The sequence below is a fragment of the Tiliqua scincoides genome, chromosome 2, assembly GCF_035046505.1.
Source record: "Tiliqua scincoides isolate rTilSci1 chromosome 2, rTilSci1.hap2, whole genome shotgun sequence".
Classification (NCBI taxonomy): domain Eukaryota; kingdom Metazoa; phylum Chordata; class Lepidosauria; order Squamata; family Scincidae; genus Tiliqua; species Tiliqua scincoides.
In genome coordinates, this window is record NC_089822.1 from 271,055,638 (window position 1) to 271,126,906 (window position 71,269).

General features: G+C 51.0%; 1 protein-coding gene across 1 annotated transcript; it reads right to left on the reverse strand.

Moving 5' to 3' along the window:
• Positions 1–18,056: 18,056 nt before the first annotated feature.
• On the reverse strand, positions 18,057–30,783 carry LOC136639209 (vomeronasal type-2 receptor 26-like; the record flags this gene model as incomplete). The annotated part of the gene is made up of 7 exons (XM_066613211.1): positions 30,563–30,783; positions 28,677–28,968; positions 28,085–28,420; positions 27,614–27,925; positions 25,250–25,480; positions 19,405–19,531; positions 18,057–18,934 (listed from the first exon to the last, which is right to left on the reverse strand). Coding segments are annotated over exons 1-7 (2,397 nt in total), but the record flags the coding sequence as incomplete, so codon positions are not given.
• Between the last annotated feature and the right edge of the window lie 40,486 nt (positions 30,784–71,269).

Consider the following 71,269-nt stretch of genomic DNA (forward strand, 5'->3'; position numbering starts at 1 on the left):
GCCTGATCCTGTGGGGCTGTTCTTATGTTCTTCTGCATGCCTGGAGAGTTCCCCAGAGAGTGGGAAAATCCTGGCCTTGTGTGGGGGCAGCCTGATCCTCTGTCCTTCTGGTCAACCACACCTCCCGCCAGAAGGAATGATGATGGACACTCCCGTAACCAGACCTGGGACCCATCCAGACCAGGACTGTCCAGCAGTGTGGCTGGAAGATGTGCCACCCCAGGGGACACCTTACAGGGCTGTCCCTCCAAACATGACCAGAGCTGCACTCCAGTAACAACTGGAGGGGTCTTAAGGGCCAGGGAGGCTGCGTGAGGGCCAGGGAGGCTCACAGAATGCCTCCAGGAGATGGAAAATTGTTCCTTCCGGTTTCCAAAGAAAGACTGGAAGTGGTGAGCCTTCCAGAGCCCAGAGGCATGCAGCCTCCTCAGCCCTCAGAACCCCCTCCGTACGTGATCGGAGAAAAGCTCTGGTCACATTTGGAGGGGGAGTGGTTGCAAGTGACGGGGGTGGGACCATGGCAGCTGCAAGAGTGTTGCATTGCCACCCACCCCATGGAGTGCCACCCAGGTCCTGTGACTCCTATGACCCTCCTCAGCTTGCAACTGGGACTGTCCAACTCTACACTTACTGATGGGGACTCCCCAGAACCTCCAGCTGAGAACATTCCCCTCCCTGCTGCCATCACTCTCTCTCTCACACCTTGCCTTTTGTGTGTTGTGAATATGTGTGATTTTGGGTGGCTTCGCGAATCATGAGTTGCCCTTGTGGAAGACGCTGAAAGTGTTATGTCAGGGCCCCCTTGACTTGTCACTCATCCCCATGCCTGCTGACTTGAGTCTGCCTGTGACCAGAGGTGTTACTGTTTTCATGATGTAAAGAACCTCTTGCGGCCTGCATTCCAACAGGGTGAGCAGCAGGAAAGGGTTAATGTGAGCAGGAGGGAGAGACAGGACTGAGCTCTCTTTTCCCCTCTCTGATAGGAAGGAAGAGATTATCAAGGGTCAAAGGGTTGCCGTTCCCATATTTCCATTGGCTGAGGGAGGGCAGGAGGACAAGAGGGGAGGGGAAACTCTCATTAAATGACTGGCTACAGCGGAACTACTTCTGAGTAGGGCTGCCAAGGATCCGGTCATCTTGTAAGCCTTGCAGCTACTGATGTGACCCTTCTCCTTTTCACCCCTTCTGTCCGGGCTCTCACTCAGTCCCTCCTACCAGTGGCATCAATAGGGGGTGCGGGGAGTGTGGGCCACACCAGGTGATGCGCTGGGGGGGTGATGCGCCTACTACCCTGCCCCCAACCCTGCCCTTCCAAAGAAACCCCTGCCTTAAAGTGCTGCCGGAGGCTTCTGAGGCAAGCCTCACACCCGCGTGATGCTGCAGGAGCCTCCAGCCTGAGTCTGGAGGCTTTTGAGGCTCTGTACGCATGTGTGAGCCTCACACGTGCGTCCAGTGCAATGCATGGCAACCTCCAGGTCGATCTCGGAGGGGCTTGCCCCAGCAAAGAAGGGCTAGAGGTTGCTGGGACATCCTGCTCTTGTGCCCTCACCTGAGCAGCCTGGGAGCACCGAAGCCTGCCCTCCTCCCTCTCTGTGCGCAGCTAAGGGGAGTTGCTGCTGCTCCTCTCTCTGCCTGTTTCCCACCTGTCTGGCATTAGCTTTGCAAACAGGCAGCTAGCTGTGCTTGCAACAAGCAGGCTTTGTTTTTAGAGACAGTAGCCCTTCCAGCCCAATCCTCTGCAAGTCTACTCAGAAGTAAATCCCATCACAGTCAATGGGGCTTACTCCCAGGAAAGCATGGATAGGATTGCAGCCTTAGAGCCCAGTCCTCTGCATGTCTGCTCAGGAGTAAGTCACATTAGAGTCAATGGGGCTTACTCCCTGGAAAGCGTGGAAGGGCTGCTGTCCCTTTAAAACCAAAGCCTGGTCCAGTGAGTTGCCTGTTTGGAAGGGAGGGTTCAGTTCTGCCTTTGCCCCCTGTTGGGGGGGGAGGTTGGAACTACCCTTTTTCTGGATGGCTGCGTGCACCCCGACTGCAGGCTGCACTCAGAAGCCCAGAGAGAGGATAAGGAGTCATGATGGGCAGGTGAGGATTTCCTCCCCCTCCCCAATGATCATGGAGAGGGGCTAAAAAGTTTGTTGTCCAAAAAAGGCAGGCACTGGAAATCTGAAATAATGCTCTGCAAAAGTGGAAGGGGAGGTGGAGATCCCAGTCACTCACCAACTGCAGGAAGGTGGGAGCAAAGAGCAAGGTGGTAACCCCAATGCTGTGTCTGGGAGGGGAGACATTTGTGAAACCTGCAGCAAATTTGCCTCCTCCATGAGGTTCTCCCCTTCCCTTCCTCCCCCACTCCCTCAGCCTGTATGTTTTCAGGATTATTGCCTTCGCCAACATTTTCTACATTTTAAAACTTCCTTTCCCTCCCCCCCATTCTTTCCCACCCCAGATAGATAGAACAGAACAAAAAGGGGGGGGATATCAGTAGATAGAGTTGCAAGAGAGTCAGAAGCTGGAGAAGGGGGAAGCCTGGAAATGCTGCCTCTCTGTAGTATTGCATCCCAGCAGGATCAGTGTCAGGGCAGTCCTACAAGGGTTACAGTGCCATTCAATCCATGCTTACTCAGGAGTTAGCCTCCATGCATTCAACTGAACTTCCTCTCAAGTAAGGGTGTGTGGGATTGCAGTCTCCTCCTTTGATTGAAACTGAGCACTGGAAGTTGTTGTGGGGCATGTCACAGAGCAGCATTTGCACAATTGCACAATATTTAGCAGGATTTGCATGCTGTGCTTCAGTTGCAAACTGGGGATTATTCAGGATGTTTTGATTTCTGTTTTGTTGAGGGGAGAGCTGGGGAAGAACAAAGTGATGCTATTCAAGCTAGTACTATTGGCAGGGAAATAATGAGACAAGAACTCAAATCTGCTGGAGCTGAGAACTGCTGTAGTTTTGGAGGCTTTTGAAGAGAGTGACCCAGTGCGTCTTCAAGCAGAGGCTGGGTAGGCTCTATCTGGAATGTTGTAACCAGGGCTTTTTTTGTAATGGAATGCACCAGAACGTAGTTCCGGCATCTTTTTTTCCCCTCCTCCACACCCCCACATTTTTTCCCTCCCTGCACCACCCTGCACTGCTGGCTAGGGAGGGATTCAATCCTCCAACCTTGTGCTCCACAGCCCAGCACTCTCTCCATTGGGCTATAGGAAAGCCTATAGTTAAAGTGTTCAGAACTAATGTATAAGGTCTTGAGCCCAGCTGGTGGCCATCAGCGCCTCAAGTATTAGTTCCAAGCACTTTGAGCCTAAGACTTCCTATGGCTCAATTGCTAAAGTGCTGGTCTGTGGAGCCAGAGGTTGGGGGTTCAAATCCCCATAAGAAATAATTTTTTTTTCTTTTTTTTTTTTTAGGTGGAGAGGTAAATAAATAAATAAAAGATTACACTTGTTAATCTTAAACTTGTTCTTGTAAGTGAGCTCCTGCACCTTTTTTTTTCTTCAAAAAAACCACTGTCCCTGCCTCACCACGCTCACAGCTCTCGCCTGAGCCCAGCCTGCCTTTCCTCTCCCCATGCAGCTTCCAAGCCGGTGGAGGGCGCGGGGACATATGCTGAGGAGGACGATGAAGAGGGACAGCCAGCCAGGGAGACGGGCTGCAGCACCCAGGTACTGGCTTGGAAGACGAGGGGGGGAAGAAAGCTGGCTGGTACAGCCCCTGCACCTGAGCCAGCCTAGGCAGGTCTACTCTGAAATAAGTCTCATTGTGCTCAACGGGGCTTGCTCCTGAGAAAGGGTGCATAGCCTTGCAGCCTGAGAGCCCAAGCCTATGCATGTCTACTCTGAAGTAAGTCTCATTGTGCTCAACGGGGCTTGCTCCTGGGAAAGGGTGCATAAACTTGCAGCCTGAGAGCCCAATCCTATTTATGTCTACTCAGAAGTAAGTTCATTTTTAGGGGGGAAGCACATAAAAAATATTTTATTTCTCCTATAAAAAATGGTTTATAAATAAATAAAAGATTAACAAGTTGTGAGTTCCTGCACCATTTTTATTTTTTTTTACAAAAAAAGCACTGGTTGTAGCTGTGGCCACTCTGCACTGGCAGAGGGTTGGACTTGATGATCTGGAAGGTCCCAACTCTGATTTCCATGATTCTCCATGTGACATCCTGTGATGACTCTTCACATGATGTTGAACATTGCTTCTGGTATGACTTCACACAGAAAGCCTTGAAAACCAGAATATGTTGAACAGGCATGTTCTCTATGGAAGCCAGTAGACTAAACCTGTCGAAGCTGAATCACGTTCAGTTCCAGAAATGGGTACATTTAGGCAGTGTGTACAATGCTGTAATTTAAAGGTGCAATTTTAATGACGTGGGGGGCAGTGATCTGGGGCGGGGCAGTGATACATCACCACACCCACTCCTCAGGATCACTAGTGACGCCACAGCCTCCTACCCCCTCCCGCCCTGTTAAAGATGGACGGGGCAGCAGGGGAGCGAGTAAAGAGAACTCTGACACACGCACACCCCTCAGCAGCAGCCCCATTTTTTCCGCAGCGGGCTTTTTAAAGGGAGCAACTCGCCTTGAGTCCATTAGAGTACTAAAGGGTGACTCGGAGGCTTGGAACGTGCCCCTTTAAGAGACCTTTTCGCAGGGGCAGGGTGGTGACTCGACTTGAGTCAAGCTGCACTGGGTTTTCCTATCCCTGCAGTCCGTACCTTAGAAAATCCATGTGACACAGAAAAGTGTCACTCTGGTGGAAGGGCGGAAAGTAGGCCTCTGCCCGATGCCATCTGGGGCCTGGCGGTGTCCACTTTCTATGCTGTGGGAAAGCAGCTCATTCGCGTGCTGAGAAAAGACTTTGTGATCTGGAGTTGGGAATGGCTGTGCAGTGGCCTCACTGGGGGGTGCAGGCTGAACCGGGTGATGTGCAGGGGGGGTAGCACCACTAGGCACCAAAATTTTTAAAATCTTGATATTTTGGCCTCCCGTACCATGTGATGCAAACCCTCATGGCATCACTGTGGCCGTGCCAACAACCAGCTGGCAAAGAGACTAGGGGTCCAATCCTTTCCAATTTTCCAGTGCTGGTGCTGCTGGGCCAAAGGGGTGTGCACTGCTTCCTGCGTAGGGGGTGCAGTCAGAGGCCTCCTCAAGGTATGGGAACATTTGTTCCCTTACCTGGGGGCTGCATTGCGACTGCATCAGTGCTGGAGAGTTGGATAGGATGGGGCCCTAGTTCTGCACAGTTTAAATTCCCTCAGGGACACCTTGATTGCTGATGGACTCTTCCTGTGCTTTCTATATGGGAGGAGGAGTGAGTTGCCAGCTAGTTGCACAGCCTTCTCCAAGCTTCAGCTGGATTGCAGCTCCTATTTGCTAGCTGGGAGAAAGGTAGAAGAAGAAGAACTTTATTAGGGTCATAAGACCAGCCACATATAAAATATCAGAATATATACATATAAAGAAGTATGCAATATATGATGATTAAGTTTAAAATGATAAAACCGTTTATAATTATGTATGAAACTATTCTGAGGTAACCAACAACAGCTTCCAGCCATCTCCCCTAAAGCAATTCCAATATATCTAGCAGACTATGCTCTAACTACAGAGGTTCATCCATATTTAAGGTCCTTTTCCTAATGCCCATTGCAGCAGTAAACAATTTAGCGACACTATATGTAAACATAGGATTGGAATCAGATAACAGTACATACATACATTGTTGCTCTGTGCAACCGAAAGATCGGCCAATCAAAGGAGAAATAAGTTCTTCACGTATCTTCTTGTAATATATACACCGCAACAGAATGTGTTCAGTTGTTTCTATCTGTTCCATTCCGCATGGGCAAAGGTGCTCTGCCCAGGGGATCTTTTTATACCATCCCTCCTGCACTGCTGAGGGTAGTGCATTAAGCCGGGCCAGAGTAAACGCCCTTCTATGTCTAGGCTGCTCCAGCTGGGCAAAATAAGGTGCTATTGCAACCTTATATAATCTATCCTCGCTAAGAAAGAATTCTGGGGCACTGCTTAAGTCATATTGTCTCTCGTTATCCTCAATACACTGCTTAATGATTTTCTTTGCCTGTTCCATTCCCATGGTTAACAGAGTCAATCTAGAGTGACCCAAGGAGGCAATTTTTTGCTCAATTAACTGGACCCATTTTGACTTAAAAGTGTCTTGCAGGATCAATGGTAGAAGACCAATGGGAAGGCAGAGCATTCTTAGCCAGTACATGAGAGTTGCGATCCATGTCCTGGCCTCGATTTTAATTTGGCCAGTTTCCAGTCTTAGTTTTACGTTGGCGACATCTCTGGGGACTCCTAATATTCACAAATCCAATCACCAATCCAATCACCATGCGTTTTCCTAGAGCCATTAGATTGGAAGACAACCCCTAAATATTTAAGTTGGTGGATCTGATCGATGCTATGCTGGTTCAAAGGCTGACTTGAGATCTATAAAAGCTACATGGAGTGAGGTTGCTTTGTCAGAGGCATATTTTTCAACAAGAAATTGTAATATCAAGCAATGGTCAATGGTAGAACGTCCTTCTCTAAAGCCTGCCTGCTCTTCTGCAAGTATCTCCTCCTCCTCCAGCCAATCTTTAAATTTCTCATACAAATGCCTGGTATATAATTTAGAAATAGTAATAAGTAAACTAATGGGCCGGTAGTTTGCAGGATCATCTCTATTTCCCTTCTTAAATATGGGGACTATGATAGCAAATCCCCAATTTTCTGGAATTCTACCAGTTGTGTCAATATACGTAAATAACGATGCTAAGACCGGAGCCCAAAATTCTCAATTATTTTTAACCGCCTCTGGCGGTATCAAATCTTCTCCAGGGGCTTTTCCCATTTTCATCTGGGTTATTAAATTATGAATTTTGGAAGTTGACACCGGTGACCATAGTGGGACATCTTCAAGTGTGCTATTCCATCTCAGCTGGGCCGCATCTGCGTCTTTATATAAGTCTCGAAAGTGTTCCTCCCATATCCCTGGGTGGATATAGCAATCTGGGAGTGTTGGCCCAGTGGTTGGAGAGATTTTTATCATTCGCCAGAAGAGTGTCAAGTCTTTAGATTTTGCTTCTTGAATCAGTTTTTCCCAATTTTCTTTCTGGGCCTCTTTTTTCTTTTGCAGTAGTAACTTTTTATAGGTTTTTTTCTCTCTCAAAAGGGACTGAGCCACTATCAGATCTGAAGGTAATTTATAGGCTTGGTAGGTGCTCTGTAAGACTTTTTTTGCAAGTACACATTCCTTGTCAAACCATGGTTTTGAATTAGGGTAGTGACATTGGTGGGTCGCTTTTACCTTGCCAGTAACAAACTGTTTCAGCTCACAGATCAGCTCCTCATAGGTTTCCACCGGATTGCTCGAATGCATTATAGATATCCTAATGCTTTGCATGATATCATATGCAAGTAGAGTTTGTAGGTTCAAGTCCATCTTTGGAGTCCACTTGGCCCAGCAGTATGTTTCCCCCTCAGGGAGTATCATATGTGGATATTGATTAACGCTTCTTAAATAAGGAAAAGGGGCTTTCATACTTAGTGATACAGGAAGATTCCAATCGCTTTGGAATTTTGATGCTACTTCCAAGTTCTTCAATAATGGGATTAAATTTGGTGAGATGATTATATAGTCTATTAGGCTCATTCTGGCTCCAGCCAGGTAGGTAAATTCAGCTGGGTAGTCATTCCCATATGCACCATTTAAAATGTGCAGATTAAGCCTGGTAGTCATTTGATGTAACAAGAACCCAGCATAGTTTGCTTTCTTATCTTTAGATTGCCGATTAAATGGGAGTCTATTTGAACCTAATGTGGAAGGGTATGCTTTCTATTGAGAGTATAGGGCTTGATCGTTAGGGCCTATACGAGCATTAAAATCTCCTCCCAAAATCACGTATGTATTGGAATAATTATGAAGTAGCTCTGCTACATAGGCTTCAAATTCTGTCCATATTTTCACAGTCAATGATTTCTTCTTTTGTTGAGGTAAATACACATTTATTATCAGCAAGTCCCAATGATCAAAATGGACAAGAATGGCCATTGCATGTTGTTTAAAAGATGGAAGCATCCTTGTGTTTACACACAAAGATGTGGCAATCAGCATACCTAAGCCTCCCTTACATCTTCCACGAGCTGCCCCAGAAGTTGCACTTATAGAGTATGAATGAAAACCATTAATTACCACCTTTTCCTGAATCCAAGTTTCTTGCATCAGTACAATATCCTTAGAAGAGAGATATTCTCTTGATTCAGGGTCCTGGAAAAGTCCGGTCCGTCCATTTATATTCCATGAAATGAGGGCAATTTTATTTGTGTGCTGGTCAGGTACCCACATTGTGCCTCTGAAATGGCACTTATTATCTCCTGGGCATTCCCTACATTTTCATCCTCCTTCATGGTCAGATCTAAATTCAAGCCATCCTGGGAAGCAGGGGGATCTGCTAGGTATTTAGCGCATCCGCATGCGCTATAGGGACTCTATAGGGGAAGTTTCTCTCATCTCAGTGAGATTATCGGGCTGTTCCAGAGCAGAAAGTAACCTAATTGGAGTTAACGCCTTTAATTCTGCTTGTGGGTTTAAAGTTAATTTCAATTGGAGGCAAGAGTTCGTTTTTGCTATCAGCTTTTCCTTAGGCAGTGAGCAACTCAAAAGGGTTGAGCCTTCTTGGACAGAGAAGTCAAGATCTAAAGCTCTCTTATCTTGGAAGGAAGCCAGGATTTCCTCATGCACTCTTTTCCTTTTCGGCATTAATAGATGGTTCAGTTTATTTCTAAGTTTGGGAAGCTCTGAAAGTTCACCCTGTTTCTCAGGATGAGTTCTATCTAATTTACAGGGGCTGTTCACTCTCCATTTATCCTTATCAGGACCAGTCTCCCCCTGCGGTTAATGTTGGAATGGATGCATAATTAACTCTTTTGGTTCTGGCAAGGACTTTAACTCCATGCTCTTTAAATACTCTTTGTAATATTATACGGTATCTTCTTAGGTGTTGGGATAAATGAAAAAGTTGCAAAGGAATATCTGCTGATTTAAAATCTAAAAGCAATCTTTTATGATAGTTTTGCAAGGGCAGAAAATGAAAATGAATTAACTCTGCTGGAGCAATATCTCTATTCATTAGTTCTATCAGGGAGGAAAGAATTCTTTTCTTGGTTGTCCAGAGCTGGATGTCTTTTTTGGGGAAACAAATTAAAATTTGCTTTGTTGGCAGTACTCTTTGGACTCTTTCATGATTAAAAGCTGGAGGATGTGGGGCAATGGCATCCTCCTTTCCTCTTCGATAAACACGCGTTTGGCTTAAGGCTTCTAACTGCCTTTCCATTTTACTAATTTTCCCCAATAACACTATCAGAGTCTCTGCAGATAAGAAGCACATTTCGCTCAGACATACTATGGAGCAATTTAGATGCGGGGAAGGAGCATTTATTGCCTTTCGGCTATTTGCGTCCCGTCCTGGAGATTTATTCTTTCTGCTTTCAAAATGCTTGCTGATTCATTTAAGTTGGCATTTAGCAGACAAGTCTCAGCTTCTTGACACGCAGAGCTGTTGTTGTTGTTACTCACAGTGTTTGTAGCCCTCTTGGAAGGAAAAAAGCTTTCAATTCTGAGCTGTTTCTTTTTTCTCTCCTTTTCCTCCTTCTCCTCACCGGGACTGATATTGTTTTGTCTTTTCTTCAGGCTCTTCCCCACATTAGTATGTATGGAGTCATTTTTTATCTTGTTTATGGCTTCATTTATCTTAACAGAAGCAGGAGCTAAATCTAGGCACTGTTGCTCCTCCGCCATCTTGCACCTCCCTCCACTTTAGGGAATCAACAGCAGGTTTATGTGTGAGATCTACAGTACACAAAGGAGGAGCAATATTGGTCTATAACAAATATATAGGGTATGTTGGTATTATTATGCCCATTTTGCAGGAAAGTTGTGGATTAGAGAGAGTGGCTTGCCAGTCATGGCTAATTTTGGCAAATTGCCAACTGCCTGGTTATTAAAGGCACAGAAAACGTCACAAGAGATAGTCTGAGAGGCCAGTCTCACAAAATGATACATTTCTGAGCGAGGCAGGCAAAATTGGCAGGCGTACAAGATTCCATGCCAAGTGTGAGAAGACACTAGTTTATTCCTCAAAGTTTCAAAAGAGAAAAAACCAATATAAATATTTAGTCTTTATTCTTTAAAAGGTGTAATCAACATATATAAAGGCATAGTAGCTATTAGAGTAAAATTTAATTACCTGATGTCAATAAAAGGTTGATCAAAGCATAAAATACATAGGAAGGTGAAAAGCCATTCCCGCTCTAATTATGAGTCTGTCTCACAGGGAAATTTTGGAATGTAGCATAAAGTTACTTCTCAAAAGATAATACTCTTGTCTTAGCAGCAGAAAGTGGTACCAAGAGATGTTGCTTTGCAACATTACAAGGACAGAGTTATTTGTTGGCAGGACAAACATGCAAACCTCTGCAGACACCAGTTAGACAACAGATAAGGCAAAATATCCCCCAAAAAAGCCTTTGTCTGGGCTGTAACTGACAGAGGGAGCTGAAATTCAGTTAAAGGTAAATAATAATAATAATAATAATAATAATAATAATACTAATAATAAAAACAGGTATTTATATACCGCCTTTCTTGGTCTTTATTCAAGACTTTATTCAAGGCGGTTTACATAGGCGGGCTATATTAAATCCCCGTAGGGATTTTTACAATTGAAAGAAGGTTCTATCTTTCAAGAACCACAACAGTCCAGGTGTTTCACTCTGATCTGGTTTCACATTCTGGCCTCCATCCTCCCATGCTCAGAGCAGATGGAATCACTCGGCTTCAGCTTGTCAGCTGCTTCAAGGTCGCACGGTGCCGGGGCCTCGAACTGGCGACCTTGTGGATGTTATCTTCAGGCAGACGGAGGCTCTACCCTCTAGACCAGACCTCCTGCCCATAAGAAATAAAAGGATTTCTTATTAGGAGCCCTTTCTACAATAAAAGTATAATTTGTTTTGTATTAAAATACACCACTACACATCCCTCAAAAGAATACATCCCTTAAAGATGTCCAAAGGTGACAGGTCACATATAGAATTAAAACATGGAGAAGAGGCAAGTCCAAAAGGGACTTTGCTTAACAGAAGTTAGCCGAAAGCCCCATAGTGTTTGATGAAACCAAAAGGAAGAGTTTAATAAGCAGGTACAGAGAAGAGAAGCAGTTTAGTGTTACGAAGGGAGAGAAAGTTAGTAGTAGGTTCATGAAAATTAAGAGCAGGACGTTGCCAAGAGAGTACAGAGTACATGGGTTAAGAGTTCTACCAAATTAGGGCCTACACACTCATATATAAGTGTTTGTATGTTCACTTCATAAAGATGGTATAAAAACTTATTTTCTTAAAGAAGTTCGTAATTAGATTAATAAATGTGAGTAAGGGTTAGTTCTAAATAAAGATGGGATGACAGTGAACCTACTGGTTTTAAGAATTGTTGGAAATTGTATAATTTTAGCAAAGTTTTGGAATGAAACCCCACCGGTATGTAAATAAGAGCCAATCAATGGTTTTGCTTACTTGATGCCCACCTATCCTCCATCTTGTATGTAAATGATGTTATCTGTGCCCTATTAAAATTGTGCCCCATTTATGATGTCAAACCTTCAGCGAATGAAAAGTCTGGATGTTCAGACAAAGAAATTGTAAAGTATACTGTAAAGAGTATACTGTAAAGTATACTGTCTTTGTATACTTGCAAAGAGATTGTAAAGTATAAAACACACTGGTCAATAGGGGTCCATGCTTTGCGACCGGAGTCCCATGGACCAACTGTATACAATTCAATAAAGCCTGTGAATCTTTACCCTGTGTACTGAGTTGCTTATTTGAGTGGCCCTTTGGCCTTGCAACAATTTAAAGGTGCAATTTTAAATGAAGTGGGGGCAGTGATGTGGGGCAGATCAATGATACATCACCACACCCACACCTCAGGATCATTGCCCCACCCACTGCATGGGAGGAGGTCCATTATGGGGGGTGACGTGCTGGCCTCCCGCACCGGGGTACGCAAACCCTAGTGACGCCACTGCCTCCTACCCCCTTCCGCCCTGTTACAGATGGACGGGGGCAGCAGGGGAGCGAGTAAAGAGAACTCCAACACACACACCCCTCAGCAGCAGCCCCGTTTTTTCCGCAGCAGGCGTTTTAAAGAGGGCAACTCGACTTGAGTCCATGAGAGTCACTAAAGGGTGACTCGGAGGCTTGGAACGTGCCCCTTTATGAGACTATTTTGCAGGGGTGGGGCAGTGACTCTTTGACTCGACTTGAGTCAAGACGCACTGGGTTTTCCCATCCCTGCAATCCGTACCTTAGAAAATCTGTGTGACACAGAAAAGTGTCACTCTGGTGGAAGGGCGGAAAGTAGGCCTCTGCACGATGCCGTCTGGGGCCTGATGGTGTCTGTTTTCTAAGCTGTGGGAAAGCAGCTCATTTGCGTGCTGAGAAAAGACTTTGTGATCTGGAGTTGGGAATGGCTGTGCAGTGGCCTCACTGGGAGGTGCAGGCTGAAGCGGGTGATGTGCAGGGGGGGTAGCACCACTAGGCACCAAAATCTTTTAAATCTTGGTATTTTCTGATAACGCCATCATTATTAGGATTATTATAGTAATATACGGTAATTACTATTACGGTTAATTATTATACATATTGGTGCACATATTGTATTATTATGGAAAAATACAATAATTGTAAAATCCTGGAAGAAAATCCTGGAAAATCCCCCAAAAAGAGCCATTGTTCATTCTCGACGATTTCAATGCTAGAGTTGGTGCTGATCACAGTTTCTGGCCCACTTGCTTAGGCCAGTTCGGCACTGGGAAGACGAATGAAAAGGGCCAACGCCTGCTGGAATTTTGCTGTCATCAAGGCCTCTGCGTCAGCAACAGCTTCTTCAACACGAAGCCCCAGCATAGAGACTCTTGAAGACACCCAAGATCAAAGCACTGGCACCAGCTCGACCTGATTCTCACCAGACGCTCCAGCCTTCTCAGCGTCAAGATCACACGCAGTTATCAGGGAGCTGCCTGCAACACAGACCACTCCCTGGCATGCAGCAGAGTGAAACTGTATCACACGAAAAAGGAAGGAATACCTCACATTGACACCAGCAAGACCCGGGATCAGAGAAAAGTGGAGGAATTTGCATGAGTGCTTGAGGAATCTCTTCCAGGCCCGGCCGATGCAGATGCATCCAACAGATGGGAACATTTCAAGAATGCCGTTTACAACACCGCCTTGTCCATATTCGGCAAGAAGACCAACAAGATGGCAGACTGGTTTGAAGCCCACTCTGAGGAGTTGACACCAGTCATTGAGGAAAAGAGGAGAGTTCTAGCAGCATACAAGGCCTGACCCAGTGAGCGCAACCTGCAGGTCTTCCAAGCTGCTTGCAGCAAAGTCCAGCAGACTGCCAGGAGGTATGCTAATGACTACTGGCTCCAGCTCTGTTCCCACATGCAGATAGCAGCTGACACGGGCAATGTCAAGGGGATGTATGATGGTATCAAGCAGGCCCTTCATAAATGACCTCTTCATAAATGACCTGGAGACAGGGTTGAGCGGTGAAGTGGCTAAGTTTGCAGACGACACCAAACTTTTCTGAGTGGTGAAGACCAGAAGTGATTGTGAGGAGCTCCAGAAGGATCTCTCCAGACTGGCAGAATGGGCAGCAAAATGGCAGATGCGCTTCAATGTCAGTAAGTATAAAGTCATGCACATTGGGGCAAAAAATCAAAACTTCACATATAGGCTGATGGGTTCTGAGCTGTCTGTGACAGATCAGGAGAGAGATCTTGGGGTGGTGGTGGACAGGTCGATGAAAGTGTCGACCCAATGCGCGGGGGCAGTGAAGAAGGCCAATTCTATGCTTGGGATCATTAGGAAAGATATTGAGAACAAAACAGCTAGTATTATAATGCCGTTGTACAAATCTATGGTAAGGCCACACCTGGAGTATTGTGTCCAGTTCTGGTCGCCGCATCTCAAAAAAGACATAGTGGTAATGGAAAAGGTGCAAAAGAGAGCGACTAAGATGATTACGGGGCTGGGGCACCTTCCTTGTGAGGAAAGCCTACGGCGTTTGGGCCTCTTCAGCCTAGAAAAGAGACGCCTGAGGGGGGACATGATTGAGACATACAAAATTATGCAGGGGATGGACAGAGTGGATAGGGAGATGCTCTTTACACTCTCACATAATACCAGAACCAGGGGACATCCACTAAAGTTGAGTGTTGGGTGGGTTAGGACAGACAAAAGAAAATATTTCTTTACTCAGCGTGTGGTCGGTCTGTGGAACTCCTTGCCACAGGATGTGGTGCTGATGACTAGCCTAGACGCCTTTAAAAGGGGATTGGACAAGTTTCTGGAGGATAAGTGCATTATGGGGTAGAAGCCATGATGTGTATGCGCAACCTCCTGATTTTAGAAATGGGTTATGTCAGAATGCCAGATGTGGGGGAGGGCACCAGGATGAGGTCTCTTGTTATCTGGTGTGCTCCCTGGGCATTTGGTGGGTCGCTGTGAGATACAGGAAGCTGGACTAGATGGGCCTATGGCCTGATCCAGTGGGGCTGTTCTTATGTTCTTATGTTCTTATGCCCTAGGTCCAACAGAGAAGAAAACTGCCCCTCTGAATTCTGCCGCATGCGAGGTCATCCAGGATAGGGCGCAGCAGATGGAACGCTGGGTGCAGCACTACTCTGCGCTATATTCCCGAGAAAATGCAGTGACCGAGGAAGCACTGAACAACATCGAGTGCCTGCCTGTGTTGGAGGAGCTTGACAGTGAACCAACCCTAGCAGAACTTCACATGGCACCTGGAGTCCCTCGCCTCTGGCAAGGCACCTGGGAAAGACAGCATCCCTGCTGAAGTCCTGAAATGCTGCAAAGAGATCATCGCCACTGAGCTGCATGAAATTCTCTGTCTCTGCTGGAGAGAAGGTGGAGTACCTCAGGGCATGAGGGATGCAAACATCATCAGGCTGTACAAGAACAAAGGCAACAGGGGTGACTGCAACAACTACCGCGGCATCTTTCTCCTTAGCGTTGTAGGAAAGCTGTTTGCCTGAGTTGCACTGAAGAGGCTCCAGGTCCTTACAGAGAGCGTTTATCCAGAATCGCAGTGCGGATTCCAAGCCAACAGCTCCACCACCGATATGGTGTTCTCCCTTAGACAGCTGCAGGACAAATGCAAGGAACAATGACAGCCACTCTTTATAGCCTTCATAGATCTCACGAAGGCTTTTAACCTGGTCAAAGGGACGGCCTCTTCGAGATTTACCCCAAGATCGGATGACCACCCAGGCTCCTTGGCATCATCAGGTCTTTCCACAAGGACATGAAGGGCTCTGTAGGCTTTGATGGCTCCACATCAGACCCCTTTGACATCCGAAGCGGAGTGAAGCAGGGTTGTGTTCTCGCGCCAACCCTGTTTGGGATTTTCTTTGCTGTCCTGCTGAAGCAGGCCTTTGGAACTGCAAGAGAAGGCATCTATCTCCAGACCAGATCAGACAGAAAGCTCTTCAACCTCACCAGACTGAGAGCAAAGTTCAGCTGAAATGTCTGCGTGACTTCCGCTTTGCCGACGATGCAGCTTTCACTACCCACTCTGCCAAAGATCTCCAGCAGCTCATGAACTGTTTTAGCAAGGCCTGCCAAGACTTTGGACTGACAATCAGCCTGAAGAAAACATAGGTCATGGTTCAGGATGTGGACTCGCATCCCTGCATTGCAATCTCTGCGCATGAACTGGAGGTTGTCCATGACTTTGTGTACCTTGGCTCAACGATCTCCGACACTCTTTCTCTGGATACTGAGCTAAACAAACACATTGGTAAAGCAGTTACCACATTTTCCAGACTCACAAAGAGAGTCTGGTCCAACAAGAGCTGACAGAACATACCACGATCCAGGTCTACACAGCTTGTGTTTTGCGTACACTTCTATACAGCAGTGAGTCATGGACTCTTCGCTCACAACAGGAGAGGAAACTGAACACTTTCCACATACACTGCCTGCGATGCATTCTCAGCATCACCTGGCAGGACAAAGTTCCAAACAACACAGTCCTGGAACGTGTTGAAATCCCTAGCATGCATGCACTGCTGAAACAGAGACGCCTGCGATGGCTCGGTCATGTTGTGAGAATGGATGATGGCCGGATCCCAAAGGATCGTCCTACAAGTAGACCACAGCTGCGATACAAGGACATCTGCAAGAGGGATCTGAAGGCCTTAGGAGTGGACCTCAACAGGTGGGAAACACTGGCCTCTGAGTGGCCGGCTTGGAGGCAGGCGGTGTAACATGTCCTTTCCCAGTTTGAAGAGACACTTTGCCAGCAGTCCGAGGCAAAGAGGCAAAGAAGGAAGGCCCATAGCCAGGGAGACAGACCAGGGACAGACTGCTCCCAGTGTGGAAGGGATTGTCACTCCCGAATCGGCCTTTTCAGCCACACTAGGTGCTGTTCCAGAACCACCATTCAGAGCTCGATACCAGAGTCTTTCTAGGCTGAAGTTTGCCAACAAACAACATAGAGACTACATGGTATTCTTTACCATTCGATGCACAATTCCATGCAGAATGCAATGAAACCAACTGCATTGAAATGTCTCTATTCTATCAAAAGTTATAGCCAAAAAGCCAGTGGGGGCGGGATGATGGGAGATCACCATGCCCGCTGCCAAGGGTTACAAGTCATAGTAGGTATGTGGAAGCTCTTGGTTTTAGAGGCAGGCTGTCTCCGATTGCCAGATGCAGGGGAGGGCACCAGGACAAAGGTTGTGTCTGTTGTCTTGTGTGCTCCCTGGGGCATTTGGTGGGCCACTGTGAGGTACAGGAAGCTGAACTAGATGGTCCTTTGGCCTGATCCAGCACAGCTCTTATGTTCTTATGTTCTTAGCCACATCACAGGAGCCAGCATTGGGTCCTGAACATCGGGCTGGTCTTTCTGGGCCAGTCTGGTCTTCATCCTTTCTCATGCCATGTTGTTGGCAACCTCCAGTCTTGGAAGACTATGGTATCGTGCTCTGAATGGTGGTGGTGGCACAGTGTCTAGTGTGGCTGAAAAGGCCGATTCGGGAGTGACAATCCCTTCCACACTGGGAGCAAGTGCAGTCTGTCCCTGGTCAGTCTCCCTGGCTATGGGCCTTCCTTCTTTGCCTCTTTGCCTCAGACTGTTGGCCAAGTGTCTCTTCAAACTGGGAAAGGCCAAATAAAGTATGAGACCCACTGCCCATTGAGTATTAGACCACTGACAGTCAGTAGCTGTGTTACAGTAGACCACTGGGAGGTGACTAAGAGACCAAACCTATCCAATATTCTGGTTCTGGTGCAGCCATGCCAATGGGGTGCGCGTTGCATTCTGTGGTGGGGAGGCAGTCACAGAGGCCTCCTCAAGATAAGGGAACGTCTGTTCCCTTCCCTCGGGGCTGCATTGCGACTGCTCCGGTGCTGGAAAGTTGGACAGGATTGGGCCCTCAAATGGGAATAACCACAGCTGGAGGTGGGTAAAAAGGCTTGTATGTTTTCACAGATTTTGGTGTTTTACAAAGGCAGAAGTGCAGAAAGCAGTTACCTGTTTTTATTCCAAACTGTAACTTATAATCACTTTAAAAGCGTAGTAGGTAGCTGATACAGGTAGTATAGTGTCAGCAGATGGAGCCACAGTTATTACCCATCCACCTCCCCCTTAAATAATCAAAACCAAATAAAACTCTTTCTTTGGCAGATTATTTGTGGTTAGCTCAGAAATCTCCACGAAAGGCTGAAGCTAACAGGTGAGCTAAACTGAGGCTACCTGAGGCCGCCATGAGGCCACCTGGACCTCCAAGAGAAGCTGTGGGTCAAGGTGTATCCCCAACCTGCAAACCGATCATGTTGAATTTAACTCTGGTCCATGTAAAACACAGAGTCCAGCTCAACACACACGGCCCCCTCCCTCTGCCTGGCCTGGCGGTTGGCCCAACAGTGAGTCAGACACTATCTTTCCTTTTCATCATTAGCTGTTCCTTTCTATTCAGATCTGGCCTCAGAAAAATAATGTAGCATTTGGGGAAAAAGAGGCAGCCCAGCAGCCCGGCGCTGGAGGCCAGGATGGAGAAGACCTGCACGGCCACTGTGTGCTTCCCCTTCGTGCTCAGGTAGGCGGGCACAAAGGCCACCCAGACGCTGCAGAAGACCAGCATGCTGAAGGTGAGCAGCTTGGCCTCGTTGAAGGCCCCAGGCAGCCGCCTGGCCAGGAAGGCCCCTGTGAAGCAGACGACGGCCAGGAAACCCAGGTAGCCCAAAGCGCCGTAGAACAGGGTGACGGACCCCGCGTTGCACTGCAGGACGATTTGGCCGGGCTGGGAGTGCCTGTCGGAGTCTGGGAAGGGTGGAGAGAATCCCAGCCAGGCGGTGCAGAGGCCGAGCTGGACAGTGGAGCACGAGAGGACGATGGCGTTGGCCAAGCCCTTCCCCAGCCACCTCCGCATCCTGCTTCCTGGTTTGGTGGCCATGAAGGCCACCACCACGGTGACGGTTTTGGCCAAGACAGAGGAGAGGGCCAGGGAGAAGATGATGCTGAAGGCCGTTTGGCGGAGGAGGCAGGTCACCCTCCTTGGCCGGCCGATGAACAGAAAGGAGGACAGAAAGGAGAGCAGGAGGGAGGCGAGGAGGACGTAGGAGAGGTCCTGGTTGTTGGCCTTGACTACTGGAGTCTCACGGTGCTTGATGAAGGCTCCTAACACTAAACCCGTGGTTAGAGAGAAGAGCAGGGCGAAAGACGCCAGAAGGGCCCCCAGATAGTCTTCGTAGGACAGGAAAGTTATGACTTTGGGGACACACTGAGTCTGGGCCTTGTTTGGATGCTGGTCTTCTGGACACTTGTCGCAATGATCTGCATCTGAAATGAAGAAAAACAAACAGTGTCTCCAATATCATTTAATGTGCCTTACATCCCATAATAGTCTGTCAGCCCAATCCACTCCCCCCCCCACCGGTACAGCCATGCCAGAAACACCCACAATGCATCTAGCTTGAGCGGGGGGGGTCTGATAACTCTGCCCTCACTTCGCTCCCCCCTCCGGCCCCCTTCCTCCCTGCCCTTACCCCGCTCCCCCCTCCCACTGGCTGACCTGCTCCAGCAGGTGTCAGAGACACACAGAGGAAGGCTCCAGCCTTCCCACAGGGACACAGTTTACTGTCCAGAGTAATTTCTCGCTACCCATTTTGTGAAATGAATGATGGCTGTTAAAGGAAGACAAAGCATGAAGGGCTCTGACTTAAGGACTGTCTGGACACCTGCACAGAATGGGTCTGAGTCAACCTTTGCCCCACTCCCCACCAACAGCCCATCGCTCTGGAGCCCCCCACCTTCCTGGGAGGAGACGGTCCCTTCTGCGCACCGAGCACACGCGTAGCAGCACAGCGGCCTTCCTTCCTGAATCAGCTTGCTGTATCCCGGGTGGCAGCTGGCGGTGCACCTCGACTGAGGCAGGGTCTACACAGGAAGACAAGGCGCATCAAGGAAAATCTGTGTGGTGGGGGAGCAGTTTGTCTGTAGCAGTGAGTCACACAGTTGGGGGGACCCAACAGGACCTAAAGTCTGAGGTTAGCAGGCACCCCAAGACGGTTCTTGAGGGCAGAGCTTGGGGGCAGAATTGGGAAAAGACCCCTCCCTGGCCTTCATGGTGATGCTGCGCTCTAAAGCCTGGCTCTCCCAGAAGTTCCGCAAAGACATTTGGCAGCATGGGCTCCTGACAAGGTAGGATCATGTGGGACTCAGGAGGTCAAAGGACAGAGCCCCAGTGCTGCCACATGCAGACCACTCTGCAGCAAGTCTGGAACCAGCACCACACACTGCCCCCAACCCCAGAGTGGCCAGGTGGTCCCGAAAAACGTCATAGCTGATGGTGCCAAATTCCACTGCAGAACACACTTGCCCACCCAGATTCTGCTGTGGTTTGTCCTCCAAGGCCACCCAGGCATTTCCACTCACCAACCCAAACTGCAACAGGACTGATATGGGTCTAAGACTTTGTTAAAGACCTTCTGCCCTGTCAACAGAGGAGGCTCTTCCACTTGCTGCAGATCAGCTTCTCCAGCTGCCAGTTTAAGTCACTGACTGCAACCTCAGGACCCCCCTCCATGTTTTGCATTGGGGTTTAGGTGTGGCTGCCCCAGCCATGTTTAGCCCTGTTTGGTGCCACCAGAACCTGCATTTGTTGCCTGCCCATCACACACTGCTCCCGCCTTTGCTCTATTCCTGCTGTCAGGAGTTTTGTCTTTCAAAATTTGTATTGGCAACCTTCAGTCTCGAAAGACTATGGTATCGCGCTCTGAAAGGTGGTTCTGGCACAGCATCTAGTGTGGCTGAAAAGGCCAATCCGGGAGTGACAATCCCTTCCACACCGGGAGCAAGTGCAGTCTGTCCCTGGTCTGTCTCCCTGGCTATGGGCCTTCCTTCTTTGCCTCTTAGCCTCAGACTGTTGGCAAAGTGTCTCTTCAAACTGGGAAAGGCCATGCTGCACAGCCTGCCTCCAAGCGGGCCGCTCAGAGGCCAGGGTTTCCCACTTGTTGAGGTCCATCCCTAAGGCCTTCAGATCCCTCTTGCAGATGTCCTTGTATCGCAGCTGTGGTCTACCTGTAGGGCGCTTTCCTTGCATGAGTTCTCCATAGAGGAGATCCTTTGGGATCCGGCCATCATCCATTCTCACGACATGACCAAGCCAACGCAGGCGTCTCTGTTTCAGCAGTGAATACATGCTAGGGATTCCAGCACGTTCCAGGACTGTGTTGTTTGGAACTTTGTCCTGCCAGGTGATGCCGAGGATGCGTCGGAGGCAGCGCATGTGGAAAGCGCTCAGTTTCCTCTCCTGTTGTGGGCGAAGAGTCCATGACTCGCTGCAGTACAGAAGTGTACTCAGGACGCAAGCTCTGTAGACCTGGATCTTGGTATGTTCCGTCAGCTTCTTGTTGGACCAGACTCTCTTTGTGAGTCTGGAAAACGTGGTAGCTGCTTTACCGATGCGCCTGTTTAGCTCGGCATCGAGAGAATGAGTGTCGGAGATCGTTGAGCCAAGGTACACAAAGTCATGGACAACCTCCAGTTCATGCTCAGAGATTGTAATGCAGGGAGGTGAGTCCACATCCTGAACCATGACCTGTGTTTTCTTCAGGCTGATTGTCAGTCCAAAATCTTGGCAGGCCTTGCTAAAACGATCCATGAGCTGCTGGAGATCTTTGGCAGAGTGGGTAGTGACAGCTGCATCGTCGGCAAAGAGGAAGTCACGCAGACATTTCAGCTGGACTTTGGATTTTGCTCTCAGTCTGGAGAGGTTGAAGAGCTTTCCGTCTGATCTGGTCCGGAGATAGATGCCTTCGGTTGCAGTTCCAAAGGCCTGCTTCAGCAGGACAGCGAAGAAAATCCCAAACAAGGTTGGTGCAAGAACACAGCCCTGCTTCACTCCGCTTCGGATGTCAAAAGGGTCTGATGTGGAGCCATCGAAGACAACAGTGCCCTTCATGTCCTTGTGGAAAGATCTGATGATGCTGAGGAGCCTGGGTGGACATCCAATCTTGGGGAGAATCTTGAAGAGGCCGTCTCTGCTGACCAGGTCGAAAGCCTTTGTGAGATCTATGAAGGCTATAAAGAGTGGCTGTCGTTGTTCCCTGCATTTCTCCTGCAGTTGTCTAAGGGAGAATACCATATCAGTGGTGGACCTGTTGGCTCGGAATCCACACTGCGATTCTGGATAGACGCTCTCTGCAAGTACCTGGAGCCTCTTTAGTACAACTCGGGCAAACAGCTTTCCTACAACGCTAAGGAGAGAGATGCCGCGGTAGTTGTTGCAGTCACCCCTGTCACCTTTGTTCTTGTACAGCGTGATGATGTTTGCATCCCTCATGTCTTGAGGTACTCCACCTTCTCTCCAGCAGAGACAGAGGATTTCATGCAGCTCAGTGACGATGATCTCTTTGCAGCATTTTAGGACTTCAGCAGGGATGCTGTCTTTTCCAGGTGCCTTGCCAAAGGCAAGGGAGTCCAGGGCCACGTGAAGTTCTTCTAGGGTTGGTTCACTGTCAAGCTCTTCCAGCACAGGCAGGCACTCAATGTTGTTCAGTGCTTCTTCGGTGACTACATTTTCTCTGGAATATAGCTCAGAGTAGTGCTGCACCCAGCGTTCCATCTGCTGCGCCCGATCCTGGATGACCTCGCCTGTGGCAGACTTCAGAGGGGCAATTTTCTTCTGTGTTGGACCTAGGGCCTGCTTGATACCATCATACATCCCCTTGATGTTGCCCGTGTCAGCTGCTATCTGTATCTCGGAACAGAGCTGGAGCCAGTAGTCGTTAGCACATCTCCTGGCAGTCTGTTGGACTTTGCTGCGAGCAGTTCGGAGGACCTGCAGGTTGCGCTCACTGGGACAGACCTTGTATGCTGCTTGAGCTCTCCTCTTTTCCTCAATGACTGGTGTCAACTCCTCAGAGTGGGCTTCAAACCAGTCTGCCGCCTTGTTGGTCTTCTTGCCGAATATGGACAAGGCGGTGTTGTAAACGGTATTCTTGAAATGTTCCCATCTGTTGGATGCGTTTGCGTCGGCCGGGCCTGGAAGAGATTCCTCAAGCGCTTGTGCAAATTCCTCCACTTTTCTCTGATCCCGGGTCTTGCTGGTATCAATGCGAGGTCTTCCTTCCTTTTTCGTGTGATACAGTCGCTTTGTTTGCGGTTTCACTCTGCTGCACACCAGGGAGTGGTCAGTGTCGCAGGCAGCACCATGATAACTGCGTGTGATCTTGATGCTGGGAAGGCTGGAGCGTCTGGTGAGGATCAGGTCGAGCTGGTGCCAGTGCTTTGATCTTGGATGTCTCCAAGAGACTCTATGTTGGGGCTTTGTGTTGAAGAACGTGTTGCTGACACAGAGACCGTGATGACAGCAAAACTCTAGCAGGCGTTGGCCATTTTCGTTCATCCTCCCAGTGCCAAACTGACCTAAGCAAGTGGGCCATGAACTGTTATCAGCACCAACTCTAGCATTGAAATCGCCGAGGATGAACAATGGCTCTTTTACAGGGATTTTCTTGACAGTGGTGGCCAGGTCATCATAGAATTTGTCTTTGGCTTCTGCTGGAGACGACAGAGTCGGTGCATAAGCACTGATGAGAGTGATAGGTCCTGCTGATGACTGGAGCTGCAGGGACAAAATTCTTTCACTTCCCACAGTAGGTGGGATGATGGATTTCAGCAGGGTATTTCTGACCGCAAAGCCAACGCCATGTTCCCTGGTTTCGTTTGGTGGTTTTCCCTGCCAGAAAAATGAGAAATTTCTCTCCTTGACAGATCCGGAATCTGGCAGCCTCGTCTCTTGAAGGGCGACGATGTCCATCTGCAGTCTGCTCAGCTCCATGTCGATGACAGCTGTTTTGCGTGCGTCGTCTATTTCTTGCAGGTCATCAGAGAAGCCAGGTGTCATTGTCCTAACGTTCCAGGTGCCCAGCTTTAGGGCAGTAGTTTTCTGTTTTCTGTTGCATGGTGCAGAGTTGTCGATCCGCTTGTCGGTTTTCACCCTAAACCCCACGCACCCCATGAGGTTAACGGACCGTGGCGAGGCAACACCTTACTGGCTGGGGACTGCCCAGCTTAAGGCGGGCGGTAGCTGCCCAATGAGATGCAATGATCTCTCCCACCGTCGGAAGCAGCCCCTGGCGTCATGCTCTACGCCAATCGAGCAAAGACTTATAACCGGTAAACTGCTGCTTCCCGTGTTGTGCCGACGCCGTATTGCGAAGTTGGAGTGTCCTCTCCAGTGCGCGAAGCCTGGGTAAAGAAGGTATGGAGGATAGGCTGTTACCCATGCAGCAAATCCCCCTTCTCCACGTCGCTGGAATGGTCCAATGGAAAGGCAGAAGCCAATACGGTTGGTTCCAGCGGTGTCGCAGGAGTTGCCAGAACGTGACTGTGTTCAGCCATGAACTGCCTAAGGGACTCCGGCTCCTGATTTTGCCTCGAGGTTGACTCCTGAAGCCTTTTCCACAACTGGATGTAGCCACAAGGCAGTGGAGGTTTGAGGTCAGAGTTTCCTTCTCTTAGATGAGCTGCCTTCCTAGGCTGACGAGTCCCATCTACCCGGTGGCTGTTTAGTCGCCTCTTACGACAAGTACAGCAAAACTGAGGGCCTATTCTTAGCCCCAGCCCCCAGGGGAAGCCCCCTATGCCTATACATAGGATTGCAGTAACAGGGTTGGCCTTCCTATGAGGCCAAATGAAATTATTGCTTCAAGGTTGGAGAAGGCAGTGAACTGGCAGGGAGTGCCCTACACCTTGCATCTATACGGCACCTCAACTTGTCTCCGCCCCTGGTTGCTCACCCTCCTTGTTTCCACCAAGTTCGTCTCACTTTCCTTCCTTCCTTCCTTCCTTCCTTCCTGCTTGGATTCACACCAGCTGAACAACTGGTGTAGATCTAAGTAGCCCCATAGGGGTGGCTGGGGCTTGACATGGGGTAAGGGGAAAAATATCCCCTTACTCCGAGGTGACTTTCAGGCTGGACCTAATCTGCACTAAGTACAGTGAAGGCAGTCAGCCTCCCTGTTCCAGCGCAGGTTAGGATTGGGCTGACACTCTCCCAAAAAGAAGAAAAATGTAGGAGAAGAGAGTCATGGCAGTAGCGGGGTTGGAAAAAGAGGTAGGCTACCACCATAATACAGGTTGAGACTAATTATTTGTGTGGGTTCCGTTCCAAGCACTCACTGGATGGCAAAAAACACACTATAGCAAATCCATTTAAAAAACAAAGTTACTTTGCTCCTTTGATTTAAAAATAGCCTTGCTGACCTTTGTGATATAAGAGTCATTAACAAGACAATCCATCAATCAGTCCTCCTCCAAGAGCTTACAAAGAGCTGAGAGCTTACACTCAGCCCCTCCCTTCATCAATGCAAAGGGATCACCTTTCTTTCACGTGCTCAGGGGGAAGGGAGGGGTCGCCTGGAGAGAGAAGGATTGATGGATTGTCAGCCAACTGTCTCTCTCATTAAGGAGGCTATTGTTAAAGGACCGTTCAGTTTTTTAAACTGATTTTAAAGGGGTGCATTTTTCCCCTTCTCCAGGGATCAGCACTTTCAAAATATGTGGGCAGGAAAAGGACTCTCAGCTTTTGAATCTTGAGATGATGCATCTAATATTTTATTAGATTTTAGAAATCATGGATTTCCCCACCTGGTTGAACCATCCAGGCCACACAATGGCACCCTGGTCTATGGAGACGTGGAGGCCTGGTGGGCTGTGTCGTCTTGCCAGGCTCCCAAATGCCACTCTGACAACAGACCTGTTGGGAAAAATGACCCAGTTCACAATGTCAAAGTCGGCTGCCAGATCCCCATCCCCATCCAGATACAGGCCGTCCAGGGAAGTGTTGTAGACCCCAAAGTTTCTCAGGAAAGGATGGTGCTGGCACAAAAGAGAAACATCAGAGGTCAGGGAACCGTGTTGGGTATTTCACAGAGACTGAATCTCCTATGAGTCAGGGACGATGCCAATGAAATCGGCTGATTGCTTGGTTTCTCTAACCCCCGTTTTCTATTCTGCTGCTCAGAGGCAGATCTACCCCACTTGCCCCCTCCAGGTTCACCTCTGCCTTTAATCAGTCCAGGAGAGACACAGGCAACTCGATCACCACAACTCCCCATGTGGTAACAGAGCAGCCCCAACGTGGCATTTGCTGAATCCGTGAGGGGAGGGAGTTTGGGCATGCTGAGGCCTCCTTGGCGGAAGGGAACATTTGGATGTATGGATGAACTCGGACCTGTGTCAGCAATATCACTGGTGCATGACCGCCTTGACAGGTGAAGGGAAATTGGGTCCAGAAAGTGGTTGAGTGGTGCTGCTAGCAAACCTTCCCAGGCCGAATCCGCCCTCCTTCCTGCTCCATTACCTCCCTGTTCTGCCATCTACTTGTTCCACCCTCTTCTCACCTCCCTCCCAACCCCTGTGTGGCCTTACCTGCACCAGCAGGCATCCAGGGTTGAGTGTTGGGAGAGTTAGGACAGACAAAGAAAATATTTCTTTACCCAGCGTGTAATTAGTTTGTGGAACTCTTTGCCATAAGAAGTAGTGATGGCATCTTGTCTGGATGCCTTTAAGAGGGGACTGGACCAATTTCTGGAGGAGAAGCTCATTACGGGTTACAAATCATAGTAGGTCTGTGCAAGCTCTTGGTTTTAGAGGAAAGCTGCCTCTGATTGCCAGATGCAGGGGAGGGCACCAGGATGAGGTCTCTTGTTATCTGGTGTGCTCCCTGGGGCATTTGGTGGGCCGCTGTGAGATCCAGGAAGCTGGACTAGATGGGCCGATGGCCTGATCCAGTGGGGCTGTTCTTATGTTCTTAACTACAATTCCCAGGAAGCCTTGCAGGTCTCTTGTTATCTGGTGTGCTCCTTGGGGCATTTGGGGGGCTGCTGTGAGATACAGGAAGCTGGACTAGGTGGGCCTTTGGCCTGATCCAGAAGGGATCTTCTGATGTTCTTATAAAGAGGAGTTTTTCAAGGTTTTCTCTTTCTGTCTGGCTTTGATCGTGGCGTGGACTCATCCACCAGTTTCCCTAGTAAAAGGAGGGTAGCGGAAAGAGGGGGCAGTGAACTATTAGTTCTCCACAAGGCACAGCTGTGCCCCGGCCAGTGCCCCCCCCATTTTTCCTTCACAGAGGCATGTGAATGTTTTGCTCCAGGTGTGAAATCTGAATGAAGCCATCCTAACCTGTGCTGAATTTGAGCTATGCTAAGCTAGATGTGTAGATCTGCAGCACAGTCTGCCCAGAACAAGGGAAGGAAGGGTTGTGTTGCTATCATTGCAAAGGCATCCTGGAGCAAGTGTGATCTCTAGTCCTCCCCCACACACACACTCCCATGCAGGCACAGGCTTTGACTGAGAGAGAGAGAGAGATGCCAGTGGGGCTGATGGTGGCCAGTGTGGCAGTCCAGGCTGGTGGGGGGGGCAGCAGGAAGGGGCAGGCAGAGCTAGCCAAGTGTCCCCCAATTGAAAGTGGCACCTGGGGGCAGGGCCACTGAGAGGAATCTTCTCAGGGGGTACAAAGATTAGACGTGAAGATCTGCAGCACAGTCTGCCCAGAAGAAGGGAAGGAATGGTTGTGTTGCTATCATTGCAAAGGCATCCTGGAGCAAGTGTGATCTCTAGTCCTCCCCCACAGACACACTCCCATGCAGGCACAGGCTTTGACTGAGAGAGAGAGAGATGCCAGTGGGGCTGATGGTGGCCAGTGTGGCAGTCCGGGCTGGTGGGGGGGGGCAGCCGGAAGGGGCAGGCAGAGCTAGCTGAGTGTCCCCCAAGTGATAGTGGCATCTCGGGGCAGGGCCACTGAGAGGAATCTTCTCAGGGGGTACAAAGATTCTTTTGGGCCCCTTCCTGAGCTCCTCTACACTCCTTCATGATAAGTGGATCCTCTTATCACTACTTATCCTCTTATCACTACTGGATTTCCCTGAAAGATGCATGCCATTTCACTTCCTTCTGACTTGTCCCAAGGCCCATCAGTAGCCCTGACTGTCTGGGTGGGGAGAGGAGTACCTGCCACGCCTGCACCCTCTGAACCTCCAGGCTGCCTCCGGCCTCCACCACCCTCCGCCGGAGTCGAGACGAAGACGCGGCATGTAAGGCTTGCGCCATGGCCTGAACAGCGCTGTGGATGGCATAGCTGTCCTGGGCCAGGGCTTTTTCCATCATGTCCCAAGGCAGGGGCTGCGGTCTTTCTCTGCACCTCGTCCAGCCTTTCACGGACAGAACAGGCTTCGGAAACGCACAGTGAAATCCCCCCTCCACTAACCGCTGCCAGGTGAAGAAAAGGTTTTCAAAATCATTGTAATTTGTCCTTTTTATTGACTGGATGGAGAAGGAAAAAAGACCCTGAATGTGCTGGAAAGATAAACGACTGAACCTCAGGTCCAAGCTGATGTCCCAAAAGGCTGTTGTGATAAAGATTTTCCCCACTATGGGTTTTATTAAGTTTTCAACTACCTGTTGTATAATGCCTATTCCTACTATGAAGGAACCGGTCTCTGCATAGTAAAGGAACACATTGACTTGTCTCTCCTTGAGGAATGATTCATAACGGATCACCACATTATTTGTAGTTATCCCCGAAATGCTCTCGGAGTAAGAGACACAAATGCCGCTCTGAGTTAACTCGGGCGTCAAGGTCCTGATGAACCGCTCTCCATTGTCAGTGTCTGGAGCAACCAGAGCGACCCAGGACCACTGGAAGTGCAGGAGCAGCCCGACCAGCCCCACGTACTGGGGCTCTTTGGGGACCGTCCGATAGAAAAAGGGGGACCGAGTTCTGTCATTGAGACCACGAGCCGTGAAAGCATAACTGACCTGGGAAGGGAAAGGAGAGATGGATGTTTGGATTTATCTTCAGGTCACATATTTGGTGGCCTGAGCTGTTAACAGTGAGCAAAATCCTTTTTCATTTTGATGCAAGGAAGCCCCCACCCACTGCAAGGACACGCCCACGGAACTAGGCAGTGCTTCTCTGTTCAGCCCACTCACACACTGCATGCCCCACCTCATTTTTGGATGGGAGGCAGCCACGTGGGACGAGACGCAGCCTGTGCCCTCCACCCACTCTCACCTGGGGAATTTTGTAGGCAGTCAACATGGCTGAAATATGGCTGGAGAGGTCAGCTTCAGCCCCTTCAAGAACTGCCAGCAGCCGTCTCTGCCTTCCACAGCTGTAGTTTGGGACACGTGTCTCTCCAGTGGAGAGCAGGTCTACAAGGGCATCAAAAGTCACTCGGGCATCATAATAGGTGTTGTAGATGTTGTAGCCCAGAGTGACATTGGGCAAGAGCCTGGGGTCCCGGTTGATCTTCTCAGTGGCAAACAGGAAGGACAGGATGAGCCAGTACCGTGTGCCTGCTTTCCTGAAACAAAAGGACTGTGCCAGGTTGTTGATGCATAGGCTGGGTTTAGGCGTGTCAGGCTGACAGCAACTGTTACCCTGCACATGCCCGAACTTGTCTGATCTTAGAAGCTAAGCAGGGTCAAGCCTGGTTAGTTCTTGGATGGGAGACCGCTTGGGAATACCGGGTGCTGTAGGCTTATACCATAGTCTTTTGAGACTGAAGGTTGCCAACCAGTCAGTCCAGGCTGGACATCCATGCTGTGAGGTGACCAGCGCTTTTCACTCTAAAAGGAAGCCAGGGCAGGGCCCTTCCCCAGCCCCATCCTCTGCACAGGTGAGCATCTAAGGCTGCCTGGACTGAGTCAGTCCCTTGGCCCCTGAACTCAGCATTGCCCGCTGACTGGCAGCAGCTCCTCAGGGTGTCAGGTGGGGATCTTTCAAAGGCTGGACTGCCAGGGATTGAACCTGGCATGCAAAGCAGGTGCTCTCTCTGTTAGGGGCTGGGTGGGGGGAAGATTTCATTGGTTGGGATGGTGGTCAGGGGAGCCCAGCTCAGGAATCACAGTGGCCTTGTGTGCAAAGGACACATTGCCTGGAGATGCAGGTGCTTCTCAGAGCCCAGCACTTCTCCCTCCCAGCAGCAATGGCCAGAGGATTTGCACCCACCCTAGAAGCCCTGCAGGGCTGGCTGATTGCTCAGGGGCTGAATTGGCACCTTGAGGACTGCAGGGGGCTTGCCTCTTTTGCAAGGGAGGGGGAATTAATCAAGTCATCATTGATCATTCTGCCTGGCCAGGCTCATGGCTTGTGAGGTTGGGGGAAGGGGGAGAAATTGGGAGTCAGTTGGTGATGTGGTTTCCCTAAGCAGCCTCTTAGGGGAGGACAGAGGAGGGTTCAGGACTGCAGAGAACTGCGACTGCCTGACTCACTGCTCAGGCTGCAGGTGGTGGGGATGTCGACCTGCTACAAGGAGCCCAGATCTAGGCAGTTTCAAACCACTACCAGTGAGTGGGGGGGATGACTCCCCCCAAGTGTGGGGCTACAGATGTGGAGTGGCAGACTGCAGTCCAAATGGTGCCTTAGTGTATGGATGCATTCCCAGATTTTCCCCCATATGACTTGTGAGGTTGGGAGAAGGGGGGAGAAGGACATACAAGTGTAAGGAAACTGGGAGTCAGTTGGTGATGTGGTTTCCCTAAGCAGCCTCTGAGGGGAGGGCAGAGGGGGGTTGAGGACTGCAGAGAACTGCAACTGCCTGACCCACTGCCCAGGGCTGCAGGGTGTGGGTGGTGGGGATGTGGACCTGCTAAGAGGAGCTGGGATCCACACAGGTTCAAATCACCACCAGTGAGCCGGGGGGGGCACTCTCCCCAAGTGTGGGGGCTGCAACTGACTACAGCTGTTAAGTGGCACTCCAAATGGTGCCTTAGTGTGTGGATGCATTCCCAGATTTTCCCCCATATGCAGAAGGATTGCTGATTTAGCCGAGACAAGGACACAATAGGAAAAGACCCCACCCCCCCACCCCCGCAATTCGGGGTGGCTGGAAGCCATGACATCAGAAGGGGCTGTAGCAGCCACCAAGCCCTCATCACCAGCCCTTCTTGACTTACATGGAAATGCTGGTTGAAGGAGGCTCAGTCAAGGGCCGTGGCTGAAATATGACATTGGTTGTGGAAACGGCCCCACCGAGGAGGTAGTCTCCTGGCCTGTAATAATTGAGCAGCTCCTTCTGCTCCCTGATCACAGACTGGGGGCATTTTGCCTTTAGGCCCCCCCAGGCCACAGGGACCAGGAGCAGCAGCAGCAGTCTGGGCACCCCTGCTGCAGTCATCTCCCAGCATCTGCTCTCCAACACCAGCCGCAGACTGGAAGTCAAGACCGTCTTGCCAGGCAGAGGTTGCAGTCCAGGCAGAGGCTGCAAGTCCTTTCAGTGGCTGCATCTGAAGGGGGTGATATGAAGCTTCACAGCAGAGGCCCTGCCTGGCTGAATTCCCATTCCGAGCTCTCCATGGACCAGAAGCTATTTCTGCAGCTGTTTCTTCAGACACAGTCTCTGTTATTGAATTTAAAGGTGATCTTTCAGAAAAAAGAATTCCTTAGACTTTGGAGAATAGAACACTGTGATTTGGGTAATAACAGTGAGGGCTGTTGTCAGTGCAACACCTGGACTCCCTGTGCGTCTCCATGTGCAGGTGTGAGCTGAAGAAAACATGTTTGCGAGAATGCAGTTCCAGACTCTGCCATGGGTCAGCAGTGGGATCACTTGAGCTTAGCAAAGCTGCCTGAAGAGGCACTGGATCTGTTCAGCGTATTGTTGTGCCATTGGAAGGGGCATCTTCTGGGGCATTTGGTGGGCCGCTGTGAGGTACAGGAAGCTGGACTAGGTGGGCCTAGGGCCTGATCCAGTGGGGCTGTTCTTACGTTCTTATTCGTGCCTGGAGAGTTCCCCAGAGTGGAAAAATCCTGGCCTTGTGTGGGGCAGCCCGATCTTCTGTCCTTCTGGTCAACCACACCTCCCGCCAGAAGGAATGATGATGGACACTCACGTAACCAGACCTGGGACCCATCCAGACCTGGACTGTCCAGCAGTGTAGCTGGAAGATGTGCCACCCCAGGGGACACCTTACAGGGCTGTCCCTCCAAACGGGACCAGAGCTGCACTCCAGGCACAACTGGAGGGGTTTTAAGGGCCGGGGAGGCTGCGTGAGGGCCAGGGAGGCTCACAGAATGCCTCCAGGAGATGGAAAATGGTTCCTTCCAGTTTCCTCCCAAAAACTGCAAGTGATGTCAGCCTTCCAGAGGCCAGAGGTGTGCAGCCTCCTCAGCCCTCAGAACCCCTCCATACGTGATCGGAGAATAGCTCTGGTCCAATTTGGAGGGGGAGCAGTTGCAAGCGACGGGGGCGGGACCATGGTGGCTGCAACAGGATTGCATTGCCACCCCCATGGCATGGAGTGCCACCCAGGTCCTGTGACTCCTATGACTCTCCCCAGCTTGCAACTGGGACTGTCCAACTCTCCCCTTACTGATGGGGACTCCCCAGAACCTCCAGCTGAGACCATTCCCCTCCCTGCTGCCATCCCCCCCTCTCTCTGTCGCCTTTTGTTTCCCAGGTTCACAGCCAAGTACAGTAAACAAAAATTCCAGATATAAACAGTATAAACATATGGATTTATTTTAAAAAACTCATAAGAACAGCCCTGCTGGATCAGGCCAAAGGCCCATCTAGTCCTGATTCCTGCATCTCACAGTGGCCCTTCAAATGCCCAGGGAGTACACAAGACAACAGGCACAACCTGCATCTTGGTGCCCTCCCCTGCATCTGGCAAACAGAGGCAGCCTGCCTCCAAAACCAAGAGCTTGCACATATCGACTATGACTTGTAACCCGTAATGAACTTTTCCACCAGAAATTTGTCCAATCCCCTCTTAAAGGCATCCAGGCAAGATGCCATCACTACTTCCTGTGGCAAGGAGTTCCACAGACTAATTACACGCTGGGTAAAGAAATATTTTCTTCTGTCTGTCCTACCTCTCCCAACACTCATGGATGTCCCCTGGTTCTGGTGTTATGTGAGAGGGAAAAGGGAATGACAACGAAAAGATTGGTCCAACTGGTTTAAAGCCGGCCCTGGTCACAGCCCCTAGTTGTTCTCACACGCAATCCACTTTGACACCCCTTTGCAGCGGCAGTCCCCTGCGGTCAGCCCTTTTCCCTGTGGATTCCCTCAGGGTTGGGAACTTGAGTCAGTGCCTTAGACGTGAGTTGTGAAAATGTGTGATTTCGGGTGGCTCTGCAACTCGTGAGTTGCACTTGTGGAAGACGCTGAAAGTGCCCCCGTGACTTGGCACTCATCCCATGCCTGAGCTCTCTTTTCCCTTCTCTGATAGGAAGGAAGGAAGGAAGGAACCGATTATCATTGGACAAAGGGTGGGCATTCTCATATTTCCATTGGCTGAGGGAGGGCAGGAGGACAAGAGGGGAGGGGCAACCCTCATTGAATGTCTGGCTACAGTGGGACTAATTCTGAGTAGGGCTGCCAAGGATCGGATCATCTGGTAAGCCTTGCAGCTACTGCTTGTGACCCTCCTCCTTTTCAGCACCTCTGTCCCGGCTCTCACTCAGTCCCTCCTACCCCCTCCCGCCCTGTTACAGATGGACGAGGGCAGCAGGGGAGCGAGTAAAGACAACTCCGACAAACACACACGCCACTCAGCCGCAGCTCCATTTTTTCCACAGCGGGCTTTTTAAAGGGGGCAACTCGACTCGTCCATTAGAGTCACTAAAGGGTGACTCACATGCTTGGAACATGCCTCTTTATGAGACTTTTTCGCAGGGGCGGGGCGGTGACTCATTGACTTGACTTTAGTCAAGCCGCACTGGGTTTTCCCATCCCTGCAGTCCGTACCTTAGAAAATTTGTGTGACACAGAAAAGTGTCAATCTGGTGGAAGGGTGGAAAGTAGGCCTCTGCCCGATGCCTCTGGGGCCCGGCAGTGTCCGTTTTCTATGCTGTGGGAAAGCAGCTCATTAGCGTGCTGAGAAAAGACATGTGTTCCCTTACCCTAGGGATGCATTGTAACTGTACTGGAGGATGGGGCCCTAGCTCTGCACAGTTTAAATTCCCTCAGGGACACCTTGATTGCTGATGGACTCTTCCTGTGCTTTCTATATGGGAGGAGGAGTGAGTTGCCAGCTAGTTGCACAACCTTCTCCAAGCTTCAGCTGGATTGCAGCTCCTATTTGCTAGCTGGGAGAAAGGTATAAAACAGTACTCCAAGTGGGAGGGGGGTGACTGCCTCATCGTTCCCATCATGGATGCCAATTGAGCCAGACAGAAGGAAGACTTGTCCAGATTCTGTAAGAGATGCTGTACTGGAATCACAGAAGATCTGGTGAGGAGATAGGATGTGGTGTCTGCAGCGGCCCTCTGCTGTGGTGAATCTGGAGAATACGGGGTTAAGGTCTGGGCTTTCAGCAGAGGGTGTGCTGCACAGCTGCAGCCACTAGAGGCAATGAGGTCTTCAGGGATATAAGCAGCACCTGATGCAGGAAGAGTTTGTGGGTTGTAGTTGGAGACAGAGTGGAGGAGGAGAGGAGACTTGCTGGCTGAATGGACTGGCTTTGTGGCTAAACTGACCTGTTGACTCACAGACTGACTTACGGCTCTACTTATCAGACGGACTCTCTGGCTAACTGACTTTCCGACACACCAACTCACGGACTGGCAAACAAACAACTTCCTGGAACACCTCACGGACTGGCGGACAAACACTGAACTGGCACCCTGACTGATGGACTGGAGGATGGGCCACGAACTGGTATCCTGACTAAGGGACTAATCCAACAGAGACTGCTGAGTGGTGGAGAGCTGAGGCGGTGCTGCTGTACCCGAAAGGGCTGCTGCTTGAAGGAGGGACCCTGCAGACTCACAGGCAAGCCAGCCACCTCCTAGTCTCCTTCTGGCTTGGTGCTGGGGTACAGGGGTAGTTTTTGCAGGCCGCTAGATCTAGCTGTGGCTAAGCTGGGGGAACTAACTAGTTCAAAGCAGGCAGAAGTTCTTTAGGCAAAACTCAGAACAGGAGTTTGGCGAAGCAGATGCTTACCTGGGTGAGTGCTGCTATTTGGTAAGTTTGAGGAAGCTGCTTTTATTGTTTTTAGTCTGTTGTGTTCTGTATTCCTGTCTAAATGCCAGACTTTTATATGCAACCTTTTTTAATACAAGCATTCCCTGCTTTCTGACGGCTTGTTTTTTGAGGATTCGCTCTTTCCGCTCCTTTCAATTCTACCCAGAAGTCATTCAGTCAGTGCCTGCTCTGCTCTTTCAACCTCTCTCTGCTGTTCTAAAGGTTAAAATTGCCTCCTCCATGTTGGTTTGCAGATGACATGGTGACTGAACTGGGCTGTTTGTGTCCAGCTCGAGTTGAGAGCAGATGCAAGGGACGGCTGGGGGTGTGTTGTGACCATCCTCCCTGTGGTGGCTGGTTGGCTTATCTCTCAGGCCCGGACCCCACTGGCTGTTTTCATCCTCCTTTGTGGCCCCATTTTAGGAATAGGGATTTTGCCTAGCACTGGGCGGTGACAGCACTGCCTGACCTTGGGTTGTCCCCTCTCCCAGCTCCATCTGTGCTTCCTCTGCCAGAGACTTGCATGTAGGGAGGTTTCTTAGTGTCAACACCTCAACGTGAAAAGTCCCAACATCAGTCCCAACTGTTCCTCATCAATCCAAGGAAGTTCTTCTCTCCAGCCAAGATCTCTGAGGTCATCCTGCCCCATCCCTCCAAGGACATGCAGCTCCCTGTGCCCGTCCCTGGTTCAGCCTTCTGGAAGCAAGTCCAGCATCAGCAGCTCTCACTCGTTCTGCACATTCGTACCTGCACCCAAAGTATTGCTAATTAAAGCGACAGTATTGCAGAGAGCGTCTATCCAGAATCGCAGTGTGGATTCCGAGCCAACAGGTCCACCACTGATATGGTATTCTCCCTTAGACAACTACAGGAGAAATGCAGGGAACAATGACAGCCACTCTTTATAGCCTTCATAGATCTCACAAAGGCTTTCGACCTGGTCAGCAGAGACGGTCTCTTCAAGATTCTCCCCAAGATTGGATGTCCACCCAGGCTCCTCAGCATCATCAGGTCTTTCCACAAGGACATGAAGGGCACTGTTGTCTTCGATGGCTCCACATCAGACCCTTTTGACATCCGAAGCGGAGTGAAGCAGGGCTGTGTTCTCGCACCAACCTTGTTTGGGATTTTCTTTGCTGTCCTGCTGAAGCAGGCCTTTGGAACTGCAACAGAAGGCATCTATCTCCGGACCAGATCAGACGGAAAGCTCTTCAACCTCTCCAGACTGAGAGCAAAATCCAAAGTCCAGCTGAAATGTCTGCGTGACTTCCTCTTTGCCGACGATGCAGCTGTCACTACCCACTCTGCCAAAGATCTCCAGCAGCTCATGGATCGTTTTAGCAAGGCCTGCCAAGATTTTGGACTGACAATCAGCCTGAAGAAAACACAGGTCATGGTTCAGGATGTGGACTCACCTCCCTGCATTACAATCTCTGAGCATGAACTGGAGGTTGTCCATGACTTTGTGTACCTTGGCTCAACGATCTCCGACACTCATTCTCTCGATACCGAGCTAAACAAGCGCATCGGTAAAGCAGCTACCACGTTTTCCAGACTCACAAAGAGAGTCTGGTCCAACAAGAAGCTGACGGAACAAACCAAGATCCAGGTCTACAGAGCTTGCGTCCTGAGTACACTTCTGTACTGCAGCGAGTCATGGACTCTTCGCTCACAACAGGAGAGGAAACTGAGCGCTTTCCACATGCGCTGCCTCTGACGCATCCTCGGCATCACCTGGCAGGACAAAGTTCCAAACAACACAGTCCTGGAACGTGCTGGATTCCCTAGCATGTATTCACTGCTGAAACAGAGATGCCTGCGTTGGCTTGGTCATGTCGTGAGAATGGATGATGGCCGGATCCCAAAGGATCTCCTCTATGGAGAACTCGTGCAAGGAAAGCGCCCTACAGGTAGACCACAGCTGCGATATAAGGACATCTGCAAGAGGGATCTGAAGGCCTTAGGGATGGACCTCAACAAGTCGGAAACCCTGGCCTCTGAGCGGCCCGCTTGGAGGCAGGCTGTACAGCATGGCCTCTCCCAGTTCGAAGAGACACTTTGCCAACAGTCTGAGGCTAAGAGGCAAAGAAGGAAGGCCCATAGCCAGGGAGACAGACCAGGGACAGACTGCACTTGCTCCCGGTGTGGAAGGAATTGTCACTCCCGGATTGGCCTTTTCAGCCACACTAGACGCTGTGCCAGAACCACCTTTCAGAGCGCGATACCAGAGTCTTTCAAGACTGAAGGTTGCCAATACAAATTGTCCATTGTCAATTGAAATGATAATAGGCAACACAGCAGTTGATTAAAGCAATAATAGGTCATTGTATAAGACATCATGTAGTAATCATGTAGTAATGGATAAAACGGCTCACACCTCAATCAAGGCAACAACAGATAATAATTATATAAGCCAAACCCAACACTGACAGCTTCTTTCTAACTCCCTGTGAAATTCAAGAGACTCAGTCCTTTGGTCTGGGGCAGCTGTTGTAAAGGCATGGGATTGTTCTGGGGGGAGGGGGGAGTGGTTGTCCAGAGGACGAGGGTCACAAGTCAGTGAAGCCCCCGTCTAGGAGGAGAATATTCCTATATCTGGAGCTTCCCATCAGCACAAACATTTCAGGGCACAGTGAAGTATGGAAATAATGTGATGACAACCCACAATCCGTAAGCCTTGAAGCTCATCAGAAAACCGCAGAAGTAGCAGGCGCTCCCAGGTGACAAAATCCAGCATCCCTGGAAATGGCAGATCCCAGCCTGGTTCCTGCAGATGCTGGGAGGGGAAAGAGTCCTTCAGGTGCCCTGGGCCGGTAGGGGCTTCCTAGGCAGGGACCATCACTGTGAATGGTTCCTGAAAGCAGTGAGGAGCAGAACCTTACAACTGGTTCCTGTCACTGACCCAGCAGAGTTCCTGGAACCAGTAGGAATGTGGAGAAGCCTTCAAGGGCTGCCCCATGTATAATGAGCTGCAGTCATCTGGGAAAGAAGTGATCCACTTACTTTTGATAAGTGAACTTTTGGAGACGCAGCATAAATGTCTTAAATACACAAATAATGAATGTGGCCAGACTGTCTCTGTCCAAGAGGGGCCACAGCACGCTTTGAAGGGGCAGTTGGTGCACCATCAGGCATCCAGTCAGTAAATTTTATGGGGCTGAGGGGAGGTTCTGAAGTCCGCTGATTTGACAGTTTGCAACTTCCCACAATACAAGGCTGTGGTTGGAAGAGTTTGTGCTTGGAGGGGCAGTTCAGGATGTGGGGAGCAGGCGGTATGTCTGACCCTCTGAAGACCCCCCTCAAAGGGGTTTAATATTCTTTCTCAATCTAACCCTTTCAGTGACTCCCATCCCACCACCTGCAAGTAAGCGCTCTCCATGTCACCTTTCTTCCCCCTCATGTTTTGTGTTTCTCTTTGTCCTCCTGCCTTTCCAGGAAATCCTTGATAAAACGGAGAGAAGTTCAGAGCAGCCTCACCAAGCTGGCTCTAATGATCTTTAGCTTCTGGTGCTTATTGATTTATCTCAAAGACATGCATTCTGCCTCTCTCTTGAGAAGCTTGAAGTGGCTTCCAGGGAGCAAATAGGTGGAAAACAGCAGCAGCTCAATCAAGAGCAGTGCAGGGAAACCCAGAGCAGGCAAAACTCTCTCTTCCCACCCATCCTCACTGCCCTCCCCCCACTCCCCAGCGGCCAATCATGACTAAATCAGATAGTTCGTAAAACCCTCTTTGCAGGACCAGACCATGACCAGGCCATACAAGGACCTTGGCCTTGGCCAGACTACAGCCTTCACGGGGAGGGGGGAAGGCATCCCCCAAGGTTGGCACCACCACAGAAAAGTCCCTGATTCCAGCAGATGAACCTCACAGGAGAGGACAACCCTATAACTCAACAACAACACACTTTATATGCAGCAATTCCACCCTCTAAGGATGGGGAATTATTATCCCCACATTGTAGAAGGGAGAGAGAGAGCGCGCGCATGTACAGACCAAGGGACCCTTTCCGGGCCTCCTCCTCTTCTCCTGTATTCAGCCTGGTATCTTTCAAAAGACAGCTCCCATTGGCTCTGGACCCCTCACCCAGCAGCCCTTCCCAATCCTCCTCTTACCCCTTATGTGGCTGGGTGGCCTGGAGTTGCTCCCTGTCTTATCACAGTCATTTTCAACCACTGTGCCGTGGCACACTGGTGTGCTGCGAGTGGTCCACAGGTGTGCCACACGAATTTGGGGGAAGGTCATTTATTAATAGGGCCAATGGGAGATGTGAGCACCCACTGGCAGCACGGTGTGGCTTGTCAATTGTCAAAAACCTGGTGGTGGCCTTGACCATTTTAGTGCCTTGTCAGTGTGCCGTGAGATGAAAAAGGTTGAAAATGACTGTCTTGAAAGGTGGATCTGGAGAGCCGCAGGCAGTTCTGCTTCTGGGTGGTCTGTTTCTTCCTTTTAGTGTTCCAATCCCACCCCCCACCCCCCAGCCATGCTCTTTATAAGAACATCAGAAGAGCCCTGCTGGATCAGGCCATAGGCCCATCTATTCCAGCTTCCTGTATCTCACAGTGATCCACCAAATGCTCCAGGGAGCACATGGGACAACAGACACAACCTGCGTCCCGGTGCCCTTCTCTGCATCTGGCAATCAGAGGCAACCTGCCTCTAAAACCAAGAGCTTGCACATATCTAATATGACTTCTAATCTGTAAAGGAATTCTTTCCAGAAATTTGTCCAATCCCCTCTTAAAGGCATCCAGACAAGATGCCATCACTATTTCTTGTGGCAAAGAGTTCCACAAACTAATTACACGCTGGGTAAAGAAATATTTTCTTCTCTCTGTCCTAACCCTCCCAACACTCAGCTTTTGTGAAACTTTAGTGGATGTGATACCAATATTCCCAGCTCACAATATGGAAATATCCCAAGATGCCCAGTTCACCCATAAGGCTCTTCTCTGACCAAAAGCCAGCATCTAAAATCCCTCTTAGAGAACAGGCTAACTGTGGTACGTTCACAAGGGTAAACAGAAAGTCATAAATAAGAGCCATAAACAAATAAAAGGGGTGCATAGAGGACCAGATCCTTTGTAATGGATATCTCTGTAAACAAATTGCCGATTCGTATCAAATTGCCCTCCTGAACATCCTGAGGATCAAGATGTTGATCTGATAACCAAGCCAAATGTTTGTGGGACTGTTTGTCTGTTATTTTTCCCATGCTTGCCATGGATGTGTTTTGCTCTCTTTGTGTGCTCTTTTGTACCCCCTCCCCTACCTAGACCATCCTATAAAACCAGCATCATTGTAATTGTTCACGGTCTCTCCATGTGTGTATGTTTGTGGAAGGCCCCGTTTGCAAACGAGTAAAACGTTAGAAGTCCTTTGAATTCTCCTGTCGCCTGTTTGTTTGCCTCTCCAAAAATCCAAAGAACCGGGTGTGTGTTCATTCAGGAACAGATGTCCCCTGGTTCTGGTGTTATGTGAGAGGGAAAAGAGCGTCTCTCTATCCACTCTGTCCATCCCCTGCATGGTTTTGTATTTCTCAATCATGTCCCCCCTCAGGCGCCTCTTTTCTAGGCTGAAGAGGTCCAAATGCTGTAGCCTTTCCTCATAAGGAAGGTGCACCAGCCCAGTAATCATCTAGTCGCTCGCTTTTGCACCTTTCCATCTCCACTGTTCTCGAACAGGCGCAGTATACGTTGGATAGCGGAGAGGCAAACAAACAGAACAGGATAATTCAAAGGGCTTCGAAAAAGCTTTTACTACGTTTGCAAACGGAACTTGCATCCTGAGTACACTTCTGTACTGCAGCGAGTCATGGACTCTTCGCTCACAACAGGAGAGGAAACTGAACACTTTCCACATGCGCTGCCTCTGACGCATCCTCGGCATCACCTGGCAGGACAAAGTTCCAAACAACACAGTCCTGGAACGTGCTGGAATCCCTAGCGTGTATTCACTGCTGAAACAGAGACGCCTGCGTTGGCTCGGTCATGTCGTGAGAATGGATGATGGCCGGATCCCAAAGGATCTCCTCTATGGAGAACTCGTGCAAGGAAAGCGCCCTACAGGTAGACCACAGCTGCGATACAAGGACATCTGCAAGAGGGATCTGAAGGCTTAGGGATGGACCTCAACAGGTGGGAAACCCTGGCCTCTGAGCGGCCCGCTTGGAGGCAGGCTGTGTAGCATGGCCTTTCCCAGTTTGAAGAGACACTTTGCCAGGAGTCTGAGGCAAAGAGGCAAAGAAGGAAGGCCCATAGCCAGGGAGACAGACCAGGGACAGACTGCACTTGCTCCCGGTGTGGAAGGGATTGTCACTCCTGAATCGGCCTTTTCAGCCACACTAGATGCTGTTCCAGAACCACCATTCAGAGCGCGATACCAGAGTCTTTCGAGACTGAAGGTTGCCAACACACACGTTTGCAAACGGGGCCACCACAAAGGGAGTGATGGACAAAGAATGGGTTACAATGAAACGGTTTTTATAGAGCCTTCTGAATAGAGGAGGGGCACACAAGGGCACAAAGAAAGAGGGGTGAACGTCCCTGGAAAATTACTGAGTAGTCAGGCAGAGAGCAAAATCAGCATCCTTCTCTGTCTGGAATGTTCTGTAGGAAGCACAGCACAATGTGTATTGACAGGGTGTTTGCACACAGGACGTTCATCACCAAAGGTTTGGTATCAATCGCACCACTTTACCCTAGTCCTTTCGGGGTCTGCAACCTGTGTTTTTAGAGCCGCATGCGGCTCTTTCAGCGGTCTGCTGCGGCTCCCAAGTGGGAGGATAGGGAGGCGCGAGGCAGGCAGGGGCAGCAGCGCTCTCCCGCACCTGCTCTCCATCCCCCACTGCGAGCAGGCGCTGTGGGACAGGGCCGCTGGTAGCAGGTGTGGGGGCACTTTGCAGGGACCCCTGTGGCCGGGCAGGGAGAGCTGGCAGCACTGGCACAGCCGCGAATGGGCTCAGCAGGGAAGGGCATCGGGGCACCTCTTCCCTGTACCCTTCCTTCTTCCTGCAGCGGCAGGGGGCTGAACCGCGGGACAGGGCTGCTGGTGGCAGGCACGGGGGGGCGCTTTGCAGGGACCCCTGTGTCCGGGCAGGGAGAGCTGGCAACTTGGAGTGCTCAGCCTGAAGTGCGCGTGCACGTCCCCTGCGCCCAGGCTGGGCTCTTCTCACCCTGGCGCCGTTGCCCCCCTTCCGGCACAGAGCAGGCAGGGGGATCCTTCGGCTCCATCCCTCTGGGTCTGGCAGGCTTCATTACGCCCTTTGCCTTAATGTTGCCCCCCCCCCCCCACTGCAGAAGAGATGGGGTAACCGACCCTGGAGCTCCCTGGAGTGCGCCTGCAGGGACTGCACACATTCCTGGGAGTAAACCCCATTGAACTGAATGGGACTTACTTCTGAGTAGGCATGCTTAGGATTGGGAGCTGACTCCGGAATCAGCCCCTCTGGCCTTTGTGCGATTTCTCTCCTGGTCAGTGCGCCAGAGCATGGAAGTCAGTCCCTCTGAAACCGACAGGGCAGACTTCCCAAAAGAAGTCTGAGGGTTGAGGATGCGATCCTAATACTACACACACTGACTAAGATGGAAGCCCCATGGAAATCAGAGAGGCGCTTACTTCTGAGTAAGCCTGCATAAGTCTTCCCATTGCTTCGATTCAGCGCAAAGCAGCATCTGTTGGTTTTTTTTCCCCTCCCCTGACTCCACTTTGGAGTCAAATGAAATCCCATTGATTTTAACACACTATAGTTTTTTTATCCAGAATCGCAGTGCGGATTCCGAGCCAACAGGTCCACCACTGATATGGTATTCTCCCTTAGACAACTGCAAGAGAAATGCAGGGAACAACAACAGCCACTCTTTATAGCCTTCATAGATCTCACAAAGGCTTTTGTCAGCAGAGACGGCCTCTTCAAGATTCTCCCCAAGATCGGATGTCCACCCAGGCTCCTCAGCATCATGAGATCTTTCCACAAGGACATGAAGGGCACTGTTGTCTTCGATGGCTCCACATCAGACCCTTTTGACATCCGAAGTGGAGTGAAGCAGGGCTGTGTTCTTGCGCCAACCTTGTTTGGGATTTTCTTTGCTGTCCTGCTGAAGCAGGCCTTTGGAACTACAACAGAAGACATCTATCTCCGGACCAGATCAGACGGAAAGCTCTTCAACCTCTCCAGACTGAGAGCAAAATCCAAAGTCCAGCTGAAATGTCTGCGTGACTTCCTCTTTGCCGACGATGCAGCTGTCACTACCCACTCTGCCAAAGATCTCCAGCAGCTCATGGATCGTTTTAGCAAGGCCTGCCAAGATTTTGGACTGACAATCAGCCTGAAGAAAACACAGGTCATGGTTCAGGATGTGGACTCACCTCCCTGCATTACAATCTCTGAGCATGAACTGGAGGTTGTCCATGACTTTGTGTACCTTGGCTCAACGATCTCCGACACTCTTTCTCTCGATACCGAGCTAAACAAGCACATCGGTAAAGCAGCTACCACGTTTTCCAGACTCACAAAGAGAGTCTGGTCCAACAAGAAGCTGACGGAACATACCAAGATCCAGGTCTACAGAGCTTGCGTCCTGAGTACACTTCTGTACTGCAGCGAGTCATGGACTCTTCGCTCACAACAGGAGAGGAAACTGAGCGCTTTCCACATGCGGTGCCTCCGGCGCATTCTCGGCATCACTTGGCAGGACAAAGTTCCTAACAAGACAGTCCTGGAACATGCTGGAATCCCTAGCATGTATGCACTGCTGAAACAGAGACGCCTGCATTGGCTCGGTCATGTCGTGAGAATGGATGATGGCCGGATCCCAAAGGATCTCCTCTATGGAGAACTCGTGCAAGGAAAGTGCCCTACAGGTAGACCACAGCTGCGATACAAGGACATCTGCAAGAGGGATCTGAAGGCCTTAGGGATGGACCTCAACAAGTGGGAAACCCTGGCCTCAGAGCGGCCCGCTTGGAGGCAGGCTGTGCAGCATGGCTTTTCCCAGTTTGAAGAGACACTTTGCCAGCAGTCTGAGGCAAAGAGGCAAAAAGGAAGGCCCATAGCCAGGGAGACAGACCAGGGACAGACTGCACTTGCTCCCGGTGTGGAAGGGATTGTCACTCCCGAATCAGCCTTTTCAGCCACATTAGACACTGTGCCAGAACCACCTTTCAGAGTGCGATACCAGAGTCTTTCGAGACTGAAGGTTGCCAATACAAAGCATAAAGATTAAAAAAATACTATATATGCAGTGTTATCTTCATTTTAGATGTCAAGAGGCTTTTGTGGCTCCCGAGGTTTTCTTTTCTCTGGAAAATGGGTCCAAATGGCTCTTTGAATGTTTAAGGTTGCTGACCCCTGTGCTAGGGATTCCAGCACTGTGTTGTTAGGAACTTTGTCCTGCCAGGTGATGCTGAGAATGCGCTGGAGGCAGCGCATGTGGAAAGCGCTCAGTTTCTTCTCCTGTTGTGAGCGAAGAGTCCATGACTCGCTGCAGTACAGAAGTGTACTCAGGACGCAAGCTCTGTAGACCTGGATCTTGGTATGTTCCATCAGCTTCTTGTTGGACCAGACTCTCTGGCACGCCTAACCTTTTGACAAAGAACACCTGCGGAAGGGCGCTGAGGACTCGTACCTCTTCCGCACTGGCCAGATTTCAGTTGAAAGGCCTGGACATGTTCCTGCAGGGGATGCAGGTGGAAGTCTGGAGTGAGAGCCAACTGCAGTTGCCACGTTGATAAGAGTGTCCAGGGTGAGCCTCAAACCCCTGGAGAGAGGAATTGTCTGCTCCAAACGTTGCCTCTGGGGGGGAAAAGGAAGTGGTTGGAGACCTGGCCAAAGGGTTCTAGCCTGCTGCCCTGGGTGGGATCTGGGCTCCTTGCTTCCCTCTCTCAGACTCCCAGGGGCATTTGGTGGGCCACTGTGAGATGCGGGAAGCTGGACTAGATGGGCCTATGGCCTGATCCAATGGGGCTGTTCTTATGTTCTTAACTACAATTCCCAGAATGCCTTGCAGGTCTCTTGTTATCTGGTGTGCTCCCTGGGGCATTTGGTGGGCCACTGTGAGATGCGGGAAGCTGGACTAGATGGGCCTATGGCCTGATCCAGCGGGGCTGTTCTTATGTTCTTACATGCCCAAGGAAACTTGTTCACGGGTGCTCATGGAGCACTTGCATGTTGTTGTGGCAGATTCATTGGCTTTGAAGTAGGAAAATTTCCTCCCCCCTCTGTGGTTCACCGAGTCTCCTTGGCAAACCAAACTCTCCCAACTGAGATCTCTCCAAACTTGTAGACTGCGCAGCAAAATGGCAGATGTGTTTCAATGTAAGTAAGCGTAAAGTCCTGCACATTGGGGCAAAGAATCAAAACTTCACATGTAGGCTGATGGGTTCTGAGCTGTCTGTGAAAGATCAGGAGCGAGATCCTGGGGTCCTTGTGGACAGCTTGATGAAAGTGTCAACCGAATGTGTGGCGGCAGTGAAGAGGGCAAATTCCATGCTTGGGATCATTAGGAAAGGCATTGAGAACAAGACAGCTAATATTGTAATGCCGCTGTACAAATTGATGGTAAGGCACACCTGGAGTATTGTGTCCAGTTCTGGTCGCCACATCTCAAAAAGGATATACTGGAGATGAAAAACGTGCAAAAGAGAGCAACCAAAATGTTTACTGGGCTGGGGCACCTCCCTTACAAGGAAAGGCTGTGGCATTTGGGCCTCTTCAGCTTAGAAAAGAGGCGCCTGAGGGGGGACATGATTGAGACTTACAAAATTATGCAGGGTGAGATTGTAAAGAGCATCTCTCTATCCATTTCTTTACCCAGTGTGTAATTAGTTTGTAGAACTCTTTGCTACAGGAAGTACTGATGGCATCTTGTCTGGATGCCTTTAAGAGGGGATTGGACATATTTCTGGAGAAGTTCATTATGGGTTACAAGTCATAGTAGGTCTGTGCAAGCTCTTGGTTTTAGAGGCAGGTTGCAGATGCAACCGGGATGCAGATTGTCAGCCCAATCCTATGCATGTCTACTCAGAAGTAAGTCCCATTAGAGTCAATGGGGCTTACTCCCACTTACTTACCTAAGTGTGGATAGGATTGGGCTGTGGGTCTGTTGTCTTGTGGGCTCCCTGGGGCATTTCATGGGTCTCTGTGTGATACCGGAAGCTGGACTAGATGGGCCTTTAGCCTGATCCACCAGCAGGCAGCCACTAGAAAAGACAGTGCTGGGGTGAGGAGGGCCAGTCACTCTCCCCCTGCTAAGAAGAGGAGCACCACCCACACCCAAAGTGCCTCTTACCCAGTGAGCAGGGGCGAGTGGCTGAAATTGTGGCTAAGACAAGTGAAAACCTTGGCATTTTTGAGTAATACTTCTGCAGGGACATGCAGTGGGTGGGTGGCAGGTGAGGCAGAGCACCTGGGCTGTGGGTGCTTGGGCGCCTCACACTCCAGTGGGGAGGCTCTGCCTCACCTGCCAACCCACCCACCGCACGTCCCTGGCAGGACCCTTCCATTTCCCCAGAGGGGCTCCTGTGCTTTCAGCAGGCAGAAATTCAGCCAGCATTGCTTTCCCTTGAGAAAAGCTGCACCTCTCGAACTTCTGCCTGCCTTCCTCTTAAAGCTGGGGGAAGTTGGCCAGCCACGCAGCTGCTGTGGAAACGCCTTCCTGGCCACGGATGTTGCAGCGGGAGAGCCAGCCCCGGTTTCAGGAAGGGCGACGACGCCTCCCCCGCTCAGGGCAGGGAGTCCGCGGCAGGCGCCGCCTCTTCGGGAAAAAGAAGCCGGTGGGCCTTTCGGACAGCAGGGGGCGCTCCTGCTCCAGCCTAGCCCCCAGTCTGGGGCGGCTGGCTGGCTAGTTGGCAGTGGATGTAGCTGGCGCCAGTGGTGTAGCTAGAGGGGTGCAAGCCTATGCACATTTTCCTGGGAGTAAGCCCCATTGAACTAAAATGGGACTTACTTCTGAGTAGGCAAGCATAGACTTGGGCTCTAAGTCCCCTTGCAGGCTGTGGTGAAGCTCTCTGCAAACCTAATGCTTTGCACCCCCCCAGCTACGCCACTGCTCTGCGCCCCTGCTTTGATTTCCCATGGCAGGACTGGAGTGGCTGGGGGGGGCATGTCGCACGTTGCGCCCCTCCTCATCTGGCCGGAGGGCTGCAACAGGTGACTCCAGCAGGTGAAGCTTCTCCTCCCAGCAGTGGTGGGGAAGCTGCAGCTGGGGGATTTCTGCCCATCGCGTTACTCATTCAAGCCCTTGTCCATTCCTTGCGCATCGTGTGACTCGTACTGGACTTTTCTGCCAAGGAAAACGGGGCAGCTCGTTCCTGTGGCTGCCGGCCTGGGTAGGAGGCGAACTTTGTACGTGCGCAGGAGCACTCAGCCTTTCACGTCCTTGATTTATTGCAGCGCTGTCTCTGAGCCCCGACGCTGGAAGGGCCCCGATTCCTGGTCATCACAAAACAGACATGGGGGGGGGGGGGCTGACATGACACTAGTGATCAGTGGCGTAGCTAGAGGGGGGCAAAGCGCTAAGTCTTCACTGCGGCGTGCAAGCGGCGCCTCCCCTTCGGAAGACTTAGTGCTTTGCGCCCCCTCTGGCTACGCCACTGCCGCTGAACGGTGGGCAAGGGTCACAAGACGCCTCCCCCTGCGCCGCCGCTCCGGGGGCAGGAATACCTCTAACGAGGGGGGCCCCCCTTCACCGTGGAAGGAAGCCTCGCTTGGTTCAGCGGGCCTGACTCCCCCGAGGGCGAGGTGCGCGGGATCGTGGCCCGAAGCGCCCTCCGCAGTGCTGCGGGCGGAGCAGTGAACCCCCCGCAGGGCCTGCCTGGTCACCGGTGGCGTCGCTGCCTCGGGCTCTTCCGGGCCTCCCCGGCTGCGCTGCCTGGAGCGGGATGGCCGCGGAGGGGTCTGGCCGGAGCCCTCCCCCCGCCGCCTCCTGGGGCCTCTTTCTCCTAGGGGTCTGCGCTGGCAGGTAAGATGGGGGGGGGGGCTGAGCCTGTCTGGATGCATGCACAAGAGAAGCACTGGGCGGGGGGGAGGTCCGGACTTTCCTGGACAGCCCCCCCACCCGGTGTGCTCACCGGTTCTTTACGTGCTGCAACTTGAGGATTCTTTCGCGGGACAAAGAGCAAGGAGGGGGGGAGAGTTTTCACTGGGGAAACTGCATGGGGGGTCTGCAAAGCAACAGCTTCTCCCGGGTCTCTTCTCCCAAGTTCTTGGAGGTAGACTGCCCCTGACACTGGAGGCTCCACTCAGGTCACGGGGTAAATAGGTTTCACAAGCCGCAGATCAGCCACAAATTTGACTAACTTTGCGTAAGAATGAGGAACTGCCAGCTTTTCCCAGGAGGTCTCGGAAGCCCCCAAACTGAGCCAGAAGGTGATGCCCTCCTTGCTGCTGTTTGCCCCCAGGGCTGGCACTCAGAGGTGGGTGTCGGGAGGGCGCAGGGCCTGCCTGCCAGTGAGCCACCCTTGAGCCAGTGAGCTACTTCTACACGGGGGTCTCGTCCCCGGGAGACGGGATCCCGGAGTTCATGGCTGCCGGCTACGTGGACGACCAGCTCTTGGCCTTCTACAGCAGCAGCGTCGGCCACGTGGAGTCGCCCACCACGTGGTGGGCGGAGGAGGCCATCGGGGGGCGCTACTGGGACGCCATCATCATGGGGACCCAGCAGAGGTTCCGGGCCGACCTGCGGGTCCTGCAGGAGCGCTACGACCACACGGGGGGGGGGGGTGAGTGCAGGGCAGGTGGCGCTCCAGCGGTGCCAGTGCTGGGAATCCAAAGGGGCCAGGACTTTTCCTGGCCTGTTTCTGTGACTTCAGCACCTGCCTGACCCGGAGAATTCAGCAGGTGGCTTTCCTACCACTCTAACCTCCATGTCAGGAGATGCTTCGCCCGCTTGGTTTGTGTGTGTCAGGGCACTGCTATGGACTGAGGAGCGGCAGCGCCACCCAGCATGTCCACTGATGCCCTCTGGGGCTTGCCAAGCTTGCACTACAAGAGAACTCAAAACCTATGCTCTGCGCATGCTGCTGGGAAACCTGGACACAGCACAGGGACACATTCATTCGTGTTGTCCCTGTAAAATTCAGGGGCGTCCAAACTTTTTGGCAGGAGGGCCACATCATCTCTCTGACACCGAGTTGGGGGCCAGGAAAAGGAATTAATCTACATTTAAAATTTGAATGTACCTAAATTTACATAAATGAATATACGTATAAGCGATGGAACTTATATGAATGAATGAAGGTCTTGCAATAGCTCAAGCCCTATAAAAAGCCTTGCACAAAGCAAGGCTGGCCTTTCCTTCGCTGTGCTGTTGCATCACAGATGTAAACCAGCAAGTAGTGGAGGGAGTCCTCGGCCTGCAGCTCACACGAGAGGTTGAACGGTTGCTCTCATGCTGACACCAGTTGTGTCGGGCCAGCACAGGCTCCAACAAGTCTCCAGAGGACCAGAGGCTCATTGGAGACTGGAGGCTCCCCGTGGGGCAGATTGGGGGTCCCTGCGGGTTTGGGCACCCCTGCAGTAAATGAACTGAGAGTCCTGCCCTTTTGGGTTTCCCAGCAGCATGCATGGCGCACAATAAAGATGGGATTTATTTGCTTCTCACTCGGGTGAGTGGGAAGCAGGTTGTAGAAAGGCAGCAGTGGCAGCAGCTTCGCTGCAAAAGGCACCCCAAATCCATTGGCCACCCCAGACCCTCCACATTCTGCTGCTGACGCAACTCTTGTCAGGTGGCTGCATGGATGGGCCAACCCAAGCCCAGTCTGTGCTCAGGTGAGCTCAGGAGTACATGACCCTCCTCTTTACATGCCTGGCTGAGTCTCCCTGACCTTGATACCAGAACCAGGGGACATCCACTAAAATTGAGTGTTGGGAGAGTTAGGACAGACAAAAGAAAATATTTCTTTACCCAGCATGTAATTAGTCTGCGGAACTCCTTGCCACAGGATGTAGTGATGGCATCTGGCCTGGATGCCTTTAGAAGGGGATTAGACCAATTTCTGGAGGAAAAATCCATCACGGGTTACAAGCCATGATGTGCATGCGCAACCTCCTGATTTTAGAAATGGGCTATGTCAGAATGCCAGATGCAAGGGAGGGCACCAGGATGCAGGTGTCCTGTTGTCTTTTGTGCTCCCTGAGGCATCTGGTGGGCCCTTGTGAGATACAAGAGGCTGGACTAGATGGGCTTTTGGCCTGATCCAGCAGAGCTTTCCTTCTGTTCTTGTGACCTTTGCAGTGTGCCCTGTTCTTGCTGTGCCTGGTCTGCATCTGAGAAGTCCACAGCCAGAACGAAGCTCCACCGTTTGCATCCTTACCTGTCACACACCTGCACAATTCTATTGCCTCCAGCAGAGATTCATATTGATATGGCGCTTGGGTTCGGAGCACTTCGAGGACATGACCATGATCCTCACAACAGCCCTGCAGTTGTGAGGGCTGTTATCAATGGGGGGGAGGGCATGAGGCTCATGGACATGGGGACATGTTTGCCACCCCACTCTCTGCCTTTGCTTTTAGGCTCCCACACGATTCAGCTGCTGTGTGGCTGTGAGCTCCGCGCAGACGGCAGCACCGGTGCCTTTTGGCAGCACAGCTACGACGGGGTGGACTTCCTGGGCTTCGACATGAACACTTTCACGTACGTGGCGCCCGCCTGTCCGCCAGGCCACCATTACCCAGCAGAGGTGGAACCACAAGGAGAAGGTGCTGCTGCAGCGCGACCGGGCCTACTGCGGGACATCTGTGTGGAGTGGCTGCAGAGATACGTGGCACACGGGGCAGAGATCCTGCGCAAGAGAGGTGGGGGGCCAGGCAGGGGCAACATTCCTCTCTGACCTGGATAGTGGGTGAGAGGAACAGCAGGAGAAGCAAGCTGTGGCTTCCGTGGGAGGAGAAACGGGGGAAGAGGGAGAGGGCGGAAGTCTGCAGGCCACGTTGACTGGGGTAAAGGAACATCCCCTGTTGCTCCTGGCACAGCGTTCTTCTCCTCTTTTCCCTGAGCTCTGCCATGATTACAGCAGGGACACCAAGCTCATTTCATACAGAGGGCTGAAGTCAGCGTTTGTGGTGTCTGCTGAGGGCCGGAAGTGATGACATTAAGCAGGAAGTGACATCATTAAGCAGTTGGTGGCTGGAAATAGGCACTTTGTTTTCACACAGAAACTCATTAGCTGCAATGACAGAAGAGAAGATCTTGTGCAGATCTTGTGGATATTTTCAGAATATGAGAGAGCCCAATTGTCAAGCTAGGAGGGCCCAATTATAGTGGGTGCCGGATAAACTGCTTGCGAGAGCCACACTCAGCCAGCACACCTTGTGTTTGACGCCCCGGATTAGAGCAACTCTGGAAGCGCAGGCAGGGAGGGAGCTGCTCTGGTCTGCAGCGGCAGCTACTCTGAGCCTCATGATCATGACTAATCTAGCCTGGCCATTGCACTGGGCTCCTTGCTGACAATATCAGTGCTGGCAGAGTTTGTATTTCGGCCCAGAGCACGGCCAAGTCAGCTTCTCCGGCTCTTTATCATCCTTCTCCCCCTTCTCCTCGCAGAGCCCTGGGTACACATGAGTGAGCGACAGGCCCACAACGGTCACACTTGGCTGTCTTGCCAAGTCTACGGCTTCTACCTGCGCAAGATCTCTGTGGGCTGGCTGAAGAACGGTGCCCTGGTGCCCAAGGAGACATTGGCTTGGGGAGTGGTGCCCAGTGGTGACGGGACATACCAGACGCGGGCGACCATCCTGGTGGACCCCAGTGCTGCAGCCCGGTACGAGTGCTCCGTGGTGCATGAGAGCCTGGCAGGGGAGCTCTGCGTACACTGGGGCATGGAGCGGGGAGACGGCCTGGGACAGGGTGTGGGGGTGGTTGCTCTTGGGTTAAGGAGCAGAGGAAGGAATGAGCAAAAGGCCCTGAGAGGGAGATGAGGTTGACGGGGGGTGTATCCTCGGGCATTTGCTGGGCCACTGTGAGATGCAGGAAGCTGGACTAGATGGGCCCTTGGCCTGATCCAGCGGGGCTCTTCTTATGTGTCCCAAAACAGAAGAAATTGATGCAGCTGTTGACCTGGATAGAGTGGATCATTCTAGGCGACCCCCTGACAAAATGGGGTGCCCCTCACGACAAGTATCTCCAATCAATGCCCTTCAAATGGTCTTTTAAACCTTCTGATGATCCTGTGAGGTCCTGTCTGGTTCTGATATTCTAGCCTGCACCATCGTCTTTTATGTGTCTCCCAAACGCCCCTGTGCGCCATTCTGCTTTGGAGGGCTGCGTCTTGGGGTCTTGGGGCAACTCACACCCTGTGCTGAAGGGCTCAAGCCCACCTCTTGCCTCCAGATGTTCACTCCCAAACCACCACTTGTCAGATGGTGCTACATATCCCACAATGCACTGCAAACCCAATCCAATGCATGTAATGTTGGTTTGGACAATGTGATCCAAGCTGGCCCCATACATCACATGTGGGGTAGATTCTGAAGACCCCCCCCCCCAATGAAGCTAACTGCATGGGGGAACAAGATGAGATTATGAATAGTGTTGGGGTGGAGGCTCGTTCAGATAGTATCGTCCTAGTGGCAGTCCTGACTCACTAAGCCTCACATATCCATCCTGTGATAACAGCGATGGACGTGGGGCCTGATGGATTCCTTGTATTCTGCCAAAGACTCAAAAATTGCTGGGACGTTTCACTGAGGAATGCTGAGCGGCAGCGAGTTGCAAAAGAGAGATTTTTTAAAGAAAGCTCAGGAGAAGAAATGCTGGCTGAGGAAGGGCAGGTCTGGTTCCCCCCTAGAGAGAGGGGATGTGGTGTTTCTCTGATGCCTGGGCTGTTTTCTCATTCCAGAGCCAAAGTCTTGGATGTCCCCACAGTGGCGGCTGCTGCGGGCGCCACGTTACTGGTCATGGTACTTGCTGGGGTTGTTGTCTTCTTGCGTAAGTACTTCACAGTGGCTCACGCACCCCTCTGCATGTTTGTTACCAAGTATACCCCAAAGAACTGACCAGCCTCTCCCCCCCCCCCCAGGAAAACGAAGACTTGGTTGCAGAACTGCGTCCAGTAAGTATCTCTCCCCACCCCTTGTCAGTGTCCCCTGCTTGCAGGCAGGGGCATATCTAGGGGGTGTCCTGACAGGGCAAGTGCCCCGGGCGCCACTTGGAGAGGGTGCATGGACTCCAGTTGCTTCCAGCTCGGAAAACTGTTGGAGTTCAGGCTCACCATAAGCGGTGGCTCAGGTGATTTTGCCCCTGCCGCTGTGAGTGTCCATTATCTCCAGCTGCTTCCTGACTCGGGAGAACCTGTAAGTGACATCCTGATGTCACAGTGTTGCTGCCCTGAGTGCCACAGGCCCGAGGTGCACCTCTGCTTGCAGACAAAGGGGTGTGTGTCTGAGTGGCTGTGGGGTGGAGTCAGTGCGCAGGAGCCAACCTCTGTCCAGGGCGTGCCTTTAGCCCAGAAGCTGCAAGGACTGTGGTGAGGAGCCAAAGCAGAGTTTTGCACAGGAGCTGGGGGGGGGCTGCAAATGGGGAATGGCCCCGGGGCAGGGGGTGTGGAGCCTTTCCTCCAGGGCCTTCCCTAATCCAAGTGGCTCCAGCCCTCCAGTGCTGCTGTTGGCACTGTTGGTAGAACCGTCTGGGGAGGGGGGGACGTGTGACCCTGATCAAGGAAGCCTTGACTGACATTGCCTTGTACCCCCACCCAAAAGTCCCTATAACTGAGATTCCCTAGAGTCTGATCTTTTCTCCCCCTTTTTTGTAGCGAGTGAGACGCAATCCGAGGACTCTAGAGGAGGTGAGTGCCAAGGCCTTTGGAGGCGTGTGGGTTTTCACAGTGTTCACCATTCTCCAAGGATGATCTCTGTTGCGTAAGTAGTGCGTAGGAGGGAGGGAGAGAGGGCTGGGAGCGGCAGAACATTTTCAGGCTAACAGTCTTGCCCTCCCTCCCTCCCTCCCATAGAGAAGCAACCCAAAACCTGCCCCAGAACTGTCGGAAGTCTTTGCACTCAGGCCTGTTCCAGTGTCTGCCAGCAGCCAATGATATCCGCCTGGCCATCCCGGATGGTGCGCTGGGAGACAGGAAGAGTCACTCTCTCCACCTCTGCTGCTGTCTCCTGTGCTGCCTCCCCCCCCACACACACACTCCCTGGATCTCCAGGGGAAGAGGGGAGTGGAGCAGAAGTGAGGAGGGGAGGGCCAGAATCTCTGACCGTGGGCAGGCTTGGCCTGGATGGATTTAGGGGTGGGGGGTAAAAGACCCAAAGTGTTACCAAGCACTTACCAGGTGCGGACCAGAGTGCCAGGTTGAGGCACCAGCTCTATTCAGAAGCAGCAGCTGGATCCCTGCCCAGGGGAAAGGCTCTCTGCGCAGGCCCTGATCCAAAACAACTGGAGAAGTGCGTTTTGCTTCTGTTGCTGCTTGATTCTGGTTTTGCGTTGCGTCGGTTGCTGTGAGCTGCCTTGGGTGCTGTTTTCAATGGAAAGGTGGGATATAAATTTCTGCAAAGGGTAATAAATGCTGCCCCTCTGGAAGGAGGAGCTCTCCCTATGCGCAGGCTCTGTCCCCCTGTGTAAGCTGTGTGGCTGCAGAGTGCACAGAGCTCAGCAACCTGGGAGTTTGCATGATGTCATCACCGAACGTCCAGGGATCACGTCATGACATAGTCACGACACTGCACAGAAAAAGGAGGGGTCTGTGCACTGGCGAAGACCCCTTGGAGGGAGGGGGGCGGGCTGTGTATGATTGTTAGAGTTGAAATAAAAAATCCACACATTTCCCAACCGTTCAGTTTCAGATGACACATTTTAATGGCAAAGCTCTGCATCTAAAGGCCTGTTTATCTCTACATTCAGCACTGAGATATTTTAGCCTTGTTGGCACCTCCTGACTGTTTTGGCTTCTGGTTGGCAACCTTCAGTCTCAAAAGACTCTGGTAGAAGCCTACAGCACCCGGTATTCCCAGGCGGTCTCCCATCCAAGTACTAACCAGGCCTGACCCTGCTTAGTTTCTGAGATTTGGCTTCTGCCAGGTGAGAAATACGAGTCTTCTGGCCATCAGCAACATACCTTTAGAATGCTGATGATTGAGTAAAATTGAAAACTGAAATCAAATTAAATCGGATGTGCAATGTAGGTAAAAGTTGCTCCTGAATATAGAAAGGAAAGCTGGGGATATTGGGGGGCGGGGCTTCCTTTTGTGGCTCCAGAAATTGCAGTGGGGCATAGCTGCTCTGTGTGACCATCTTGCATCAGGGAGCCTGAGTTTGGGGGGGGGGGGAGAGAGCTGGCAATGCTCCGTGGGGGTGGGGGTCCTTTTCATCATTGGCATATAGCATGCTCCTTGTTAACGGTGGTGCTTTGCTTTTTGGAAAATTATCTCCTATTTATTAAGAAAACCATTGTACAGAGTACAGAAAGGAGGCCATTTTGGGGTTGTGGTTCCCCCAGGACCCCCCTTTCTGTTCCTACTCGCCTTTTCTTTCCCTGCAGGTGAACATGCTGAAAGTGGAGATCCCCCCAGTTGGGCTGCCCCACCCTCAGTCCTCAGCAGTGCTGAGAGAACCTGATCTTGTCCTGTGACTCACCAGCCGGGGAAGGGGAAGAGAGTCAGACCCTCCCTGGCTGCTCATGGACAGGCTTTTGGAGGGCATAGACTCCAAAGGAGAACTTGGGATTTGGGGGCTCCGAGCGACCAGACGGATGGACCCCATCTGGGAGCGTAAGAGAACCCAGGCTGTGGAAATGTGAGAAGGGGGAAAGGAGGGGATTTGTCCCTCTGTTGAAACTGTCAGGCCAGAACTGCCAGGCATCCAGTCCTGGTGCTGGATAGATCAGAGCTGGAGGACCAGAGAAGAGCCACAGACAAGTGGTGGAACTTGGGGAGGAAGGAGTCTGCAGGCAGGTTTAAGGAGGAGCAAATGGGGGGCCAAGCAGGGAAAGCTCTTTGGAAAATGGACTTTAGCTGAAGTTGTCCCACAACAAATTGATGCTTCCTTCTTAGAAATGTTTTTTGTGCCTGGGATAAATTCAACAGATGCTGTTTTACAACTAGAGAGGTTCCGTGATGGGGAAAGCTACACCTGTGCAACTCCTGCCTGTTGCGCAGCTCTTAAAAGCACAGAAGCTCTCAGTGACTCTCCAGGATCTCAGGTGTTTCCCAGCCCCTCCTGGAGATGCTGCCTGCCAGGTAGCGCATCTGGGACCTGCCGGTAAAGCACAGACTCTGCCACTGAGCTGCCAACCTTTCCCCAGTCACAGTCACTGTGCTGGCCAGTGGCCCCCTCCAGCCCACACCTGCCTCCTTGGGCTCCCTGATGCCTGGAGTGCTGGTGGGATTCAACTCTGTTCTTGCAGGACAAACCCCCCCCCCCACTCCTGGTGTTTCGTCTTCATTGTATTGCTCAATAGGCAGATGTGAGAGCACAAGAGGGAGTGCCAAGTCTCAGGCCTGCCTCTGTGCAAAAACCCCTGATGCTGACTCTCTGCTGCCCTGATCCCCAGTGGGGGAAGGTGGTTTGCAGTGCCTCTTCCAGGGTTCTGGGGCACACAGATCCATAGGGCCAGGGCAGGTCCCCTCACCCCGCATCTGTCACAGGAACATTCCACCCAGGGCAGCCGTTGCAGCCTGACGTTCTTTGTGGGGTTGGGTGATCCCGGCTGTGTCTGGATTCCTGCGCAAGGGCTGCCTGCTAAGCCCCAGTCAAGGGAACTCGCTACAGCTGGGATGTTGAAACTGGACCCAAGACCTGTCATGACCTGTGACTCGTTTCTTTTATATACTGCTGGGCCTGCAGAAGGGCTCTGTGGGATGCGGACGTGTCCCACTCTTTCTGTAAGCTGGGCCCTGGGGCCTTTTCCAGTATGCACCCCCCCATCACCTGACACCCTTCCTTAGGAAGCCAGGCTAGCCCCTACACAATCTGTGTTCAAACAGTAGTCAAGATTCCGCTATAGCAGGCTGCCTTGTGCATTGTGTGGGTTGTGGTGCCTCCGTGTGGTTCTTTTGTCTCTTGCCTGCTGTGTTTTTATTGTCTGATTACTTTTTTTTTTTGGAAGCTAAGCAAGGTCAGGTCTGGTTAGTACTTGGATGGGAGACCGCCTGGGAATACCGGGTGCTGCAGGCTTATACCAGAGTCTTTCGAGGCTGAAGGTTGCCAACCAACCATAGGCCCCATGGGTGGTCCGTGCACTCGGGCTGAAAGGCAGCCAGGAGGAATTATAAAATAAAGACCTTGGTGAAAGGAAAGAGCTGCTCTTGCCCTGTTTGTGTCGCTGCTGCAGAACCCGCTCCCAGCCTCTGCAGGGCCACAAGCGTGCGCCAGCTATCTGCAGCGGCCCTGGGTGGCCTCACTGTTCCTGCTGTCTGGGTGCCCCACAGTGACCTGCACACCCAGTTCCTGAGATGATTTCTCTGAAGCCGCCTGCCTTCCTTCGCATGGGAGCAGGAACAGGCCAGCAGGGGGCAGCGGAGCTCCAGGTGTCTCTTCAAACTGGGAAAGGCCAAGCTGCACAGCCTGCCTCCAAGCGGGCCATTCCCAAGGTTGCTACTCAAAATAGAGGAAAATCTTCCAATCTGAGCGAAAGCAAAATTAAAAACTGGTGGAGCAGAACGCCAGCGAGTCTCATGTATGGAGGCCAACGGGGTGGCGCTTCCACAGCTCCTTTGCAGAGGACTGTCTGAGAGGAGGAATCCCATCATGCAAAACACTGGATAGCCCCCACCCTGCTGCTGGCTCTCTGAACTGCATAGCTTTTTTTGTTGTTTTTATTTAGGAGTACTTGAAAAACCCTAGTGGTTTGATGCCCTCTTCTCAAGGGAAGAGAAGGGCAGTGTCTGGGTCACTGGTCTCCTCGCCCTGCTGCTGAACTCGCCCAGATGCTAAACTTGTGGTGCCTTACCTGGCACTTTGTTCCCGGAGGCACCTGTGGTCCCAGAGGCCACGTGCGCTTCCGCAGAGAGGCTCACGCGGTGGCAGGCACTAGCTTTATATCCCTAGCTAGCTCCTCCTCCCTCGCTCCTTGCTGATTGAAAGGGGGCTGGTCTTCCCAGGTGAGATTACAAAAGCTCAGGAAGACAAAAGGCTGCTGATGGGCTTAATCCACTCTGCAGGCCCCTGAATGGGTAGCTTGAATTAGCCCCATTGGATCTTATCACCTCTTACAGGTCAATGATCATGCTAAAATTGCCCTGGGTGGTTGGGAACTGGCCCTTCCTAGGTTCTTACCCTCTTAGTTCAGGTCTCTTAGGCTGGGCTGTTTTTTAACCTCAAGCTAGTTTTTAGTTGAGTTTGTTTATTTATTTATTTATTTACTCATTTATTTATTGCGCTAGATCCTGTGTCCCAATTTACTGAACTGTTTAGATTATGTTCTAATTTAGATTAGGTTTAATTTGGGTTAGGTATAAGGTTAATTTAAAACAAAGTAGAAAAACTTGCTTTCCACTTTATCCTACTCTGTTTTATTTATTTTTCCAAGTGACTGACCCTTAGGCTCTTACTCACAAGTAGGACTCTGCTCCTACCCAGAATAGGCCTATGTGCACACCTACGTATTTAATTTCTATGGCCCTCACCTAGCTCCTGTGCCCCACCTCGCTGGACCTTAGATTCTCTCCCATAGGTTAGATTAGGTAAAGCTAAATTTCAAAGTTGATTTAAGGTTGATTTAAAGTTAGAAGACAAGGAGTTAGAAAGACAAAGAATTAGAAAGAGTACACTTACCTTCTCCTTCTCTTCCTCCTCCTCCCCTTCAAAACTCAGAGGTCCACTTGCCTTCTCCTCGCCCAGATGCTAAACTCGCGGTGCCTTACCTGGCACTTTGTTCCCAGAGCCACTTGTGGTCTCAGAGGCCATGTGAACTTCTGCAGAGAGTTCTTTATTAGTCCTTTTCATTAGTCCTTTAATTTTATAAATAAGTCCTTTAATTATTTCTTGTCTTGTTGCTGTTAGTCCCTCTTGTCTTTCAAGTCCAAATATTTCTTTCTCTTTCCCGACTGTGTTCTCCGCTACGTGCCCCAGAAAAATAAAGCTGTAGGAAGGGGGGTCAGGCTTAAGTCCCTGGCTGAGCGCGATGGCCTCCAACTCCTTTGCTCTGAAACTGTTTGACACCCAGAGCCTTCGCCCCAGGGAGATAAAACAGGAGCGTCTGGAGTGAATTGTGGTTTGTCTCACGCCGTAGCCCCTTTCAGTCCAGGGGGGTTTAGATTAAATGCGACAGACGTATCTGCTAATAAGCAGAGCTTCCAGCAGCCGTCAGCCCACCATGTCTCCCTAACCTTCGCTCCTCTCTGATGAAACCTGATGTACGCAGTCTTGGCTTGGAGTCAAGGCCCAATTGGCATGAACTGCCCCTCCCAGCCTCTCCAGGCTGTGGGCCATTTCATGAGGGCTCTGTGGGCTTTTTGTTATGGCTGCCAGCTGGGAGGGGAATTGCTGCCCTCTGGGGGGGGAGAGAGAGAGAGGAAGGTGAGCTCTGAGATCCATATATAAATGCCTTCTCAGCATCTCCAGTGTACAAACATGTGTTCCTATTTGTATCATAGAGCTCAGCCTTCCTCCTTCGAGGAACCCTCCCCCCCTCTCCCTCTCTCTATATGTATGTATGTATGTATAAGCACAGGCAGACCCTGACACTCATCCAAGGCTTGGCAGGGCAACCTTGATGGAGAGGTCTGAGGAAGGGGAGGTTAAGGAGAGGGAAACCAGAAGAAAGAAAAGGTGGAGAAAAGCAAAGGGAATGGGTCTGTTCCCCCTTCTTTTGCACAAGCTCACATTCACCTTGTGCAAGGAAGGGGAAAAAAATTCATGGGGTATCCCTTGCCAGGCATTGGTATGTAATGGCATGTTCCTTACATGCTTTGGAAGGAAGGAAGGAAGGAAGGAAGGAAGGAAGGAAGGAAGGAAGGGGGATCTGGGTGTATAAATGTGGGGCTAAATGCAGAGTTCTTGAAAAGACTGGAAGGGGCAGGAGTCTCCCTGAGCCAGGAAGGGGTGTTCCTGATATTGGCCTCCAGACAGCCTTCATTTGCCCAGGGGAGGACAGAGCGAGCTAAGCACAGATCGAAGGAGGTGATAATTCCCTGGTTCCAATAAATCCCTCATTAACAAGGATCCTTCCCTCATCACCTCCATCCAAAGCCAACACGATGACACACGATGAACTTGGTGCAAAGACACACGATGAACTTGGTGCAAAATGGCAGTGCCAACACCGAACCAACTTGGTGGCCACCCACACACCTCCAGCTTCCCTTGGCAGAGAATGAGGTGGGGTGATGGGCTGAATCACTTCTGAATGTATGTCCCTGGGTTGGGAATGAACATAAGAACAGCCCCGCTGGACCTGCTTCTAAACACGAAAAGGTGCCCTTATTGACTTGATCAGTTTCTCAGCAAGTAGTCCTGACTTTACCCACATTCCTGCTTCCTCTCCAAACAAGGAAACTGGCCAATGCTGCTGCCCTCCCCTCCCTGGCAGAGGGCACATTTTTTGCCCCTCCCAGTGTCACTCAAGGCAAGAAGACCATCTTTGTCCCTGATCGGATGCTGGAGGGAGGAGGAGGAGTTGAGTGCTCTTACTACAGCCCACCCTCAGTCTAACTTTGTCAGACCTCGTGTCCTCACCACTCCACACCCACCGGATCTGACACGGAGGCTCTCGATTCTGTGGGAGCCCAAGTCTTGCCACAGTATCCAGTGGCCCTATTGAGGGGCTCATTTCCTTACCCAGGGGAAGTGGACGCGACCCTTTCCCCTGAGGAGCCACCGGTGACTGCCTTGTTGTGCACAGGATGCCACGGCAACCGTTTTGGCACCATGGCAATCTCAACTCAACGGGCAGTTCAGGATTTGGTTCTGCGCCATTTTCTTACTGGAGACCTGTCTTTCCAGCAAGTGACATGGTGATGGCAGGTTCTTTGCTGCTGTCCTGTACCTGTTGCAGCAGGCAGCTCAATGGGAAATATGAGGTCCCCCCCCCCAAGTTGGGCACAGGGTATTCAAAGAGGCACCCCCCCTTGAGGCTGGTGTTACTGAAGGAATAGGTGGCCAGCTAACCCCAGGGTCAGCCAACACTCACAAGGTTGTCAGAGGTCAAAGTGGCACACCCTTCTTTGCATAATCTGGAAGAGCTGAGACCGGTGTGCTAAGGGTTAAAAAATTGTTTGGGGTGGGGGCTTTGGGGGAGTTACTGAAGGACATCACTTCTCATCTAGACAGGCTAGTAGACAGTGCTGGGGGAGAGGTAGCGGCTGTGGTGCATGTCGGCACCAACGACGTGGGCAAGTGTAGCTGGGAGGTCCTGGAGGCCAAATTTAGGCTTTTAGGCAGGAAGCTGAAAGCCAGGACCTCAAAGGTAGCGTTCTCTGAAGTGCTACCTGTTCCACGCGCAGGGCCAGCTAGGCAGGCGGAGATCAGGGGTCTCAATGTGTGGATGAGACGGTGGTGTAGGGAGGAGGGGTTTAGATTCGTTAGGCACTGGGGAACGTTTTGGGACAAGGGGGCCTGTACAAGAGGGACGGGCTCCATTTGAACCAGAATGGAACCAGACTGCTGGCGCATAACATTAAAAAGGTGGCAGAGCAGCTTTTAAACTGATCCCTGGGGGAAGGCCGACAGGAGCCGAGGGGCATCCGGTTCGGGACTCCTCATCCCTATGGGATGAGGATGGGGAGGTTAGAGAACAACAAGACAAAGGCAGGGTAGAAGAAGAAATTGGGAAAGGTAGGGTGATGGGATGTGATAGACGGTTTGGCACAATGAGAGGATGCGGGGACAAAGGAGCGAATAAGCAGCCCATCCTGGGGCATTCCGTGTATAAATGCTTTTATGCGAATGCCCGAAGTCTACGAGCAAAGGTGGGAGAACTGGAATGTCTGGTGACAAGGGAAAATATTGACATCGTGGGCATAACGGAAACCTGGTGGAATGCGGAGAATCAGTGGGATACCGCAATCCCGGGCTATAAACTCTACAGGAGGGACAGGTAGGGGTGTGTTGGAGGTGGGGTGGCCGTTTATGTTAAGGAAGGGATAGAATCCAGCAAAGTAGAGATTGAAGGTGGGTCCGACTCCACTGTAGAATCTCTATGGGTTAAATTACCAGGCTTGTGCAGCGATGTAATACCGGGGGCGTGCTATCGTCCTCCAGACCAGAAATCTGATGGGGACCTTGAAATGAGGAAACAGATCAGGGAGGTGACAAGGAAGGACAGGGTTATAATCATGGGGGACTTCAATTATCCTCATATTGACTGGGTCAATTTGTGTTCTGGTCACGATAAGGAAACCGGATTTCTTGACGTGCTAAATGACTGTGGCTTAGATCAGCTAGTCACGGAGCCCACCAGAGGACAGGTGACTCTGGATTTAATTTTGTGCGGTACACAGGACCTGGTTAGAGATGTAAACGTTACTGAGCCATTGGGGAACAGTGATCATGCTGCGATCCGTTTTGATGTGCACGTTGGGGGAAGAATACCAGGCAAATCTCTAACAAAAACCCTTGACTTCCGACGGGCGGACTTCCCTCAAATGAGGAGGCTGGTTAGAAGGAGGTTGAAAGGGAGGGTAAAAAGAGTCCAATCTCTCCAGAGTGCATGGAGGCTGCTTAAAACAACAGTAATAGAGGCCCAGCAGAGGTGTATACCGCAAAGAAAGAAGGGTTCCACTAAATCCAGGAGGGTGCCCACATGGCTAACCAGCCAAGTTAGAGAGGCTGCGAAGGGCAAGGAAGCTTCCTTCCGTAAATGGAAGTCTTGCCCTAATGAGGAGAATAAAAAGGAACATAAACTGTGGCAAAAGAAATGTAAGAAGGTGATATGGGAGGCCAAGCGAGACTATGAGGAACGCATGGCCAGCAACATTAAGGGGAATAATAAAAGCTTCTTCAAATATGTTAGAAGCAGGAAACCCGCCAGAGAAGCGGTTGGCCCTCTGGATGGTGAGGGAGGGAAAGGGGAGATAAAAGGAGACTTAGAGATGGCAGAGAAATTAAATGAGTTCTTTGCATCTGTCTTCACGCAGAAGACCTCGGGCAGATACCGCTGCCCGAACGGCCCCTCCTAACCGAGGAGTTAAGTCAGATAGAGGTTAAAAGAGAAGATATTTCAGACCTCATTGATAAATTAAAGATCAACAAGTCACCGGGCCCTGATGGCATCCACCCAAGGGTTATTAAGGAATTGAAGAATGAAGTTGCAGATCTCTTGACTAAGGTATGCAACTTGTCCCTCAAAACGGCCACAGTGCCAGAAGATTGGAGGATAGCAAATGTCACGCCTATTTTTAAAAAGGGAAAGAGGGGGGACCCGGGAAACTATAGGCCGGTCAGTCTAACATCCATACCGGGTAAGATGGTGGAATGCCTCATCAAAGATAGGATCTCAAAACACATAGACGAACAGGCCTTGCTGAGGGAGAGTCAGCATGGCTTCTGTAAGGGTAAGTCTTGCCTCACGAACCTTATAGAATTCTTTGAAAAGGTCAACAGGCATGTGGATGCAGGAGAACCCGTGGACATTATATATCTGGACTTTCAGAAGGCGTTTGACATGGTCCCTCACCAAAGGCTACTGAAAAACTCCACAGTCAGGGAATTAGAGGACAGGTCCTCTCGTGGATTGAGAACTGGTTGGAGGCCAGGAAGCAGAGAGTGGGTGTCAATGGGCAATTTTCACAATGGAGAGAGGTGAAAAGCGGTGTGCCCCAAGGATCTGTCCTGGGACCGGTGCTTTTCAACCTCTTCATAAATGACCTGGAGACAGGGTTGAGCAGTGAAGTGGCTAAGTTTGCAGACGACACCAAACTTTTCCGAGTGGTAAAGATCAGAAGTGATTGTGAGGAGCTCCAGAAGGATCTCTCCAGACTGGCAGAATGGGCAGCAAAATGGCAGATGCGCTTCAATGTCAGTAAGTGTAAAGTCATGCACATTGGGACAAAAAAATCAAAACTTCACATACAGGCTGATGGGTTCTGAGCTGTCTGTGACAGATCAGGAGAGAGATCTTGGGGTGGTGGTGGACAGGTCGATGAAAGTGTCGACCCAATGTGCGGCGGCAGTGAAGAAGGCCAATTCTATGCTTGGGATCATTAGGAAGGGTATTGAGAACAAAACGGCTAGTATTATAATGCCGTTGTACAAATCTATGGTAAGGCCACACCTGGAGTATTGTGTCCAGTTCTGGTCGCCGCATCTCAAAAAAGACATAGTGGAAATGGAAAAGGTGCAAAGAGAGCGACTAAGATGATTATGGGGCTGGGGCACCTTCCTTATGAGGAAAGGCTACGGCGTTTGGGCCTCTTCAGCCTAGAAAAGAGACGCTTGAGGGGGGACATGATTGAGACATACAAAATTATGCAGGGAATGGACAGAGTAGATAGGGAGATGCTCTTTACACTCTCACATAATACCAGAACCAGGGGACATCCACTAAAATTGAGTGTTGGGCGGGTTAGGACAGACAAAAGAAAATATTTCTTTACTCAGCGTGTGGTCGGTCTGTGGAACTCCTTGCCACAGGATGTGGTGCTGGCGTCTAGCCTAGACGCCTTTAAAAGGGGATTGGACGAGTTTCTGGAGGAAAAATCCATTATGGGTTACAAGCCATGATGTGTATGCGCAACCTCCTGATTTTAGAAATGGGTTAAGTCAGAATGCCAGATGTGGGGGAGGGCACCAGGATGAGGTCTCTTGTTATCTGGTGTGCTCCCTGGGGCATTTGGTGGGCCGCTGTGAGATACAGGAAGCTGGACTAGATGGGCCTATGGCCTGATCCAGTGGGGCTTTTCTTATGTTCTTATGAATAGTTGGCCAGCTAACCCCAGGGTGAGCCAACACTCACAGGGTTGTCAGAGGTCAAAAAGGCACCCCCTCTTTGCACCATGGATAGTTATCACCATGGACAACACTCTCTCTCTCTCTCTCTCTCTCTCTCTCTCTCTCAATAAATAAATAAATAAATAAATAAATTATATTGTTACAATTAATAGTTAATAATAATAGACAACACCAAGGATTCAATGCGTATTCAGCTTTAATAGAAAGGTAAGGACAGGAGACTGGACCTTTAGCCCCAAAGCAACAGACAAAGCCACAGAGGTGTGGGTGGGAACTCCTTATCTACTCAGTGGAGCCTATTTCTTCCTCCTCTGAGGAGTCATCAAGCAGGACCCCTTCAGAACCAGGAGTAGGAGGGATGCAGAGAGAAGAAAACAGATTTGGGCCCAGGGGGTGAAAGTCAAAGCATTGGCCTGATATTTTGGGGGGCAGTGAATGCAACTGGGCCCAGATGCTCAACTATAGATCTATGTCATGGTCGCTGTTTTCTGGTTGTAATCCCATGTGCCTCCACTCAGTTGTCAGTGCCCGCAGGATATTGAATGTTGCCTCTCAAAGCAGACAGCTGAGGGGTATCGATGGGAACCGGCATGGAGATAGTAACCGCACAGGTGAGTGGAGCTGGAATGGAGTATGGTGCTGGTGGGCCCCCCTGGAACTTCACAGCTCCAGGCACAGCAAGGCTTCCAGCTGTTTTCGCAAGACCCCCATCGGAGTCACTGGTGGGAGATAACCCCGATACAGCCGCTGACCTTGAGGCATCCGATGGAGCAATGTTAAACAGGTAACGCGCCACACTAAACCCAATCTGAAACAATCAGGAAAGAGCAGTTTTAAGATGGAGCATGAGAGCCCAACCCCTTGTCCGTGGCTGACCCTACCAGGTCAGTGGGACCCCCGGCTGCCAGAACGGAAGCACCCTCAAAGCTCTTAGAGGCTGGACTTGATGGCATCACAAGACCACCAAGCCTTGGACGTGGGGCAGGGGGATCTGATGCCAGCAAGCTGGTACTTGTCCAAAGTTTGTTTTTATGTTTCTATAAATTTAAAGCACATATATGTTTGATGTACACACACACACAACCACACATATGTCTGCTGTATGTACCATTTTGGAGGGAACCCCACACTGGGCCGGTGAGCAGAGTGCCCGGTGTCCTAAGTGGGTACCTCACGCTGTACCTGACGGTCCGGCATGGCCCTCCCTCCCGCCTGGCCCCAATTGGCGTGAAATCCTGCCCCTCCCAGCCTCTCCAGGCTGTGGGCCATTTCACAAGGGCTCTGTGGACTTTTTGGTATGGCTGCCAGCTGGGAGGGGAATCGCTGCCCTCTGGGAGACCTTCAGCCAGACAGGTGCCCAGCTGGGACCTGGGCACACACCATCAAATATTGTCAAGATGCAAACACCGTTTGTCTCCCATGGGCATATCTAGATTACAAAACACAATATCCTGGCAGGATACTGACATTTCTGCACTGAAATCCTAGCCGGAGGTCTGTAGCCATCGGGGGATTTCCTTGAGTACACTCAGGACCGAGTAGTCTCCTTGATTCTAGAAGCCTAGAAGAGAAGGCTCTGCCGTGCCCATTCTGGCAGAGATAAACCCCAGCCCGTGCAGCCTCGTTCTCCACTACTAGCTTAGCCATAGACAGCCTGGCACCAGCATTTCCTGGAGTGAGAGAGAGACTGAAGCTGCTGAATATCCCACTGAGGAGACGCCATCAAGGATTTCAATGCGTGCTCTATAGATAGATAAAAGGTTTATAAATTGAAACTCACGGTGTTCTCCATCGTAGCTCTTTGTCCCAGTCTTCTATGGGGGTGAAGTGGTTGCGATAAGGCGAAGCTCCGAGTGGCACGCTTTATACACCTCGCCGCAGCCGAAATGAGCCGGGGGCCATGCCAATTGGCGTGTCCCAAGCTGATTGCCTCGTTCTAGGAAACTTTTAATTGATTGGATGGAAATCCACTCACTAACTGGTTGGTTGAGATCTGGGGGTGTTAATGAGGGGCTAGAGGCAGAGTCCTTGAACAGACTGGATGGGTCAGGGGTTTCCCTGAGCCAAGAAGGGGTGTTCCTGATACTGGCCTCCAGACAGCCTGAAAGTACCCAACAGAGGACAGAGGGAACCAAGCACATATTGATCCCCAGGTGCCAGTAAATGACTCTTTAATGAGAATCCTTTGCTCATCACCTCCATAAGAAGCTAATTAAGGGGAGACACGTGATGAGCTTTGTGTGAAATGGCAAAATTGGAGGCCACCCACACATCACCAGCTTGCCTTGGCAGAGAATGAGATGGGACGATGGGCTGAATCCCTCCTGAATGTACGACCATCAGTTTTTGGTGCTTCCACGCCAGAGATCCCTTCACATTGAGGGGTTGGTCCAGCCAGCTGGGCAGTGTGAGGACCTGAACCTATGGCTGGTGTGTGGGCACAGAAGAGACCGTAGTCTGAAAGCAACATAATATATTGTTATAATTATTATTATTCCTAATAATTTAGGACACCAAAGATTCAATGCAAGTTCAGCTTTAATGAGAAGGAAAGGGCAGGGGGCTGGAAATTATCCTTTAGCCCCAGGAGGAATAAGCAAAACAAGACAGTCCTGGTGAGGAACTCCTTATTTACTCAGTGAAGTCTACTTCCTTCATCTCCAAGGAGTTATTAAGCAGGATCCCTTCAGAAGTGGCAGCAGCGGAGAACAAGGGTATAGGAGGGAATGTTGGCAACCTTCAGTCTCGGAAGACTATGGTATCACACTCTGGATGGTGGTGATACCATAGTATCACCATGGAGGGAACGCAGGTTACATTTGGACCCAGAGGTAAAAGATAAAGATCGGTGGATCTGTGTCATGGTGGCCATTTCCTGCTTGTTCAAAATTGCATTTGCCTCCCCAGAGGTAACCCAGATCTTAGTGGCATTTATAGAAAATTCCTGATCATTTCCTCTTCAGTGCCAAGGGGTCTTGATAGTGTTGATGCAAGAAGGGCATCAAAACAGGGGTGATGGTGGGCCCTCCTGGAAAGTCTCCCAGCCAGATGCAGCAAGGCTTCCAGTTGTTTTTGCAGGACCCCCTCAGAGTCAGTGCTGGGAGATGAGCCCCATCCCACTGCTGGCCTGGAAGCATCAGCTAGAACGGTATAGAATCGGTCATGATCAGCCATGCTCTGGGTGTTGACCTGAGCCTGACACAGACCATCAGGGAAGAGAAGTTTCAAAGGGGACAATGAAAGCCCAACTCCTTGTCCGAGGCTGAACACAGCAGGTCAAAGGGACTCCTGGTCGCTAGACCAGAAGCACCCCAAAAGCTGAGTGATTGGAGTCTGGGCCTGATGACATCACAAGAAGACCACCAAGCCTTGAGCCTGAGGCAGGAGGGTCTGCAACCAGGACAGGACTGAACTGGAGGGTGAAGGAGTGCAGGAGTTGCCCATTCCGTAGTAAGGCCATAAACAGCTGGAGAAACATTTGGGGCAAATGGGCAGCCCTCCCTGATATCCCCCAGTGGGGAGTTGATGCTTCTTTTGCTGGCGGCATGCTAAGAAGTAAGCAGGTCTTCCACCCAAGCCACCCCCCACGCACCAGACTCTCAGTGTCGGCCCCAACTCCATACAAAGAAGGAGCCATCTGATCCCATCTCACCTTCAACCCATTTGGGAGCTCCTTGGTGTCCAACCTGCTCATCTCGCCCTGGCTGGATGAACCAGGAGAACTCAATATTAGTGTTCCTTTAAAGGCAACTCAGAGGAAGTTGCCCACGACTATGCTCAGTGCTTCCTCAGACATGTTGAGCTGGTCGGAAACCTAAGAAGACATGAGCCAGATAGGTAGGTCGGGAAGGGGGAGTTCTCCTCCCCAGTGCCCCTCCCCGCATTTGACAACTAGAAGCATATTTTCCTTCAACTGAGAATGGATTTAAATTATATGGGATGGAGGCCATGTGCTAAGGCAGATGCATCTTTTTCACAGCCCAAACCTATGGTCAGTGGTGCACACACACATACACACCCATACACATACACACCCAGCCAATGCAACAAAAAGCCCAAATAGAAACCACTGCATCTTATGGGGAGTGGGCAACTGGGGGCTTCTCCTCTGGGTAAGGAAGCATTTGTTCCCTTAAGGCAGTATACAGTTGAAGGGCAAAGGCCTGGGCAAAGAGGCAGCCCTCCCTGAGATCCTCCAATGGGGACTTGATGTTACTTTTGCTGTGGGCCATTCAAAGTTGCAAGCCCTCCCCTGCAGGATGCAATGGTACTGTTGAGAAGCGCAGAGGGGTTTTCTTGGGCACAATCATAGCTCAGGAGCCCACAAGCACCAGAGGGTGGTTGGAAGCCAAGGTCTCCCTGGAGGAGACCACGTGTGGGGGGACTTGAAAGCAGATGGATGGCATTGCCAGTCCAGCAGGGCTCCATCACCCCCTGGAGGTCCATGTCTGTTTCCCAAACAAACCCATTTCTGTGCACTTTCATCTAGGCTCTTGCCTGTGTGTAGGAACCAAACCACACAGATTATGGTTTGCTATCATAATGTGTGCATGCCTGTGTGTGTGTGTGTGTGTGTGTGTGTGTGTGTGTGTGTGTGTGTGTGTGTGTGTGTGTGTGTGTGTGTGTGTGTGAGAGAGAGAGAGAGAGAGAGAGAGAGAGAGAGAGAGAGGATCAAGTGGATCAAGTGGATCACTTGATCAAGTGGATCAGGGCCTTTTCTCAAGTCTAGTAGCATTTAAATAGGAGACTTGTCAAAATGGGGCAGCACCTTGACCCACCTCCTTTTCTGCCAAGGCAAGCTGAAGGTGTGGGGGTGGCCTCCAATTTCCTTAGGTGTTGGCACTACCATTTCACACAAAACTCATCATGTGCCTCCCCTAAATTAGCTTTAAGAACATGAGAACAGCCCCGCTGGATCAGGCCATAGGCCCACAGAGGAAGCTGGGGCAGGAAGGGGTAAGTGCACAGTAACCACTATGCACTACTCCCCTTGGTCAGCCTGCCTTCCTCTGGGACTATCTCTCCTCCCCCGTTCCCTGACAACTGCTACCAGTAACTGGTAATTCCAAAATCCAGCCTCTACCCCGCCCCCCCCACAAGGATATCAGTGCCAGTGCTCACAAGATATCACACAGCAGAGCTGGGAGGGGGCAGTAGGAGATGCCCATTCTCAAAGGGAGAAGACTGTCAAAGGTTCCCAAGGCAAGAACCAGCTCACTGACACGTGAGTGGACAAGGCCATGCTGGAGCCCCTGGAAGCACCAACCACAATCCTGAACTTGCATTCTGCCTTCCCACCACTCCCCCCCACCCAGCCTCAGCAATCTGAACTACTTTCTGGTACTCTCCTCCCCGGCAACCCAGGTGGAGATTCCAGCTTTGCCTTCCTTGGAACAAGAGAGAATACGGAGCACTGCGTGTTTAAAAACCACCAGAACAAGCAACTTATTGCACAGGCCACCATTTTGGGACAGGCTCCGCTCCCAGGCTGCTCTTTTGCAACACACTTGGCCTCCCCAAGAAGCCATTTGTGCTCACAGGAGGTGGATCCCTGAGAATGTGCTTCTCACCTGTCCCTCCCCTCTCTCAAAGAGGCACTTCAGATAATCTCCTACACACGTCCCCACCCATGAATGGTCCACCAGTGGAATGTATCAAGCATATCACTGCCCCACCCTGCAAAAAAATCTTTTTTCCTAAAGAGAAGTTGGGGAAAGGGGGGAGGGAGAAGATTAGAACTGGGGCTGCAGTGGGGGTGGAAGAGGGAGCTTCTGACCCCATATATCAAAGCACTGCACAGCCCCCCCTCTCTGTGGGCACCTCCAGGTGCACCTCCGGGTACAGGGAACCCCTGAAACCACTTCCAAGCCCTCCTCCAGCTCACCCCCAGGTGGTTCCCCCCCACATACAAACTTCAAACAGGCGCTCTGAGCAAAACTACCTCCAGCTGAGTCATGGTGTCTTCTCTTGACCCCCACCCAAAAGCATGGCAAGGAGGAGACTGCCTTGTTGACGAGACAGACTCCATCTTGACCCCTTGACAAACTCAGGATGGCAACATTCTCAGTTCTGCCCGGAACAAGCTCTGTTTGTGTGAAATATGCAAGTTAGTTAGAATCAAGGACTGCAGAAAGCAGTCAGAACCGGCTAAGCTGGAACAAGTGCCAGTGAGAGGGTACTCGCTGAAATTAGGCTGCAAATAGGGTACAATGCTACCTGAACTATATAATGGGACTGCTTGTGCTCTCTTATGAGTCCCTCACCCTGCGGGGAACTACCTTTGATCAAAGAATACAGCTCTCCTTGCCAATCCATCTTTCAACTCAGCCTTCTTTATTTCCGCACAACGTAGGTTCAGAACAAGGGGCGGCTTCCCTCTTTATGCTACAGCCTCACATCACAGGTTCTTTGTGTATTTCAACAGTTACAAATGGGGGGATGGGGGGAATCTTTAGAAACAGGAGCCCAGCTCGGTCAGGCCAAAGGCCCACCTAGACATAAGAACATAAGAACAGCCCCACTGGATCAGGCCATAGGCCCATCTAGTCCAGCTTCCTGTATCTCACAGCGGCCCACCAAATGCCCCAGGGAGCACACCAGATAACAAGAGACCTGCAAGGCTTCCTGGGAATTGTAGTTTAAGAACATAACAACAGCCCCACTGGATCAGGCCATAGGCCCATCTAGTCCAGCTTCCTGTATCTCACAGCGGCCCACCAAATGCCCCAGGGAGCACACCAGGTAACAAGAGACCTGCAAGGCTTCCTGGGAATTGTAGTTAAGAACATAAGAACAGCCCCACTGGATCAGGCCATAGGCCCATCTAGTCCAGCTTCCTGTATCTCACAGCGGCCCACCAAATGCCCCA